General features: G+C 43.8%; 2 protein-coding genes across 2 annotated transcripts in view; both read left to right on the top strand.

Moving 5' to 3' along the window:
• The first annotated feature begins 2,693 nt into the window (after window positions 1-2,693).
• LOC124789199 (calphotin-like) lies at window positions 2,694-33,235 on the top strand. Its single transcript, XM_047256493.1, has 6 exons — window positions 2,694-2,705; window positions 5,926-6,306; window positions 6,403-6,567; window positions 30,000-30,119; window positions 32,486-32,884; window positions 32,982-33,235. The coding sequence occupies exons 1-6, from the start codon at window positions 2,694-2,696 to the stop codon at window positions 33,162-33,164; spliced, it is 1,260 nt and encodes a 419-aa protein (XP_047112449.1). The 3' UTR covers window positions 33,165-33,235.
• Window positions 33,236-71,698: 38,463 nt separating this feature from the next.
• Window positions 71,699-72,089, top strand: part of LOC124790145 (cuticle protein 18.7-like) — a 5,031-nt gene continuing 4,640 nt past the window's right edge. The window contains exon 1 of the mRNA XM_047257733.1: window positions 71,699-71,834. Coding sequence (XP_047113689.1) covers window positions 71,823-71,834 — 12 coding nt within the window. The 5' untranslated portion in view covers window positions 71,699-71,822. The remainder of the gene's footprint in view (window positions 71,835-72,089) is intronic.

A 72,089-nucleotide genomic window follows, 5' to 3' on the forward strand; every position in this document is an offset into this window, starting at 1 on the left:
CATTCCACACGTGCTCGATGGGATACACTTCGGGGGAAAGGACAGGCCAATCCATTCACCAATTATCCTCTCGTTATAAGAGCTCCTCCGCTTGTGCAATTCGATGCGGCCAATCATTGTCATCCATAAAATGGTGTCAATATCGAATGCACCCCTGGAAAGACGCACGTGCGGAAGGAGTACCTTGTCACATAAACTTAGACAGGAGAGTGTGCCGTGTTCACAGATATGGAATTCAGTACGCAAATGCTACATTACGCCTCCACACACCAAAAAACAATAATGTTCGGCAATGTTCCTGGATTCATTACGTACCCTCATACGGCGAGATGTTGAAGTACGTAATGCATCGCGTATAAGACATGTTTGTCTTATGTGTATAATTTCTGCCTTACATACTGATTCCAGATATGTTAATGTGTTACAGTTTCTCGTTATTCACATATTGTTATCTGAGGAACAACATTTTGGAGTGCATTGTTGCTATTGAGTCCTACTTACGGTTTTGGGATCATGTGTTTCCACATGTGTCGTCGTGACGTTCTACTTAGTTGGCCGATTTTCGGCGATTTCGAAGGCATTTCAGTTGGTCACATCTCCAGGAATATACACTGAAGAACCAAAGAAACTGGCACACCTGCCTAATACCGTGTAGTGTCCCCGGGAGCACGCAACACGACGTGGCATGGACTCCACCAATGAATGAAGTAGTGCTGGAAGGAATTGTCACCATGAATCCTGCAGGGCTGTCCAGATATCCGTAAGAGTACGACGGGGTGGAAATCTCTTCTGAATAGAACGTTGCAAGGCTTGCCATATATGCTCAATAATATTCATGTCTGGGAGCCTGGTGGCCAGCACAGGTGTTTAAACTCAGAAGAGTGTTCCTGGAACCACTCTGAAGCAATTGTGGAAGTTTGGAGTGTCGCATTGTCCTGCTGGAATATCCCAAGTCCGTCGGAATGCACAATGGTCACGAATGCATGCAGATGATGAAACAGAATGGTTACGTACGTCTCACTTGTCAGAGTGGTATCTGGACGTATCATGAGTCCCATATCACTCCAACGGCCCACACCATTACAGAGCCTCCACCAGTTTGAACAGTCCCTTCTGACCTGAAGGGACCAAGGATTCATGAAGTTGTCTCCACACACGTCCATCCGCTTGATACCATTTGAAACGAGATTCGTCCGACCAGGCAACATGTTTCCAGACGTCAACAGTCCAATGTCGATGTTGATGGGCATAGGTGAGGCTGGCTCTGAGCACTATGGGCTTAACTGCTGAGGTCATCAGTCCCCTAGAACTTAGAACTACTTAAATCTAACTAACCTAAGGACATCACACACATCCATGCCCAAGGCAGGGTTCAAACCTGCGACCATAGCAGTCGCGTGGTTCCAGACTGTAGCGTCTAGAACCGCTCATCCACACCGGCCGGCTAGGTGAGGCGTAAAGCCTTGTGTCGTGGAGTTTTCAAGGTTGCGCGAGTGTCCTTCGGTACCGAAAGCCCTTATTGATGACGTTTCGTTGAATGATTCGCACACTGACACTTGTTGATGGCCGAACATTGAAATTAGCAGCAATTTGCTGAAGGGTTACACTTCTTTCACACTGAACGATTCTCTTCAGTCGTCATTGGTCCGTTCCTGCAGGATCTTTTTCCGGCCGCAGCGATGTCGGAGATTTGACGTTTTGCCGGATTCCTGATGTTCACGGAACACTCGTGAAATGGTCGTACGGGAAAATCCCCCTTATTCGCTGCCTCTGAGATGCTGTGTCCCATCGAACGTTCGCAGACTGTAATACCACGTTTAAACTCACTTAAATCTTGATAACCTGCCATTGTAGCAGCAGTAACCGATCTAAAAACTGCGCCAGACACTTGTCTCATATACGGCGTTGCCGACCGCAGCACCGTATTCTGCCTGTTTACCGATCCCTGTATTTGAGTAAGCATGTCTATAACAATTTCTTTGGCGCTTCAGTGCCTGTTTCCACATGTGTCGTCGTGAAGTTGTTCTTAGGTGGCCAATTTTCGGCGGTTTCGAAGACATCTCAATTGGTCATATCTCCAGGAATACAGAAGCAACTAAGGAACAACAGGAAACATTAATACTGCAATAAACGTAAGCCTTTAAACATCTTGTCGGCGGAGTGGTACAGATGGAATATCAGCTGAGTTCTAAAGGGGTTGGGTTAAGTATCTGCACTGCGCTATCGAAGAAAATTCCAGGGATTTCTGATTAAGCGAGTGATGGTTCGCGATGGCAAGATGATGACAAGTACTGTGTACCTTCGGAATGTTTTTCAATGCCTTAACAAGTACGTGACCTCACTTGACGGCTATGCCCAAGCGACCCAGAGGCGTTTTGGAGGTAATGAAGGACGACATAAAGAATGAAGATTCGACTTCTTTTTCGGGTTTCATTTTCGACAACGTTCAGGAATCGTTGAAAAAACAAACATGACGAGAGGACAGTACGAGTAGACGGAGGACGAGTTGCAGTAGTAAGTGGAGAGCAACGACTTTGGCGGGCGCCGCCCATCGCCGATGACAGGGCGGTCTCGCAGCGGTCCAGGCGGCGGGATGTGGCGGGGAAGACGAGGCCGGCCCGCGCTATATAAGCCCGCGGCCAGCCACACACTGGGCAGGAACAGTTCAGTCCGAAGCAGCAGCAGCAGAAGACATGAAGGTCCTGGTGAGTAGCCGCCAGCGCACAGTGCCGGGGGCGTTGACGCTGCGCAGGCAGGGGTCACGTGGCCGTGCATCTACCTACATGTTCCACAGGCAAAATTAAGTGTGTGGGAAAGTAAACGGCACGAGTATGATAGAAGACGTGCTATATTTCAGTATCATCTGCAAATGTTATTCTCATCTGGCGTGCAAGAAATAGTTCAAAATTCATATTACTTACCACTAGTGATTCTCACATAGATTGCTTTAGAGCATGGTTCCCGTCAAAGATTTTTGGCCGGGTAATTCTAAGGTGGTTGAAGTCTTAATAAAATGGTGGAAGAGTAGGTAATCGTTTGTCTCTCCACCATTTACGAGACTAGCAACTCTTCCGTCTGAAACGTAATGCCGGCCGGTGTGGCCGTGCGGTTAAAGGCGCTTCAGTCTGGAACCGCGTGACCGCTGCGGTCGCAGGTTCGAATCCTGCCTCGGGCATGGATGTGTGTGATGTCCTTAGGTTAGTTAGGTTTAATTAGTTCTAAGTTCTAGGCGACTGATGACCTCAGAAGTTAAGTCGCATAGTACTCAGAGCCATTTGAACCATTTTTTGAAACGTAATTTTCTTTCACAGTGTTGCTTATATTTCGATGACAAGTGTCACCGTGAAAGTACACACTACGAAATCGCGTAAACTGAGACAGTAAAAGTACGACCTAGACACACCAAAACGGAGAAATAATTTAGTACTGATGATAATACGAGTAACATTCAAACGACAACATCAAAAATAGTAGAAACCCAAGCATTGCAGGCGGAGAACCAGAGAATACAAGCTATACATATTTAGTTACTGACGATTTATAAAAAAAATAGTTGTCCTACCCAACTATTAACTGGTTTATTATCGAGTTTGAAAGAAATAGTATGATTGAAACTCAATGGCTGAAAAATTTGTCATGACTGCAACTATTATATTTATAAAATGACATCACTATGACTTCCCTGGTCAAATTTCTTGAGTATACAAGTGTAGCGTTACTGTCAATCAACTCAATCAGAAAGCTGTACATTTGAGAGACTAAGGCGTACTAATTATTTGTTTCCAGGAGTATACATTTATCAAGGAATAGGATAGAAATCTTTTACACATTTACAGTATCGGTGAGGAGAATGGCATCAGTAACGAAACATCTGGGTAAATCAAAATTATGTGCTGCTACATTAGTTACACGCTGTCCCTCCATACTTCTGATTATACATCTTACCTACTGACACTCAGAAACATATCAGAATCACAAGCAGACTATAAATCTCATATCGATCATTACTTAATAGACGATATAAACCAGTTAGAACGGGGTACTTTATTAAAACCGGAACGCCTTGTATTTGTTCAGTCCATCCTGAACAGTGTTCTTTATCGATGAAACTTCCTGGCAGATGAAAACTGTGTGCCAAAATAGACTCTAACTGGAACCTTGTCATTCACACCAAAAAACTTCAAACCATTTATTGTATCAGTATGTTTGTATACTTAATGTGCCAAAGTTAGGACCATCAGGTCCTCATATCTAATCAGGTATTCTAAGTACTTATATAGTTACGATGAGCAAGTTATAAGTTAGTATAATGTGCAGCATTACGAAAAATTTAACATTTAATTTAGTGCAGAAAAGGGAAAACAATAAACTCAGTTTAAATTTGTGGATGAAAAGTACAACAAGACAAGAAAGAGGAGGTGGATCCAAGCTTTGAGGACTAGCAGCAGTGGATACGAGAGAAAGGACGAAAGAGCTGTAGGAAATGAAATGTGGTAAATCACAATTATTGAGCTCGGAGAAAATAAATCATTTTAACACCAGTGAATAATATGAGTTAATTCGTGAAAGGAAAACTGTAAAATACTGCGCAGAATGTTTTGTCTGAGCTGTTATATGATGAAATTACAAATACTAGAAACAGGAACCCGAAGTGCTCTAGTCGATGACTGTCTAGAACAGCACTCGTCGAAACGCGACCCAAGGGTCGCACACTGCTCGAATCAAGTGTTCGTAAGGCCAGCGGTTCTCTGCTGCATTTTAAAATGCTCGTAATATCCAGCCAGTAACTAACACCCGAACCCAGAAACGTCAGTTAAGGACTTCTTAAGAGTGTGGGTTTCATGCTCAGTAACAAAGAAAACTACTAACAGAGAAAGTAATTTTTTAGGTGTGCTTAATTTAAATTGACATTTGTGAATTCGTCCAAAAACTAAGTAATGTTGCCCACTTACTTCAGGGGCAGAAGGGTAACTGTGGGATTAAAGGATTTGGGGGGGGGGGGGGGGGCGGGGGAAATGTCTTATTGTTCGTCTTCCAATAACGACATCTGTAGGGTGTTCACAACTCGTACCAGTGAGCTGCTACGATATAAAAGTCGACACAGAAATAACATGCATTCGTGATCGCGTATTATACAGATGGTCATGTTGATATGTGGTATGTATTTGCAGCAAGGAGTATGAAATTAGATTCAGGCAGTTATAATTTCACACAATAAGAAGGAAAGAGACATTCAAAATGTTTGATGAATAACTGTGATCATGTCTCATTTTGCATAATACATGTAATACATTTAATATAAGTACACTCCCACAAACAGCACAACACTTCTTCAGGCAACTGCAGTGTCACAACTTTGGGGTAACTGAGGGTTAAAATGGCTCATATGGCTCTGCGCACTATGGGACTTAAACATCTGAGGTCATCAGTCCCCTAGACTTGGAACTACTTAAATGTAACTAACCTAAGGACATTACACACATCCAAGCCCGAGGCAGGATTCGAACCTGCGACTGAAGGAGCAGCGGGGATCCAGACTGAAGCGACTAGAACCGCTCGGCCACAAAGGTCGACTTAACTGAGGGTGGCAGCAATCTGAAACAGAGAACCATCGACATGAAGTGTTCGAATCGGTGCCTAATTTTAGCAATCAGTACTAGGGGATTGTCAGGCAAGTTATGACCCCCTTACTGTACTTGATCTATTGGAGTTTCAGAATGTACTAATTTATATTGGCCATCAATCGACTCTTAATAAAATTTGACAACGACTAATCCTGAAAAATAAAAATTTCATTAGAGGACCAGATTAGGCATTTTGTTAGCCACTGTCTGTGATAAGTAGAATTCATTCAGAATATAGCAATACAATACGTATCCTGCTTCTAGACAGTTCAGTGATGTCTAACGCATACGCTGTCTGCAGGTGATCCTGAGCTCCGTGTTGGCTGTGGCCCTGGGCAAGCCCGGCTACCTGGGTCTGAGTCTGGGGGTTCCCGCCGCCATCCCGGTGCCCGCCGACGCCCCCGACGTGGCCGTGGCTAAGGCGGCGCATCTGGCGACGCAGGCGGCGGAGGCGGCGCGCAACACGCTGGGCGTGCCCGTGGCCTCCATCGTGCCCGCCGACGAGCCCCACGTGGCCGTCGCCAAGGCGGCGCACCTCAACATCCAGGCCGCAGAGGCTGTCCGTAACACCCTGGGCGTGCCCGCCATCGCCGCCGCTCGCTACGCCGTGGCCGCCCCCGTCATCGCTGGACCCGCCAACATCGTCATCGGACCTGGCGGTGTTCCCCTGGACACTCCTGAGGTATGTACTTCTACACCATTTCCTTTACCCCCTTCTGAACAGTATACACACCATGTAGTGAGATGACGTTGCTGACATGGCGTTCTCCCTTTACAGGTGGCCAGCGCCAAGGCCGCCCACGCTGCGGCCCACGCTCAGTCCGCAGCCCTGGCCGCCGCCACCCCAGCAGACCCCGTGTCTGGGCTGCCCCTGGCCGCTGTCTACGCTGCCGGCATCCCCGCCATCCACCACGCTGACGCCATCGCCCACCTCCAGTACAAGGCAGCCCTCCTCGGGCAGCCCTCCTCGGGTAGAGGATCACTGCTACGAAAAGTAGTCATGTATCAGTCACACACTCTTGTAAATAAACTATACTTTACATAAATCTCTCTGTGGTCATCTTTTCACATCTCCTTCAAGAACGTAAATGACGAAATGAATACGAATTAATAAAAAGGTTAAGCTCTCAACTGCCCAGACAGACTCTCGAACTAATACAGCCTGTGCCTTATACTTGAGACGCCCGATAAACCTGCTGGGCAGAACAAGTGATTAGGATTGTGGAAAGGGCCAAATAAGGTGTCGGTTAGTTTCACTCAAAATTGTAATTTAATAACACCTTTAAACCAAAATAGCCGATCCTTCAGAACTACGAGTTGGATAAAAGGCAATTGTCTGACGGCTCATGGCCTTCAATCAAGATATCTTAAAGCAACAAGGTGAATCTCAAGTGGTAAAAACACGTAGTTAAAATCACAAATAAAATAAGTAACATATATATAAACAGCGAGGCTGAGAGCCTCAATGCAAGGGTGAATAGACAAACATAAAGAAGATGCAATACAAATGGCAGAAGGCCCACAATAAAATTTCCAAGATTTTAAAATAAATTACCGTAACCTTTCAGGCCAGAAGGCTGTAATGTATTATTATCTATCTATTTATTGATTTATTTATTTTTAGAATAAGGATTTAGGTGGCTGAATGCCCACAACTGATTTTCCAAAATTCAGAAGTACATAAAATCAAGTAAAACCAAGAATTTTTAAAGCATTGGCTATGATAGATTATAAATAGACAATTAAACACCGGTGAGTACGACAGTAAAGACAACGGCACTCAGAAGCCTCCAGGGATGTAGGTTGCCCTCGTTCACTTAGGTGAGACAGGTGGTGAGCCCACCTACACTTGATCCATCGGAACCCAATCAGGGGACAGCCACGGACCGACCGACAAAACGACTTGCTTGCCACCAATCGGTACGTGAGAACTCAAACACCAAAATTTACGAATGTGATTATCCACAATGAAATATGTATTAAGCTCTCAAAACTACACACCATCTTGGACAGCAATAACAGGTGAGGACAGGACGCTGTCCGAAATCACGTTAGTGGCCAGGGCAGGCAACCGGAACACTAAAGGCCACAAGGTAGAAAATCCTCTGGTACACTTGAATTAGAAATACGGTAATATAGTTAACGTCACTCAAAAGGAGCACTGCCTGAATTTACGTCAGTGGCCAGCCAAGGTAACCAAAACACTAACGGCCACAAGGGAGAAAATTCCGCTGGTGCACTTGAATTGTAGTCAACCGATATAGTTAGTTGCGCCGCATGGCGGCTAAGTTTCAGTAATAGAAACACTAGGTGTTGCTCACTCGAAAAACTCCCCAAGAGTGAACCATCGAAGTGAACCACACAACATGAATGGACATGGACTGGGCACTTGAAACCGCTATTCAAGTTTGACGTCCAGGGTTGGTGAACCACGAAGCTCGTAGCGATCAGACAGCTCTACACATGCTCCGACACTGCGCAGGGACTGCCAGAGGACACAGCCGACTGCACCGCGCGGAGATATCTTCCCTGGTCCGCAGCAACCGGCCGACTCCCCTCAGAATGCCGACAACATCTAAAATTGTCGTCATTCGAAATAACGCCAACCACACACACTACCTGAGGAACACTTGCACGAAGACGTGAACAATACCCAACAGTAACTAAGCACACACGAATATAAATCGGGAGTCGATGCACACACGCACACACACACACACACAGACACACACACACACACACACACACACACACAGCCGACTCACGAACGATCTGCTAGCCAAAACACGTCTTCTGGTAGGACGACCGACCGACAATCCTCCAAGACGTTGGCCCAGCTCAAAAGTGATGCGTGGTGGCAACGGTAGGGCGAGCCATGTCGACGCAGACCACACTGCTCCAACCCGACTGCACTAGTGCCACATTGCAACTCCTCCACAGCTGGCCTGTGTGGCCGAGCGGTTCTAGGCGCTACAGTCCAACTGACTGGCGGTCCGAATTCGCAGCCCCAACTGCTCATGACAGACAACGACCGGGAAGTAATAGCAGTGGAGCAAAGATACTACAAGAGCGGATATATCGCTCTGCGCTGCTAGGGCCAGTCACGGTCAGGCAAAGCAGCAACTCAGTGACTGTAGTAATTCAAATTAACGTAGTGTGGCGGAAGCACGTTCGAAACAGGGTGTAAAATAGATGAAGGCAGGAAAACGAGCTACGCAAGGCTCAATGCTGTAGAATACTTTGAAGTTGGAATGGAACTGCATATAGCTGAGGTGAAATGGTACTGGCGCCTTATTACATGCAGAATGACAAATCATTTTATCACCAAGAGAGATGGCGCTGTAATAAGACAATGAATTTGGATTTGGGAGGGCTCAAGTTCCAGTCCTAATCCTGCCGTCCACATTAGGTTTTGCTTTATTTCTCTGCATCACTTAAAACAAATGCCAAGATGGTTTCACTGAAATGTCCTATTCTAATTCCTTCCTCAACTTTCCTCAATGCATGCTTGTGCCCTGTATCTATTGACTAATGACGTTATTGTTGATGAACTGTTAAATCCTTATTTTCCTTTCAAATCAGTCTCTCAGGCGATTTATTTATTAAGGATATTTGTAGACGATATTTGTTTGTCTTCATCCCATAGTGATAGCTGTTACTGACAGCTCATCTGCCTTGCAAAAGGATTCCTGCTGCTCTTCATATTCTTATCCCTTAGTAACCTTTTTATCTCTTGTAACTGTTAGACTCAACCTCTTCTGTAACCTTTTTTTTTTTTATAATTCTAGTCTCGTCCTGCCCAACTACTTCTTTCACTCTTCTGATTTATCCTGCTCCTAGTGTCCAATTTTTAGTATTTTTGTCATTCAGCACCTTCCTGTAGACCAAACGTTTGAACATTCTTTGGTAGTAATAAACTTCAAATGCTTCTTCTCCGGCTTTCCGAGTGTCCAAATTTCCCTAACATACAATGTTGTACTACAGTCGTACACATTTAGTAATTTTTTTCTCATCTCCATACCTACTCTGATGCCAGTATGACACTTTTATTGAAGAAAGCTTGCTTCACCTCTGGATCTACTTCTGATTCCTTGCTTGTCCTACCATGTTTCCTATATGAGAGTCTTATTCACATCCTCCTTTTTTTTGTCTTTCCTTGCTGTCGTTGAACTGAGACCAGAACGGTTCGACACGCCCAATCTGTCAAACGCATAAGAAGACGAAGAAGAAGAAGAGGAAGGAAAATCAAGTTGTCAGTTTCCTTTACAATCTTCATCACTTTCGTTTTTCGTCTGTTTGTCCTCTAGCCGTATTCCGCGCTAAGTTATGTTGACCCTCACTTTCTGCAGAGCTAAATCTTCCTAAGGGCTTTTACACATACATAATTTAACATTGCTGCTTTTTCCCTTTGAAATTTTATTGCTTTTACTATATTTCACTGCACTTCCTTTACTACTACTTGGAAGTTGAAGCTGAGCTGCAATATTGGTATGCTACAGCCTGCCCTTATACCCATTTTGAAACAAATTAATTTTTTCTTAACATCCCACTATCACTATTCTCACTTCAGGAATTTGTCATCACTGTAATTTTGTACTTGGAATGGTGCGGAGAAGTCTCGTGATGCAACAGTACCAGTACAGTTGAATGTGTGGATACTTTTCAGATGCCTTCCGGATGTTTCTTCATACTAATTACCCCATTACGCAACTACGTAAGTTTCGTCTCCCTCCTTTAGCAGTTCGATTTAATATTGCTGTTAAGTTTCTTAAGTTTTCAATGACGTTTTATGCTTGAATTCCCACACTGAAACTAGTGACACATTCACATTCAGAAAATTCCTTTGGTGTTAGAGTGGAACTCGGTTCTGCGTGAATGTACATTATTATTATTATTATTATTATTATTATTATTATTTCCTACCCCCATGAACCATGGACCTTCCCATTGGTGGGGAGGCTTGCGTGCCTCAGCGATACAGATGGCCGTACCGTAGGTGCAACCACAACGGAGGAGTATCTGTTGAGAGGCCAGACAAACGTGTGGTTCCTGAAGAGGGGCAGCAGCCTTTTCAGTAGTTTCAGGGGCAACAGTCTGAATGACTGACTGATCTGGCCTTGCAACACTAACCAAAACGGCCTTGCTGCGCTGGTACTGAGAACGGCTGAAAACAAGGGGAAACTACAGCCGTAATTTTTCCTGAGGGCATGCAGCTTTACTGTATAGTTAAATGATGATGGCGTCTTCTTGGGTAAAATATTCTGGAGGTAAAATAGTCCCCCATTCGGATCTCGGGGCGGGGACTACTCAAGAGGACGTCGTTATCAGGAGAAAGAAAACTGGCGTTCCACGGATCGGAGCGTGGAATGTCAGATCCCTTAATTGGACAGGTAGGTTAGAAAATTTAAAAAGGGAAAGGGATAGGTTGAAGTTAGATATAGTGCGAATTAGTGACGTTCGGTGGTAGGAGGAACAAGACTTTTGGTCAGGTGAATAGAGGGTTATAAATACAAAATCAAATAGGGGTAATGCAGGAGTAGGTTTAATAATGAATAAAAAAATAGGAGTGAAGGTAAGCTACTACCAACAGCACAGTGAACGCATTATTGTGGCCAAGATAAACACGAAGCCCATGCCCACTACAGTAGTACAAGTTTATATGCCAACTAGCTCTGCAGATGATGAAGAAATTGATGAAATGTATGATGAGATGAAAGAAATTATTCAGATAGTGAAGGGAGACGAAATTTTAATAGTCATGGGTGACTGGAATTCGTGAGTAGGAAAAGGGAGAGAAGGAAACATAGTAGGTGAATATGGATTGGGGCTAAGAAATGAAAGAGGAAGCCGTCTGGTAGAATTTTGCACAGAGCATAACTTAATGATAGCTAACACTTGGTTCAAGAATCATAAAAGAAAGTTGTATACATGGAAGATACTAGAAGGTATCAGATAGATTATATAATGGTAAGACAGAGATTTAGGAACCAGGTTTTAAATTGTAAGACATTTCCAGGGGCAGATGTGGACTCTGACCACAATGTATTGGTTATGAACTGTTGATTAAAACTGAAGAAACTGCAAGAACGTTAAGGAGATGGGACCTGGATAAACTGACTAAACCGGAGGTTATACAGGGTTTCGGGGAGAGGATAACGGAACAATTGACAGGAATGGGGGAAAGAAATACAGTAGAAGAAGAATGAGTAGCTCTGAGGGATGAAATAGTGAAGGCAGCAGAGGATCATGTAGGTAAAAAGACGAGGGCTAGTAGAAATCCTTGGGTAACAGAAGAAATATGGAATTTAATTGATGAAAGGAGAAAATATAAAAATGCAGTAAATTAAGCAGCAAAAAGGAATACAAACGTCTCAAAAATGAGATCGACAGGAAGTACAAAATGGCTAAGCAGGGATGGCTAGAGGACAAATGTAAGGATGTAGAGGCTTATCTCACTAGGGGTGAGATAGATATTGCCTACAGGAAAATTAAAGAGACCTTTGGAGAAAAGAGAACAACTTGTATGAATATCAAGAGCTCAGATAGAAACCCAGTTCTATGAAAAGAAGGGAAAGCAGAAAGGTGGAAGGAGTATATAGAGGGTCTATACAAGGGCGGTGTACTTGAGTACAATATTATGGAAATGGAAGAGGATGTAGATGAAGATGAAATGGGAGATACGATACTGCGTGAAGAGTTTGACAGAGCACTGAAAGACCTGAGTCGAAACAAGGCCCCGGGAGTAGACAACATTCCATTAGAACTACTGACGGCCTTGGGAGAGCCAGTCCTGACAAAACTCTACCATCTGGTGAGCAAGATGTATGAGACAGGCGAAATACCCTCAGACTTCAAAAAGAATATAATAATTCCAATCCCAAAGAAAGCAGGTGTTGACAGATGTGAAAATTACCGAACCATCAGTTTAATAAGTCACAGCTGCGAAATACTAACGCGAATTCTTTACAGACGAATGGAAAAACTAGTAGAAGCCGACCTTGGGGAAGATCAGTTTGGATTCCGCAGAAATGTTGGAACACGTGAGGCAATACTGACTCTACGACTTATCTTAGAAAATAGATTAAGGAAAGGCAAACCTACATTTCTAGCATTTGTAGACTTAGAGAAAGCTTTTGACAATGTTGACTGGAATACTCTCTTTCAAATTCAAAAGGTGGCAGGGGTAAAATACAGGGAGCGAAAGGGTATTTACAATTTATACAGAAACCAGGTGGCAGTTATAAGAGTCGAGGGGCATGAAAGGGAAGCAGCGGTTGGGAAGGGAGTGAGACAGTAAAGGAAACAAAAGAAAAATTTGGAGTAGGTATTAAAGTCCACGGAGAAGAAATAAAAACGTTGAGGTTCGCTGATGACATTGTAATTCTGTCAGAGACAGCAAAGGATTTGGAAGAGCGATGTCTTGAAAGAGGGATATAAGATGAAGATCAACAAAAGCAAAACGAGGATAATGGAATGTAGTCGAATTAAGTTGGGTGATTCTGAGGGAATTAGATTAGGAAATGAGACGTTTAAAGTAGTAAAGGAGTTTTGCTATTTGGGGAGTAAAATAAGTGACGATGGTCGAAGTAGAGAGGATATAAAATGTAGACTGGCAATGGCAAGGAAAACTTTTCTGAAGAAGAGAAATTTGTTAACATCGAGTATAGATTTAAGTGTCAGGAAGTTGTTTCTGAAAGTATTTGTATGGAGTGTAGCCATGTATGGAAGTGAAACATGGACGATAAATAGTTTGGACAAGAAGAGAATAGAATCTTTCGAAATGTGGTGCTACAGAAGAATGCTGAAGGTTAGATGGGTAGATCACATAACTAATGAGGAGGTATTGAATAGAATTGGGGAGAAGAGGAGTTTGTGGCACAACTCTACAAAAAGAAGGGACCGGTTGGTAGGACATGTTCTGAGGCATCAAGGGATTTAGCATTGGAGGGCAGCGTGGAGGGTAAAAATCGTAGAGGGAGACCAAGAGATGAATACACTAAGCAGATTCAGAAGGATGTTGGTTGCAGTAAGTATGGGGAGATGAAGAAGCTTGCACAGGATAGAGTGGCATGGAGAGCTGCATCAAACCAGTCTCAGGACTGAAGAACAACAACAACAACAATTATTATTATTTACATTGTATGGCCTTCATTGGACCAATCTAGCCAACTTTATACAAAGAATTCTCCGATTTTCTGTCATGCCAGTACTTCTTCATTCTCTCGGATCTTATCCTTCTTTCTTCATCGGAAATCACACTTCCCATTGGCACGTAATCTTGTAGATGACTCAGTAACACAATAACCTCAGATCATGGTCTCATCCCACTACAACACACATGCACAATAGAGCAATCTTGGGAATCGGCCAGATATGTTATCTTTTCGGCATATCATGCGCAGGTATTCTGGTTGTTGTTGACACCGTCAAGAATTGGAATAGATTAATCAGAAAATACTATTAATGTAATTAATATAATTGCACGTCGCACGAATATGCCAAGAACTATAAATCTGTCCTTTAGGTAATTTAAAATGAAATACGTTATTGTGTCTGCATTATCATAAATTTATGTTTTTTTGGAGGATGCTGCTCTCTAGACGATAATCCATTTCTTCAACAGAATTTCGCAATTAGTAGCTGGCATGTAGCTATACATAACTCTTGATCTAAGCTGTTGCAAAAATAACAAGTTCTTCATCACAAAATTATGTTAAGAATATGATATATGGAAGATTTATCTAAATGTTGTATCGACGAGAACTAGCAGTTAGCTGCTGACATGCAGCAAAAAAAAAATTTTAAACAAAACAGTTGCAAAATGATATGTGGAAGTTGTATCTGTATAAATTTTGTTACACGAGAACTGTGCAAATACCTGCAGGCATGTAGTTATACACACAATGATCAGCCAGAACGTTATAACCACCGATCCAATAGTCGGTATGTCCACCTTTGGCACGGATAACAGCGGCGACGCGTCGTGGCATGGAAGCAATGAGCCCTTGGTAGGTCGCTGGAGGGAGTTGTTTTAATATCTTCACATACAAGTCTCCTAATTACCGTAAATTCCTGGGAGCGTGGAGATGAGCTCTGATGCCACGTTCAATCACTCCCCAGGTATGTTCAATCAGGTTTAGATCTGATGAATTGGGGAACCAGCGCTTCAATTGGAACTCACCACAGTGTTGCTCGAAACACTCCATCACTCACCTGGCTCTGCGACGTGGCGCATTATCTTGTTGAAATATGCCAATGCCGTCCGAAAACATAATCGTCCAAAAGGGTGCACGTGGTCTATAACCAGTATACGATACTCCTTGGCCATCAAGGTGCCTTGTACGAGCTCCACTGGACCAATGGGTTCCCACATGGATGTTCCCCGCCGCCAACTTGTCTCCATCCCACAGTACAAGTATTAAGGAGCTGTTCCCGTGCAAGATGACTAATTCGTGCCCTCCCATTGGCATAATGAAGAACATCCAGTGCCAATAGTCAGGTTCCTATTTCAGTCATAGTTGCCGATGTCGTGGTGTTAACGCTGGAAAATGCATAGTTCGTCAGCTGTGGAGGCTCATCCTTAGGAGTGTTCGGTGCACCGTGTGTTCAGACACACTTGTGCTCTGTCCAGAATTAAAGTCTGATGTTAGTTCTGTCAAAGTTCGCCACCTGTCCTGTTTTACCAGCTTGCACAACCTACGACGTCCGAAGTCTTTAATGAGGGTAGACTGCCCAAACGCACGATATATGGGTGTGGTTTCACCTTGGCTTCACCTCATGTTGAAGAAACTCACCACAACACTCCTCGAACACCTGAAAAGTCTTATAGTTTCCAAAATGCTTGCACCGAGCCTCCGGGCAGCCACAATTCCGCCCTCGGTCAAACTCAGACAGATTTGCGCGCCTTCCCCGTTGTACACATGGGCAGCACGCTCATTGATACTACATGCACTGTGCTTGTGTCTAACTAGCAGTTGTTCCTCGACAGGCGACGTTATTATTGCCTGGATGGTCATAACATTCTGGCTGAGCAATGTATACTCTAATCAAAACTGTAGCAAACATAAGAAGTTCTTCACTTAAGTTATGTTAATATTGTGATGTGTGGAAGTTGTATCTGTACAAAATTTGTCGTATATACGTAAATTTTGTAAGCAGCTCAATCTAGAAGGAAATGTTTTACATAAAAAAAATTAACTGTCAAATACACTCCTGGAAATGGAAAAAAGAACACATTGACACCGGTGTGTCAGACCCACCATACTTGCTCCGGACACTGCGAGAGGGCTGTACAAGCAATGATCACACGCACGGCACAGCGGACACACCAGGAACCGCCGTGTTGGCCGTCGAATGGCGCTAGCTGCGCAGCATTTGTGCACCGCCGCCGTCAGTGTCAGCCAGTTTGCCGTGGCATACGGAGCTCCATCGCAGTCTTTAACACTGGTAGCATGCCGCGACAGCGTGGACGTGAACCGTATGTGCAGTTGACGGACTTTGAGCGAGTTCGTATAGTGGGCATGCGGGAGGCCGGGTGGACGTACGCCGAATTGCTCAACACGTGGGGCGTGAGGTCTCCACAGTACACCGATGTTGTCGCCAGTGGTCGGCGGAAGGTGCACGTGCCCGTCGACCTGGGACCGGACCGCAGCGACGCACGGATGCACGCCAAGACCGTAGGATCCTACGCAGTGCCGTAGGGGACCGCACCGCCACTTCCCAGCAAATTAGGGACACCGTTGCTCCTGGGGTATCGGCGAGGACCATTCGCAACCGTCTCCATGAAGCTGGGCTACGGTCCCGCACACCGTTAGGCCGTCTTCCGCTCACGCCCCAACATCGTGCAGCCCGCCTCCAGTGGTGTCGCGACAGGCGTGAATGGAGGGACGAATGGAGACGTGTCGTCTTCAGCGATGAGAGTCGCTTCTGCCTTGGTGCCAATGGTGGTCGTATGCGTGTTTGGCGCCGTGCAGGTGAGCGCCACAATCAGGACTGCATACGACCGAGGCACACAGGGCCAACACCCGGAATCATGGTGTGGGGAGCGATCTCCTACACTGGCCGTACACCACTGGTGATCGTCGAGGGGACACTGAATAGTGCATGGTACATCCAAACCGTCATCGAACCCATCGTTCTACCATTCCTAGACCGGCAAGGGCACTTGCTGTTCCAACAGGACAATGCACGTCCGCATGTATCCCGTGCCACCCAACGTACTCTAGAAGGTGTAAGTCAACTACCCTGGCCAGCAAGATCTCCGGATATGTCCCCCAATCAGCATGTTTGGGACTGGATGAAGCGTCGTCTCACGCGGTCTGCACGTCCAGCACGAACGCTGGTCCAACTGAGGCGCCAGGTGGAAATGGCATGGCAAGCCGTTCCACAGGACTACGTCCAGCATCTCTACGATCGTCTCCATGGGAGAATAGCAGCCTGCATTGCTGCGAAAGGTGGATATACACTGTACTAGTGCCGACATTGTGCATGCTCTGTTGCCTGTGTCTATGTGCCTGTGGTTCTGTCAGTGTGATCATGTGATGTATCTGACCCCAGGAATGTGTCAATAAAGTTTCTCCTTCCTGGGACAATGAATTCATGGTGTTCTTATTTCAATTTCCAGGAGTGTAATTGTGGTACGGACTCAGTTACTTCAAACAGCTTCAATGATTAGTGCGTACAGTTCTGTCTCTGTAAAGTATTTACATAACGGAGAAAATATGCATCTGTGTGAGGGAGTTATTGCAGTGATACCAAAATCCTTATGAGCAGAGTCAGGTTAATGGTATTTGAGTATTGTAGGTAATAACAGATCAATCATGGAGGAAATACCTGAATTTGCTACTTTTTATAGCATCATAATTAGGTGTTAACCAAGAATACGAAAGTTAGATCATTTAGAAGTCTGTGTAGGATGTATTGTCAAGCTTCCAAGCTGGTTTTCCCTTACTGTAGCATGTCGATTAAATGTTTTTGTTGAGTGATAATTTGTGCCGCACGATAACCTGGGTCTGTAACGTGTCTGCTTTGTTACGAGAACAGAAATCGTGTAGACTGAAACCCAGTGTGGGCAAATCATCTGTTGTTGCAGTCCTCACTGCGAACACGTTTTTGATACAGCCCTCCACGATAACCTGTCATGTGCAACCCTCGCCATTTCAACATAACTCTTGCAACCTGTATCCACCAGGACCTTTACTGTAGGAAGCCTTGGTCTCTTTGAATATCTTCTCAACTTACCCCCCCCCCCCCCGCCCCACCCTTCATTGTTTACCACCTCTCCTTTCCACACACAACAAATTATTTATTGATGCTTCAGGGTGTCATATCATAACACTGTTTTCCATCGATTTGGTTCAATACCTCATTACAAAACTTAGAAACCTTCTACTCTCTCCTTGCCTGCACAGTTTATCGTCCGTGTTTCACTTCTAGATAACGTTACGCAACAGACAAATACTTTCAGAAAAGATTTCGTAACACTTAATCTATTCTTGCTGAATAGCACAAACTGGACAGCGTTTTACCACATACGCTCTGCCGACGGTTCACATTTAAAAGTTTCAAGTGGCTCTACTGCAAGAAACTTGCGAAGAAATTACCGATTCCGTGGAGACCAGTGGCACTCAGTACTGTCCTCAGATAATATAGGATACCACGTCGATATTCTATCCTTCTTATACCAGTGAATTATCAAATAATTTTGAGTCAACAACATTTCAACTGACTATGATCTGCCTGTCACAATGAACGCTCATTTTCGTTACGCATGGGCACAACCCGTGAATTCAGAATAAAGGACGAAAGGAACTGGTTTACTTAGGTGTGTAACACCATAGTAAGATGTTTTTTTTTCTTCTGATTATTTTCTTTGATATGTGCTTTTGATATGTTGTACTATGTTTTCTCTTTACTTACTAACTGCTTTGGTTGTATTCAGAAAGCGATAATTTTGGTTAAATAATTTTGTATTGATTTGTTAATATGGGTAAATGCAATGTTTGTTTAAAATGTTTACTTGATATTTTATAACTGCTGATGCACACTTCGGGCTATTGGTTAATGTTATTGTAAAAGATGGAGTGGTTCCCCTCTAAAACGGAAGTTGTTTAGCGCGCACAAATTGCGGTTGGCCGGCCGGGTGGCCGAGCTGTTCTAGGCGCTACAGTTTGGAACCGCGCGACCGCTACGGTCGCAGGTTCGAATCCTGCCTCTAGCATGGATGTGTGTGATGTCCTTAGGTTAGTTAGGTTTAAGCAGTTCTGAGGTTTAGGGGACTGACGACCTCAGAAGTTAAGTCTCATAGTGCTAAGAGTCATTTGAACCAAACTGCGGTTGGTGCGAGTGAAAAGGTGGACATGGTAGTCAGTCGGAGCCTAGCTACCGTTCAGTTGGCAGCTCGTGATTGGGAAGTGCATTGTGTAAGTGCTGAGTGAGGCTTTTAGTGCTTGGATTTATTACGCTAAAGCCTCGGATGCATGAATGGATTTAATATGATGCTCTGTGGCCTGAAAGTATTATGAAATCTGATTATCGTCACCATGAAGAAAATAACAGAGCATATCAATTACAACGGCAAGTCCATCTGTCATCATATACTCGCCACCAATATTGCACAATTACTGTAACAGAGAGGAGGAATCATAGATTTGTAAAGTGATGGCTCAGCACATTTAGTTTGTGGAAAATACGAGGTACTCACACCAGAATTTATGTACCTACTTTGATTTTTTCCCTACCATAACACCTATGAGGCCCCTCCTTTTGAACTATGATTTCCTTGTGTCCAGATTTCGAGAAATGATTATCAAAAAAAAAAGTCAAATATTTCATTAAATTTGTTCAAAATTGAGTGAAATAGGTTATCTAAAATTATTGTCGATTTTGGCGAAGTCGAGGGAGGAAGCATGTGTAGCGTTGTGAAAGACGCCCAGTAATTGAACTTCTTAATTTTAAAGTTATGAGATGTCTTAAAATTACTTGCTTAACCTATGGTTTCAAAAGTTAACAACTGGGATGGTAACTAACAGATAACAAACCATTTTGAGATAAGTTTGAAGTAAATGTTCTTACTGATATGTTTGAAAAGCAATACCTAGTGAACATATTGGCTGTATAATCTGTTAAAAATGCACACAAGGTGAGTCTATTTACAAAGAACTGTTTTCCTAAGTTGGCATTCTTTAGATTGTTCCTGAAAGTGTATTTAGTTTGCTATACTATAGTAGTCAAGAATAGAGGGCCCCCCATTGAATGTTGCTCCAAATGCACAGTCACTTGATTACAGAAAGTTCCAACTGTTCTCGAAATTTATGATGAGTTTTGTGCACATTTTGTGTCAAAAAGTGTGATATCATTTTATGAGCACCCACTCACTGTTTTATTCTTACTGAACGTTAAGTTACTATGAATGCCATTATCCATGAAAACATTTACTTCTTTGCTTTTAAAGAATAGTGTGAATCTTATTGCATGTGAATTTTATTTAAATTTGTACTGTGTTGAAAATATCTTACAAAATAAATCTAGACCCATGCTTGGATTTGTTGTGTTGATGAAGTTACTCAGATCTGACAAAATATTTAAAATTGATAAGTGTAACAGTGTATTTTGTGTTTGTGAGGACAGGCATGTCTTACAATAACTGTTAGTATCCATTTTATCACTTTTTTCTTTTGCTTGTGACTGGGTTCATTGCACTTTTGTAGGAAAGAAGTATAGGCTGTGCTTTTCCACTAAAACTGTTTACTTTTTTTTTTAAAGAAATGTTCTATGCCTAATTAGGCTGCTGACATTATTCTGTTTCATTTGAGTAAGTTTGAGTAGTTGAAAAAGTTTCTAAATTAAATCAGTTACTTTCTACGTATTTTAGTAAATTTAATTTCGAGACCGATAAGCAAAATACTTTAGGCATTTCACGGTTAATTTTGTAAAAATCGTCCCAGAGGGTAAAATTAGCTGCATCAAAATACCAAAATTGGTTATAAATATTACATCTGTATAATAAAATGTGCAGTATAGTGTCATAGGTGTATGTGTTCAATAATAGAAATTGGACTAAAAATTAATTATTACGGAAAGAAATTTTTCTTGATAACTAACGCCCTGAAAAAAAAGAAAATAAATCGAAAAGGAAAAATCAACATAAATAAAAATGGGAAAGAACGATAACCTAAAGAAAGCATAACCAGCGTAATACTAAATACGTTGGAGTTATCGAAGAGAAAGTATGTAGTCTGCCTGGTAAGCATATATAGTCCGTCTGGTACGCACCGTTAGGAAGAACCACGAAGGCCGTTTTGAGGTCGTATCCACTGGAGAACATGTATGCAGCTACAGAAAATCAGGGTCAGCAAGGTCGTCTTGTTGGTGGCCAGCGATCTGTTCCGAGAATTAGCTCTTGCTGCCAGAAGAGAAGCAGACAGGGGCGATTAACAGTTTAATTAAAGGGACTGAAATGAAACAAATGGACAGATGAGGATGAAATCGATGATTACCAAATAACGTGAAACGACATGTAGAAGCCGTTCAAGTATGCTGAACCTAGTAAGTAATACGTACTAATGACAAGTACGTTTGTGGTAGACGGGGAAACGAATTAGGAATTCTTGCCTACCATTTGCGGTGTCTTAATCATGAGGCTATCTGAGCCAGCTTTCGGCTCGGCTCAAACTTTCATTCTCACTGATAGTTTCAACTATGTTTTCCGAACTCTACTACCGGTGGTTCTCTCATTAGAAGAGCCACTCGCGAAAAGCAGGAAATGCTTGTTCCAGACCCTGACTTGCACAGCTGCCGCTACGTACTCATAACACTGCAGCTTCGCGTATTATAATATCCCGGGCTACTATGCCGTGGATGGACGAATTTATTGTTGAAGTCCAACGTTTCGTCTCACCTGCTAAGGACATATTCAGGGATGGTTGTAGCTTTTTCGTTGTACTGATGCACATCCTGGCTCTCGTTGTACCACTTCACATTTCCATCCTGTAGGCCAAATATTGAAAGTAAGAATTTGTTAAAACCTTCAGGATTCGACCAGCTACCAGTAACACACAAGGCACCCTAGCGACTTAGGCCGCACTCCACTCAACAGATTTAGTCTTCTGCGTAGAAACGTCGCTATCAGTATAACATTTAGCAGACCCGCTGCCAGTTACGGAACACTTCCTGTACAGCACCTGACGTCTCATGCTTAAGTGATACACCACTTATACGTGTAAGGAACAAAAATTAATGCGACGCAACAGACGATTAGTCGGGATATCATTACCGATAATAATAGACATATCTTTGTCCTTTTCTTGTTCGTTTGTCTCGCATCGAAGCAGGACTGGCATAGCTATTAAAGGATTACACATGTTTAGTCCATGGGGTGACCGGATGCGCTTCCTGTCACCATGCCGCAACCCTATGGGGCGGAATATGTGTAGTTAGTCATGTGAAAGTGTGCGAAAGTTTTCTAATTGTTTGCGAATCGTGTAACTGAGGAGCGACTTCGGTAACAACCTGGTATTCATCTAGAGGGGCGTGGAAACCGCCTAAAAACCACGGACAGGTTCGCCAGTACACCAAGCTTCGTCGTTAATCAGTTATTTAACAAATCAGGAATGAAGTCTCGTAGATCTTAATAGACGTTGTCTACGCACTATTGCGTTCACGTCCTCTATTATGTCAGAAAAAAGGAGCACGCTATCAAAGGATACCTACAATACATTCCCAAAGGTAATAGGCTGCTATCTTGTATACTCTACTTTTCGTATTGGACAAAAAGAGGTACTGGATCATCGGTTCATACTAAGTCGATGTTTTTGACTTATAGTTGACTTCTTTGTACTTCTTTGAGAATACACAAAAACAAAGATAAAGGGAGAGTTTTGAAATGCAGTAATTTATAGAATCTTTTTTTAAACTTGTTTCTCTATCTGCAAAGTAGTAAATTGCTGATTTATTACGAAGGTGAGTCGAGTGAAAACTTTAAATATATTTTTAAATATTGTTTATTATGCAGAAGTGATACAAAGCTGTATCACTTTTCAACATAATCTCCCCCATGCTCAATTCAAATCCTCCAGCGCTTACGAAGTGCATAAATTACTTCCGAGAAAAATTCATTTGGTAGTCCGCGCAACCACTCATGCACCCCATGGCGTACCTCTTCATCAGAATGGAACTTCTTTCCCTCCATTGCGTCTTTGAGTGGTCCAAACATATGGAAATCACTTGGGGCAAGGTCTGGTGAGTATGGTGGATGAGAAAGACACTCAAAATGCAGGGCTGTGATTGTTGCAACTGTTGTGCAGGCAGTGTGGGGCCTTGCATTGCCATGTTGCAGAAGGATACCTGCTGACAGCAATCCACGTCGCTTTGATTTGATCCCAGCCCGCAGATGATTTTTTACGAGATCTGTGTATGATGCACTGGTGACAGTGGTCCCTCTAGGCATGTAATGCTCCAAAATGACGCCATTTTCGTCCCAAAAGAGAGTCAGCATAACCTTCCCTGCTGATGGTTCTGTTCGAAACTTCTTCGGTTTTGGTGATGAGTAATGGCGCCATTCCTTGCGCGCTCTCTTCGTTTCCGGCTGGTGGAAGTGAACCCAGGTTTCGTCCCCATTAACGATTCTTACAAAGAAGACATCACCTTCTCGTTCAAAGCGCAGAAGAAGCTCTTAACAAGCATCAACACGTCGTTCTCTCATTTCAGGAGTTAGCTGCCGTGGCACCCATCTTGCAGACACTTTGTGAAACTAGAGCACATCATGCACAATGTGGTAAGCTGAACCATGACTAATCTGTAAACATGCTGCATTGTCATTCAGTGTCACTCGGCGGTTTTCCTATACTATGGTTTCAACTGATGCAATGTTCTGTGGAGTCACAACTCGTCGTGCCTGACCTGGGCGAGGAGCATCTTCCACTGAAGTCACACCATTTGCGAACTTCCTACTCCATTCGTAGAGTTGCTGCTGTGACAAACATGCATCACCGAACTGAACCTTCATTCGTCGATGAATTTCAATAGGTTTCACACCTTCACTACGCAAAACCCGAATAACAGAACGTTGTTCTTCCCTGGTGCAAGTCACAACTGGGACGACCATCTTTATACTGATACTGCGGTGGTACGTGTGCATCTGCACTATGCCGCTACCTAAAGGCCATTCGGCATGCTGTTTGTAGCACGCTTACCAACTTACTGGATAACGGGGAGAAATTTCGATTTGTTATTACAAATTTAAGGTTTTCATTTGAATCACCCTCGTATTTAATAGTACATTAATATATTACACTGAAGACACAGAGAAACTGGTACACCTGCCTAGTGTCGTGTAGGGCCTCTGTGATCATGCAGAAGTGCTGCAACATGACGTGGCATGGACTCAACTAATATCTGAAGTAGTGCTGCAGGTAACTGACACCATGAATCCTGCAGGGCTGTCCAGAAATCCGTAAAAGTGCGAGAGGGTGGAGATCTCTTCTCAACAGCACATTGCAAGGCATCCCAGATATACTCAATAATGTTCATGTCTGGGGAGTTTCGTGGCCAGTGGAAGTGTTTCAACTCAGAATAGTGTTCCTGAAGCCACGATGTAGCTATTCTGGACGTGTCGCATTGTCCTGCTGGAATTGCCCAAGTCTATCGAAATGCTCAATGGACATGAATGAATGTAGGTGTTCAGACAGGATGTTTACGCACGTGTCACCTATCAGAGTCGTATCTAAACACATCAGGGGTTACACATCACTCCAACGGCACGTGTCTTACACCATTACAGAGCCTCCACCACTTTGAACAGTTCCCTGCTGACATGCAGGGTCCATGGATTTATGAGGTTGTTGCCATACTCGTACACGTCTATCGCTCGATACGATTTGAAACTAGACTCGTCCTACCAGGCAACATGTTTCCAGTCATCAACAGGTCCAATCTTGATGTTGACGGGCCCAGGTGAGGCGCAAAACTTGGTTGTGCAGCGATCAAGGGCACACGAGTGGGCCTTTGGCTGCGAAAGCCCATATCGATGATACTTTGTTGAATGGTTCGCACGCTGACACTTGTTGATGACCTAACACTGAAATCTGTAGCAAATTGTGGAAGGGTTGCACTTCTGTCACATTGATCGATTCTCTTCAGTCGTCGTTGGTCCCGTTCTTACAGGATCTTTATCCGGCCGCAGCGATGTCGGAGACTTAATATTTTACCGGATTCCTGATATTCGTGGTACATTCATGAAACGGTCCTATGGGGAAATCCCCACTTCATCGCTACCTTGGGGATGCTGTGTTCCATTGTTCGTGCGCCGTCTGTAACACCTCGTTGAAATTCACTTAAGGAGGGAAAGCACATTAGGCGGTTAAAAAAAAATCTGATTTTTTACTGCATAAATCGTTAGCTTAACTATCAAAGAATGCGCTGTCACAATTTCAAAGGGAAATTCGCATTCGTTTACATTTTATGAGCATAGAACCGAGTGCACATTGTGGCGGCCCCACACTCCAAGCGCGTGCTCATATTGTCGACGCCGTAGAGCTGCTACTGCCACAGCTCTCGTGGAGTTGAGACACGACGCGCGATGACGTAGAGACAGAAACGCGAACTCGTACGATGGATGCATCTTCTGATTTAAGTGTGGTGTCACCGCCAGACACCACACTTGCTAGGTGGTAGCTTAAATCGGCCGCGGTCCATTTAGTACATGTCGGACCCGCGTGTCGCCACTGTGTGATCGCAGACCGAGCGCCACCACAAGGCAGGTCTCGAGATACGGACTAGCTCTCGCCCCAGTTGTACGGACGACTTTGCTAGCGACTACACTGACGAAGCATCGCTCATTAGCCGAGCAGATAGTTGGAATAGCCTTCATCTAAGTCAAAGTCTACGACCTAGCAAGGCGCCATTAGCCTTACATAGCAGTTGATCATTATCGTCTAAAGCATGTCTCAACAAGAACGATGTATACAACAAGGATAGATTAAAGTTAAGTATTCCAAAAGCAGCGTACTTTTCTTTATAGCATTTATTGAGCGTCCTGTTTCAGACTTCAAGATACTCTGCGGGAGCTTATAGCGTGCATATCGGCCCCCTCAAAATTACACTGTGTCGGCACTTCTGTCGACACATCATTAAGATTGAATGATTCATTGCCCGGATATGCAGTAGTTATTAAATCTTATCTCATCCGCATCGTACACACCACCAATTGCGAGGAAACATTGTAATTATCAGTCTTCTCGTACGTTGTTGGCTCGTTGCTATGGAGTTGTTGAACCTGTATGAAGCGAGATCCACAGATAATCTTTGATCACGTCTGACAAGGGGAGGCCGCCAATTGTGAAATTCAGATTCGATTCATACTGCGCATACTAAAAGCTCATGGCCAGAGGTGTAATGTGGCAAAGCACCAAGATGCACTTCTCAGCCGTTGTCGAGAGAATCGAGTTAAAAGAAACCGTTGCGGTGAAATACTTTCTACGATTAGTAATTTTCTACAGCGTCGTGGCGCAGCGGTAAGCGCTCGGGTTCGTAATCCGAAGGTTGCTGGATCGAATCTCGCGCCATGCAACCTTTTTTTCAGTATTTGTTTTTTTGTAATTCAAATGTATATGCATCAAACCTGACGAACAGAACAATTTTTCAGAATGTCAATCAGGTGTGTTTCCCAACAGATAATTTAAAAAACAATTGTTCTTGTAAAAACGCATCGTTTATCAGATGTGCTCGATGTCGTGCTGTTTCCTGCTTTCCATGTTTCTATGATAACTATCACTCAGGTTCGTGCGATACTCCAGCTACTTCTGGTCACCAACTGTTAATTATGTGCGACTGTATACCAAACTTATCAATAAATTGTATCCACTTCAATATTATTTGTGATATTGTGTTTTATTTCAAGTATTATTTTTCCACGACAAACGACTTTCAACAACTTATTATATCATAATTGCCGCAACTGATTGCCGGGAATTTTATATATATATATGTGTGTGTGTGTGTGTGTATACATTTGAATTACAAAAAGCAAATAATGAAAAGAAGTTGCCTGGCGCGAGATTCGATCCGGCGACCTTCGAATTGCGAACCCGAGCGCTTACCGCTGCGCCACGACGCAGTAGAAAATTACTAATCGTAGAGAGTATTTCACCGCAACGGTTTCTTTCAACTCGATTTTCTCGACAACGGCTGAGAAGTGCATCTTGGTGCTTTGCCACATTACACCTCTGGCCATGAGCTTTTAGTATGCGCAGTATGAATCGAATCTGAATTTCACAATTGGCGGCCTCCCGTTGTGAGTGAACCTACGCCGTAATGTTAAAAAAAATGTTCAAAAGTTCTCTTTTCAATTAATGAGGTAGGTATTTTGATATTCAGATTAAATTGTCGCTGCTGAACAGTCGTTGGTTAACTATCATTGATTAAATCACTTAATGATGTAGTCCACGCTTGATATTTCACTTGGAACGAACAGTTTATTGTTCCTTGGCGACTAAATACTTTGTAATCTTCGCACCACACGCACACGCAGTTGGTTCGTAAAGTCAGTTCTATTACAATTAAGTTTCTTGACAATTACAACTTGACTCTTCAGCGTAACTGTATTATCTTCGTGAAGTCGTGTAATTGTGTCCTAATCGAGACTAATTGAGTGTAGTCCTTTGATATACTATCCACTCTTGTTTTAGTTCCAACTATTTGAAAGTCAAGTCCAATATTCACCGGTTTCCTAAATAAAGTTCAATTAACCCGTTATGCACGGTTAATCGCGTCTATCAGTTCCTGTCTCTGCTTAGAAAATCAGTTTCCGAAGTTCGTGAATCACGTCACGCAAGAAACACTTCTGAACGCAAAACAATCTCGTCGCGTTCCGTGCTCTCAATAACTAAGACAAGAATTGTTCTCACAAGTCTTTACAGGACGAGAGCCAGCAAGCGACTTCTTCTGTGAAAGAGTATTGTAGGCGCATTGAATTTCTTTGTTGCGCTTACAACTCTCTTCCACATAAAAGTTAAATCTGACTAACATCACCTTGGACTTAGCGTTCAAGATATTAGTTGCAATTATCACTTGGATATTTGTCCATTAGTTAAATCTGAGGTTTCTTCCTCCTCTGTTCATAACAAAAACTCTCAGTGATGTATAATGTCGTTGTTATCAAAACTTCTTGGTGTTAGCTTATCGGCAAAGATGTCGTATTTGCCAAGATAACTCTTCCCTACTTCATATTATGACATTCTGCCTTAATTGACTCTTAAGGGGGTCTTTGGGGTGTTATAACATCCTTATGGTGATGATTATCAAGTTTTAAAAATCGAATGTGTAGGTCATGTCCAGAAGAAAATGTGGACTCAACTCTGACACATTCGAAAGACTCAGAACCTTGGTGGAAAAGCAAACTCGCAGAGTTATTAGTGAAAAAGCTCAGCGCTTATTATGGACTAGTGACGCGAAGACATGTAAATAGTGTGCAAGACATGATAAAAGCAATTATGGCGACATAATATGATATGATTTCCACGGATGAAATTCCTCGACTCGATTGTTGCCCAGAGGGAGAAGACAGCTGGAGCGAGTGGCAGAAACGAACAGCCCTTGGAATGGAACATGAACCGCAAACCACACCCTACTCCATTGCACCCCGACGTACAGAAGGAAATTCTTCCAATATATGAACATTTATCAAGGAATGAATTACTGAAGAGATGCTTAGGTGGCCACACAGAAAATGCGAGTGAATTTTTTAATTCCACTACTTGGTGATTAGCTCCTAAACATTTGCACACCGGACTAAAAGTTGTTGAATTGGCATAGTATTTAGCAGCGGGCTTACTCAATGAAGGAAATTCATCCCTTCTGATGATCATGAACGAGACAGGAATTGTAGTAGGGACGCAAAGCTTCGATTATGCCGAACAAATGGATAACCAGCGCGTGAGCCAGCAGAATCGACGTAGTTCATTGGGAGCGAAGGAAGGCTGGAAAGCTGGGAGAGCACTGCTGCAAGCGCAAAAAGAAGCCTACGAGGAAGAAGAAGGATTGCTGTATGGTGCTGGAATCTCAGATTAATCGGTAAGCATATTACATTATTGTTAACGCCTTTATCTTGAAATGACGTTTTCAGATTTGCGTGCAGTTTAACTCAAAAAGTATAGAACCGATCATTGTGAAAATTGATAGTTTGATTCTTTATAAAATTTCAAATTATATGAACCATCTTGTAAGATGATATCATGATTTGAAGGGTATTTTTCTTTGCCTAGCTAGAGAAAAAAATCGTGAAAGTCGAAGTAAATGGTTACAAAGGCTGCAAAATATTTAATTTTCATTATTTTCACATGAATTGAGGTTCATATTCTTACGAAATAAGTCATTGATGTAAAATCAAAACTTTTTCGATTTCAGATGAAAATCTAAATGGCCACACTTCACGTAATTTGAGAACTATACTCACAACCTTCAGCCGACATCAAAAAGTAACTTTACTTTTGGTTGAAATTATTCAAAAAATTCACAAAATCTGCTCGAAATATGAATGAAATGCTTTCAAAATATGATTAAATTCTAATTAATTCTTCCCCCCAAAAAACAAATCTGGAAAAGACAGTGTCAAACAGCCTCCTAATGTGGTTTCGCCCCTTAAATCTCGATAACTTGCCACTGTGGCAGCAGTAACCGATCTAACAACTGCGGCAAACGCTTGTTGTCTTACATCGTCGTTGGCGACCGCAGCGTCGTATTCTGTCTGTTTACATATCTCTGTATGTGAATAAGCATGCCTATACCAGTTTCTTTGGCGCTTCAGTGTGTGTTTCCATATGTATCGTCGTGAAATTGTACTTAGTTGGCCGGTTTTCGGAGATTTCGAAGACATTACAATTGATCACATCTCCAGGAATATAGAAGCAACTAAGGAACGGCAGGAAACTTAAAACTGAGAATAAATGCGAACCTTTAACATCTTGTCAGCAGAGACGTACATATGGAATATCAGCTGAGTTCTAAGGGTGTTGAGTTAAGGCTCTGCTCGGCGTTATCGAAGAAAAAATCAGAAATTTCACCTTAAGCGACTAATGACGTGACTCACGACGACGAAATGATGACTCGTTACGGTGTACTTTCGGAATGTGTTTCAGTCCCTTAACAGCTCCGTGACCTCGCTTGGCTGGTATGCACCAGCGACCCAGAGGCGTTTTGGACGTAATGGAGGACAACAGACAGAATGGAGATACGACTTCTTTTTTGGGTTTCATTTTCGACAAAGTTCGGGAATCGTTGAAAAAACAAACATGACGAGAGGACAGTACGAGTAGAGAGAGGAGTTATAATAGTAAGTGGAGAGCAACGACTCTGGCGGGCGCCGCCCATCGCCGGGTCTAGGCGGCAGGATGTGGCGGGGAAGACGAGGCCGGCCCGCGCTATATAAGCCGCCGGCCAGCCACGCACTGGGCAGGAACAGTTCAGTCCGAAGCAGCAGCCGCAGAAGACATGAAGGTCCTGGTGAGTAGCCGACAGCGCACAGTAGCGGGGGCAGGCAGGGCTCACATGGCCGTGCATCTACCTACATGTTCCACAGACAAAATTAAGTGTGCGGTACAGTAAAGGGCAAGAGAATGATAGAAGACGTGGTCTGTTGCAGTACCACCTGCGAATCATATTCAAATGTAGGAATCTCATCTGGGTTGAAACAAATACATCAAAATTTGTATTACTTACCACTAGTGATTCTCACAGAGATGTAACGAGAGTATATCTCGCTTTGGAGCATGAAGCTCTCGTCAGAGATTTTAGTTTCTGTACTTGTAAGGCGGTTGCAGCCTTAAGTAAACGGTAGAAGAGTAGATAATTGAGTTTGTCTCTCCACCACTTATAACACCAGCAACACTTACGTCTGAAACGAAATTTTCATTCACAGTGTTGCTAATATACGGGTGACACGTGTCACTATAAAAGTATACACTTTCTGATATCGTGTAAACTGATGCAGTGAAAGAACGAGCTACCCATCAAAATAGAGAAATAGTTTACAGCACTTACGAAACTAAAGGTCACATTTAAATGATATCATGAAAAGCACATTTTAGTAGAAATCCAAGCAGTATAGATGGATAACCGAAAATAACAACCTACACATATTTAGTTGCAGACGATGTACAAAAAAAAACTGTCTTATCCAAATATTGATTGATTTTTATCCACCGTTAAAATAAACAATATGATCGAAACTTTATGGCAGAAACATTTGCCATGACTGCAGCTATTCTGTATATAAAATGACATTACTATAACTTCGCTGACAGAATTTCGTGTGTGGATGTATGGATAGTATTACCGTCAATCATCTCAGCGAGAAAGTGGATTTGAGCTTTGAGGACCAGCAGCAGTGGAAACGAGAGAAGGACTGAAAGAGGAAGAGGAAAAGAAATGTCATACAGCAAAATTAACGAAGGTAGGAGAAAGAAAACCATTTTCACAACACTACATAATGACTTAGATTGATTAATAAAAGGAAAAACATAAAATACTGTTTATAATATTTTACCTGAGCTCTTATATGATGAATTTGAGAATAATAGTAACAGGAATCAGAAGGTCTGTAGATGATGATTGTTAATCTAGAACAGCGCTCGTCAAAACGCCACCCAAGGGCCGTAAGCAGTCCGAATCAAGTGTTCATACGGCCAGCGATTATCGGCCTATTTTACAATACTCCTAATATCCATCCAGCAAGTAACACCCGAATCCAGAAACGTCAGTTAAGGCATTGTTAAGAGTGTGGATTTCGTGACCAATAGGTAACAACAACTACTAAGAGAGAAAGTAATTTTAAATGAAACTGATGAATTCTTCCAAAAGCTAAGTAACGTGGGCTACTTACTTCAGGGACAGAATGGTAGGTTGCACAGCAACTGCAAATTAAAGGATTTGTAAGGGGGAATGTTTTATTGTTCGTCTTCCAGTAACGACAGCTGAAGGGTGTTCAGAACTCGTACCAAAGAGCTGCTGTGGTGCAAACACAGAAGTAACATGGATTTGTGAATGCGCATTGTAGAGGTGGTCATCTTCAAATGTGGTATACATTTGCAGCAAGGAATATGAAATTAGATTCAAGCAGTTGTAATATCACACAATAAGAAGAAGGAAAAAGACGTTCAAAACGGCTGATGAATAATTGTGATCCTGTCTCATATTGTATAATACATATAATACTCCCACAGACAGCACAACACTTCATCAGACAATTACAGTCACGGCTTTCAGGTAACTGAGGAAAGCCGACTTGAAGTTTTCAAAATGGTGCCTAATTTTAACAGTCGGCACAAGAGGGTTTTCAGGCAAGTTATTACCCCCTTACTGTAGCTACTCTATTGTGGTCTCAGAATGTATCTCAGAGTGTACTAATTTATGTGGGTCACCAATCAATAGCCAGCCGCTGAGACCGAGCGATTCTAGATGCTTCAGTCTGGAAATGTGCTGCAGCTACAGTCACAGGTTCGAATCCTGCCTCGAGCATGGATGAGTGTCCTTAGGTTAGTTAGGTTTAAGTAGTTCTAAGTCTAGGGGACTGATGGCCTCCTATGCTAAGTCCCATTGTGCTCAGAGCCATTTGAACAATTTGAACAAATCAGTAAAACGATAGATACATATGCGGCCCAAGATACCACTCCGAGACGTCAGTAGTGATTCTTAAGCATTAAAGTTTGATGACGATTACTCCTGAAAAATAAAAATTTCATTAGAGGACCAGATTAGGCATTTTGTTAGCCACTGTCTGCGATAAGTAGAATTCATTCAGAATATAGCAATACAATACGTATCCTGCTTCTAGACTGTTCAGTGATGTCTAACGCATACGCTGTCTGCAGGTGATCCTGAGCTCCGTGTTGGCTGTGGCCCTGGCCAAGCCCGGCTACCTGGGTCTGGGTCTGGGGGTTCCCGCCGCCATCCCGGTGCCCGCCGACGCCCCCGACGTGGCCGTGGCTAAGGCGGCGCACCTGGCGACGCAGGCGGCGGAGGCGGCGCGCAACACGCTGGGCGTGCCCGTGGCCTCCGTCGTGCCCGCCGACGAGCCCCACGTGGCCGTCGCCAAGGCGGCGCACCTCAACATCCAGGCCGCAGAGGCCGCCCGCAACACCCTGGGCGTGCCCGCCATCGCCGCCGCCCCCGTCATCGCTGCCGCTCGCTACGCCGTGGCCGGCCCCGTCATCGCTGGGCCCGCCAACATCGTGATCGGACCTGGCGGCGTTCCCCTGGACACTCCTGAGGTATGTACTTCTACACCATTTCCTATATCCCCTTCAGAACAGTACACATACCATGCAGTGAGACGGTGTTACTGACAAGGCGCTCCTCCCTTTCCAGGTGGCCAGCGCCAAGGCCGCCCACGCTGCGGCCCACGCTCAGTCCGCAGCCCTGGCCGCCGCCACCCCCGCAGACCCCGTGTCTGGGCTGCCCCTGGCCGCCGTCTACGCTGCCAGCATCCCCGCCATCCACCACGCTGACGCCATCGCCCACCTCCAGTACAAGGCCGCCCTCCTCGGTTAGAGGATCACTCCTACAAAAAGTAGTCATGTATCAGTCACACACTCTTGTAAATAAACTATACTTTACATAAATCTCTCTGTGGTCATCTTTTCACATCTCCTTCAGGAACCTAAGTGACGAAATCGATATATAAGAAAATCAAGCTCTCAACTGCCTAAAAAGATTCTTGAAAAACTGATACGGGATACTCTACCTGTGCTGCTAGAACATGTGCCTTTACAAGTACGACACAACATGTGGTATGCTGTATAATTGAAGTTGGAAGGGAATTGCATATCAGGTTACCTTCCATTCGGAAAGTGGGTGCACTCAGCGACTGTTATGTAACTTATAAGTTATAGAGTGCAGCAATCAGTCGTCTTTTTTTAAATTTTTTTTCGCAAATCCAGATTTCGGCTAGTAGCTAGCCATCCTCAATGCACTATTTTCTATTCTCAATGCATGTAAGTCCCTGTTGTTCGGGCGTCAGTCACAGTTCGTTGAATCTGAATCAGGGTTGAGCAAATGTGGTATGTGTGCATTGTTGTTGCTGTTGTGGTCTTCAGTCCTGAGACTGGTTTGATCCAGCTCTCCATGCTGCTCTATCCTCTGCAAGCTTCTTCATCTGTGAGTAACTACTGCAACCTACATCTTTATGTATCTGTTTAGTGTATTCATCTCTTGGTCTCCCTCTGCGATTCTTACCCTCCACGCTGCCCTCCAATACTAAATTGGTGATCCCTTCATGCCTCAGAACGTCTCCTACCAACCGATCCCTTCTTCTAGTCAAGTTGTGCCACAAACTCCTCTTCTCCCCAATCCCATTCAATAACTCTTCATTAGTTATGTGATCTACCCATCTAATCTTCAGCATTCTTCTGTAGCACCACATTTCGAAAGCTTCTATTCTCTTCTTGTCCAAACTATTTATCGTCCATGTTTCACTTCCATACATGGCTGCACTCCATACAAATACTTTCAGAAACGACTTCCTGACACTTAAAACTATACTCGATGTTAAAAATTTGTCTTCTTCACAATATACAGGGTGTTACAAAAAGGTATGCCCAAACTCTCAGGAAACATTCCTCACACACAAATAAAGAAAAGATGTTATGTGGACATGTGTCTGGAAACGCTTAATTTCCATGTTAGAGCTCATTTTAGTTTCGTCAGTATGTACTGTACTACCTCGATTCGCCGCCGTGATTTCATACGGGATACTCTACCTGTGCTGCTAGAACATGTGCCTTTACAAGTACGACACAACATGTGGTTCATGCATGATGGAGCTCCTGCACATTTCAGTCGAAGTGTTGGTACGCTGCTCAACAACAGATTCGGTGACCGGTGGATTGGTAGAGGCAGACCAATTCCATGGCCTCCACGCTCACCTGATCTCAACCCTCTTGACTTTCATTTATGGGGGCATTTGAAAGTTCTTGTCTACACAACCCCGGTACCAAATGTAGAGACTCTTCGTGCTCGTATTGTGGACGGCTGTGATACAATACGCCATTCTCCAGGGCTGCATCAGCGCATCAGGGATTCCATGCGACGAAGGGTGGATGCATGTATCCTCGCTAACGGAGGACATTTTCAACATTTCCTGTAAAAAAGTGTTTGAAGTCACGCTGGTACGTTCTGTTGATGTATGTTTCCATTCCATGATTAATGTAATTTGAAGAGAAGTAATAAAATGAGCCTTAACATGGAAAGTAAGCGATTCCGGACACATGTCCACATAACAAATTTTCTTTCTTTGTGTGTGAGGAATGTTTCCTGAAAGTTTGGGCGTACCTTTTAGTAACACCCTGTATGTGCATAGGCGGCCAGTCTTCCATTGTCTCTGTTAACCAGATGTTACTGAAGCACCACTTTAACCATTCTAGCCCCGTTTGTCTCAAACGCATACTGTCACAGCCTGTTGACCTATCGCCTTTACCATCGTCTATATTAAGGTCATGTTTGTGGTAGTGACACAGAATTAATGACGAAAGCCTAGAAGACGTTAAGATACTCAAAACGAAAATTTAATGAACCTTTACACTTCTGTGTACATTGGGAAGAAAATTAAATTTTTGTTAAAGGATAAAGTGGCCCTCCATATGTATTACAAGTCTGTGGTTACAGTGACAGCGACAAAGTTTGCCAGACGTCACCTGGTGACTTCAGCCGAAAGTTTGGTCACAGTGCGCCCGATCTCCTTCTCTAGTTCTTGGTGGGATGAATTCCATGACTCTCTTGAAACTTATGTGGGGAGCACCATACACTATTTCTTCAGTTATTGGGAGACCAGACACGCTTCGTGAATATACACTGACGGAAAATAATCGCTGCACCAAAAAGCAGTAAACGTACAGTAATGAAATTTCGGCAATGCATTGGCTAGGTAAAATATAAGTGATTAACACTACAAAATTACAGGTTAATACATGCGCGAGACAAGGCATTCCAAATGTGAAATGTTGCTACATTAATAAACGTTGAAACTGCCAGAATGTTGAATGCAAACATGCAAACGTGCATTCACTGCGCTGTACAGGTGCAGGATGTCAGTTTGTGGGATGGAGTTCCACGGCTGTGCCACTAGGTCAGTCAGTAAAGGGACGGCTAATGTTGTCTGTGGATGACGCTAGAGTTGGTAAAACAGTTTGAGGACTCACAGTGGCCATTATATTTTGGATTTATGCAATAGAATAAGTGAGTGGAAGGGCTAAGTCGAGGTGAGTATGATAAATTTCTCTCAAATTGCGTTTCAGTTTTATTGCATCGAGGACTCCATTGAAAACTCAGCAATGTTAATAACAGAACCTCTCATCCATTCACAACGATATCACAATTCAAGACCACGTAGAGTTTTAACCATTTAAATCAATACATCTCAAAAACTTCTCAGCAAACAGAAGAACATAAGCTACAATAATTTTAGAAAAACCACCTTAATTAAACAATATGCTTAAAACTCATACTTTATAATTCCAATTAGCCACGCTTGGAAAGTATTGCCATCACATGAATTGCATTAAAAATCCATAAAACAAATTTTTACGCAGAAAAAGCAACCATTATCAACACAATTAATGAAAGTTAAGTAATGTGGCACATGAACTGTCATTTATCAGAGCGTTGATCAAATACAGCAAACCGGTGGGACCGGAGCCACGTGCTCATGAACCCTTGAGACAATCGGTTTGCCTTAGGCCAGCAACGTCAGCTGTTTTCGAATAAAGGCGAGAGCCTTTGTGGGTAATAAACAAGTCTACCCAGTAATTCGGCGCCTCATGCGATATATATCTGGGCTCACAACCCGTAACAATCAAAAATGGTTCAAATGGCTCTGAGCACTATGGGACTCAACTACTGAGGTCATTAGTTCCCTAGAACTTAGAACTAGTTAAACCTAACTAACCTAAGGACATCACAAACATCAATGCCCGAGGCAGGATTCGAACCTGCGACCGTAGCGGTCTTGCGTTTCCAGACGGTAGCGCCTTTAACCGCACGGCCACTTCGGCTGGCCCGTACCAATCAACCATAAATACAGGGTTATTACAAATGATTGAAGCGATTTCACAGCTCTACAATAACTTTATTATTTGAAATATTTTCACAATGCTTTGCACACACATACAAAAACTCAAAAAGTTTTTTTAGGCATTGACAAATGTTCGATATCTGCCCCTGTAGTGATTCGGCAGACATCAAGCCGATAATCAAGTTCCTCTCACACTCAGCGCAGCATGTCCCCATCAATGAGTTTGAAAGCATCATTGATGCGAGCTCGCAGTTCTGGCACGTTTCTTGGTAGAGGAGCTTCAAACACTGAATCTTTCACACAACCCCACAGAAAGAAATCGCATGGGGTTAAGTCGGGAGAGCGTGGAGGCCATGACATGAATTGCTGATCATGATCTCCACCACGACCGATCCATCGGTTTTCCAATCTCCTGTTTAAGAAATGGCGAACATCATGATGGAAGTGCGGGGAAGCACCATCCTGTTGAAAGATGAAGTTGGCGCTGTCGGTCTCCAGTCGTGGCATGAGCCAATTTTCCAGCATGTCCAGATACACGTGTCCTGTAACGTTTTTTTCGCAGAAGAGAAAGGGGCCGTAAACTTTAAACAGTGAGATTGCACAAAACACGTTAACTTTTGGTGAATTGCGAATTTGCTGCACGAATGCGTGAGGATTCTCTACCGCCCATATTCGCACATTGTCTGTTCACTTCACCATTAAGAAAAATGTTGCTTCATCACTGAAAACAAGTTTCGCACTGAACGCATCCTCTTCCATGAGCTGTGGCAACCGCGCCGGAGATTCAAAGCGTTTGTCATCGGGTGTCAGGGCTTGTAGCAATTGTAAACGGTAAGGCTTCTGCTTTAGCCTTTTCCGTAAGATTTTCCAGACCGTCGGCTGTGGTACGTTTAGCTCCCTGCTTGCTTTATTCGTCGACTTCCGCGGGTTACACGTGACACTTGCCTGCACGCGTTCAACCGTTTCTTCGCTCACTGCAGTCCGACCCGTTGATTTCCCCTCACAGAGGCATCCAGAAGCTTTAAACTGCGCATACCATCGCCGAATGGAGTTAGCAGTTGGTGGACCTTTGTTGAACTTCGTCCTGAAGTGTCGTTGCACTGTTATGACTGACTGATGTGAGTGCATTTCAAGCACGACATACGCTTTCTCGGCTCCTGTCGCCATTTTGTCTCACTGCGCTCTCGAGCGCTCTGGCGGCAGAAACCTGAAGTGCGGCTTCAGCCGAACAAAACTTTATGAGTTTTTCTACGTATCTGTAGTGTGTCGTGACCATATGTCAATGATTGGAGCTACAGTGAATTTGTGAAATCGCTTCAATCATTTGTAATAGCCCTGTACAATGGAGCACTCGTCGGCAGTAACAGCCGTTAACGACACGGAGCAAGGAAAGTAGCAAGTCCAGGGCGTAGATAGGCTGTCGTCCGGTTAGCAGGTCCCATCGACGGTCGTTAAAGGTGGAGAGCTGGAAGTGCAAAAAGTCAGTTGTTATCACCCACAGCAGACAGCTTCGCTTAGGAGGCGTCGCAATTGCACTGACCACAGCGCTACTCAGCACCACACACGCAGAGATGCGCACGCGAATTCAAATGCATCGCAAGGGTGAAGACTTTTGAGTTTCTCTCTGAGCTGACGAAACTCCTGGTGTCATAAACGCTGCAGTGCAAACAAAAACTAATTACCGAAGTACATGACAACATTTTCTTTTCAAGAGAACTTTACTACTGTGAGTAAAACAACTTCGAGAAAAATCACGTGTACGTTTCCCAGACATGTGACTGAGTAGAAAAAACATCTGGAAAAGGAGACACTGAAAGAAAATTTCTGTGGAACTGTTACTGCGCTTCAAGCTATGAGTAAGATCTGACATTATATTTCGTGACCTAAACGAGTTTGAATTTGATTTTCAAATGTTGCAACTCCTTTTCCACAACACATTTGAAAGTCGCCTCCTGAAATCATGTTGGGGCTCACAGACTTTCAGTATTATCATGTGGTGAGGGAGAGGCTTCCTACTGCAGAAAATCTGGAAATCTTTTGCAAAAATATTTATTTGGAGAGAGTTCCCGCACTTCGAAATAGCTGCTGGAGGTTGCAGTGTGTTCGGAGCAAATAAATAAATGGAGTTTTGGAATAGTCTTACTTACCTTCATCGGGTTGGAGTAATTCATTTGATGACAAGCAGTTTCACTCTCAACATCGAGTTGTTAACAAAAAGATATTAAAAATACCTCCAGTGATATAAAACAGTGTATCGATCTTTTAACATCTGACACCAACTATTTACAGAAAAATGAATAAACTGGTAGTAAGAGATATCTGGCGAGATCAGATTCTGTTTAGGAGAATTGTAGGAACGGGAAAGGCGATACTGATGCTGTCACTTATTCTAGAAGATAAGTTAAAAATCGCACCTACGTTTATAGTATTTGTAGATTTAGAGAAAACTTTTGACAGTGTTGCCTGGGATACACTATCTGAAATTCTGTAGGTATCAGGGATAAAACACAGCGAGCGAAAACTTAGCGAAAACCTTCAAACAAACCACATTGCAGTTATCAGTCGAAGAATATGATACGGAAGCAGCAGTTGAGAAGGCAATCAGAGAGGTTTCCAGTCCACCCTCGATGTTATGCAATCCATAAACTGAGGAAGCGGCGAAGGAAACCAAGAAGAAATTTGGAAAGGTGTTCACACCGAAGGAGAAGAAATAACAACTTTGGTGGTTGTTGGTGACGTTGTAATTCACTCAGAGACGGTAAATGATTTGGAAGACCAGATGATTGAATATATTGCGTCTCGAAAACCAGTTACAGGATGAACATCACCAAAAGTAATACAAGTGGTGCAATGTAGTCGAATGAAGTAATGCGATCTTGAAGGGATCTGATTAGGAAATGACACATTAAAAGTTGTAAATGAGTTTTCTATTTGGGAAGGTAAATGTCACAACGGGCGACCCAGAAAGCATAAAATATGCAGAGAAGCAGTAACAAGAGAAGCGTTTCCGAAAAGAAAATTAGATAATTTTCAATATACACTCTAAGATTAAAAAACAGGTACACCACGAATGAATTATCCGAATGAGACGGAAATCGATAGATGTGATCTCCATGTACAGAAAAACAAACGATTACAATTTCAGAAAAAAATAGATGATTTATTCAAGAGAAAGAGCTTCACAAATCAAACTAGAAACTCGTTGGTCCACCTTTGGCCCATAGGCAAGCAGTAAATCGGCTATTCATTGATTAATAGTGTCGTTTAATTTTCTCTTGATGGATATCGTGTCAAATTCTGTCCAACAGGAGCGTTAGATCGTCAAAATCCCAGGTGGTTGCAAGGCCCTGACCATAATGCTCCATACTTCCAGAAATGGGAAGAGGTCTGGCTATCTTGCTGGCCAAGGTAGGGTTGCCAAGCGCAAAGACAAGAAGTAGCCATTATCTTGCTGAAATACACACATCAAAAAAAGTTTTCCATCACCTCGGTTCCGAGAGTTTCGGAACCTGTACAGAAAATTGGAATAGAGATCAACATTAACAACATTTCCGCCCTTTGTTTGCTCATGAAAACCAAACATTGCATATTGTACCATCAAACAGCGAGACCTTCCGAAGTGGTGGTCCAGTTTGCTGTACTCACCGGTACCTCTAATACCCACTAGCACGTCGTCTTGGATTGATGCATGCCTGTATTCGTCGTGGCATACTATGCACAAGTTCATCAAGGCACTGTTGGTCCAGATTATCCCATTCCTCAACGGCGATTCGGCGTAGATAGCTCATAGGCATGTTCCATATGGTTCGTGTCTGGAGGACATACTGGCCACTGTAGTCGAGCGATGTCGTTATCCTGAAGAAAGTCATTCACAAAATGTGCACGATGGGGGCGCGAATAGTCGTCTATGAAGACGAATGCCTCGCTAATATGCTGCCGATGTAGTTGCACTATCGCTCGGAGGATGGCATTCACGTATCGCGCAGCCGTGGGTGGCGCCTTCCATGACCGCCAGCGGCGTACGTCGACCCCACATAATGCCGCCCAAAACATCAGGGAACTTCCACCCTTGTTCCACTCGCTGGACAGTGTATCTAAGGCGTTCAGCTTGACCGAGTTGCCTCCAAGCACGTCTCCGACGATTGTCTGGTTGAAGACATATGCGACACTCACCGGTGAAGAGAACGTGATGCCAGTCCTGAGCGGTCCATTAGGCATGTTATTGGGCCCATCTGCACTGCGCTGCATGGTGTCGTGGTTGCAAAGATGGATCTCGCCACAGACGTAGGGAGTGAAGTTGCTCATGATGCAGCCTATTGTGCGCAGTTTGAGTCGTAGCGCGAAGTCCTGTGGCTGCACGAAAAGCACTATTCAACATGGCGGCGTTGCTGTCGGGCTTCCTCCGACCCATAATCCATAAGTACCGGTCATACACTGCAGTAGTAGACCTTGGGCGGCCTGATCGAGGCATGTCATCGACAGTTCCTGTCTCTATGTATCCCCTCCATGTCCGAACAACATCGCTTTGGTTCATTGCGAGACGCCTGGACATTTCCCTTGTTGATAACTCTTTCTGGCAGAAAATAACAACGCGGACGCGATCGAACCGCGGTATTGACCGTCTTGGCATGGTTGAGCTACAGACAACACGAGCCGTGTACCTCCTTCCTGCTGGAATGGCTGAAACTGATCGGCTGTCGAACCCCCTTCGTCTAATAGCTGCTGCTCATGCGTGGTTGTTTACAACTTTGGGCGGGTTTAGTGACATCTCTGAACAGTCAAAGGGACTGTGTCTGTGATACAACATCCACAGTCAACAACGCCTATCTTCAGGAGTTCTGGGAACCAGGGTGATGCATTTTTTTTTCTATGTGTATATATCGTGTATTCCATCTTCTCGATAATGTTCTAGAGTAGAGGCTACAAACAGTAGCGGAGCTGCAGTTAGAAGAGGGCAATACGTGTTCAGGCCAGAAAAGTGAACTGGCCAGAACTTCAGTGTGCGTGTGTTGAAGGAGAAGATTAGGGGTGTTTTTCGGATCCTAGTGTTCAATATATCGAGAAGCCAAAAGACTGCGACAATAGAGGAAAGACCTAAAAGTGCATGAGGAAGAGAAGAGTCACCCAAGAGTTATGAAGCAATGTAGTAGACCACTGCCACATTTATCACTGTCATGACATAATAAAAATACCAAGAAATCCGATTCACAGATTAATGCCTTGGCTTTCGCTAACGGTGTTGTGACACGGGAGAAACAGAATAGGAAGCGTAGCTGAGGCGGCTGGACAAATGGGTGGATGGATTCTAGAAATATAGTCTTAAAACGAGTGAAGCGAAGACAGTAGTAATGGTAGTCAATTTGGAAGTGTATCCAGCAAATATCAAGTGTGGAAATACCCCTAACTCCCCTGGGAAATGTGGAAAACTTAACTTCCCTTGAAAGAGCATCTCGCAGCAAGGTAGCCATGAAAGTGGTAGCAAATAGGTTTCACAAGTGCTCCTGCTTCTATCAACATATTACGCCGATCCTATGAGATCACAAGGCGCCCAGAAAGCAAAATGAATTATGTACAGAAACTACATCAGAAAGGTCCTAGCATATGCCTTAAGAAAATGCACCCTCCCGAAGGGTGACTCATCATGGCTGTTGGTGTCGGAGAAGAAGTTATTCATCCACGACACAAAAAACAAAACCGGGCAAATTAAGAAATGGAGAGAAGGCTGTGATTAAGACAGCAGTTCCAGAGCTAGTCAGCATATCTACACTCAAGTCATTAGGGATCAAATTAAGGAAGGAAGGAAGGAACGAGGAGAGTTTGGGTGACTGTAGAGAGAAGCTGATGGGACCCGGCGAGTAGTTAGGCAAAGGACAACACGTTGAATGGACACTATAAAGGTGGAGAATGCAGTGACAGGAGGAACACTGGAAGTTATCATGAGAAATACACTCCTCGAAATTGAAATAAGAACACCGTGAATTCATTGTCCCAGGAAGGGGAAACTTTATTGACACATTCCTGGGGTCAGATACATCACGTGATCACACTGACAGAACCACAGGCACATAGACACAGGCAACAGAGCATGCACAATGTCAGCACTAGTACAGTGTATATCCACCTTTCGCAGCAATGCAGGCTGCTATTCTCCCATGGAGACGATCGTAGAGATGCTGGATGTAGTCCTGTGGAACGGCTTGCCATGCCATTTCCACCTGGCGCCTCAGTTGGACCAGCGTTCGTGCTGGACGTGCAGACCGCGTGAGACGACGCTTCATCCAGTCCCAAACATGCTCAATGGGGGACAGATCCGGAGATCTTGCTGGCCAGGGTAGTTGACTTACACCTTCTAGAGCACGTTGGGTGGCACGGGATACATGCGGACGTGCATTGTCCTGTTGGAACAGCAAGTGCCCTTGCCGGTCTAGGAATGGTAGAACGATGGGTTCGATGACGGTTTGGATGTACCGTGCACTATTCAGTGTCCCCTCGACGATCACCAGTGGTGTACGGCCAGTGTAGGAGATCGCTCCCCACACCATGGTGCCGGGTGTTGGCCCTGTGTGCCTCGGTCGTATGCAGTCCTGATTGTGGCGCTCACCTGCACGGCGCCAAACACGCATACGACCATCATTGGCACCAAGGCAGAAGCGACTCTCATCGCTGAAGACTACACGTCTCCATTCGTCCCTCCATTCACGCCTGTCGCGACACCACTGGAGGCGGGCTGCACGATGTTGGGGCGTGAGCGGAAGACGGCCTAACGGTGTGCGGGACCGTAGCCCAGCTTCATGGAGACGGTTGCGAATGGTCCTCGCCGATACCCCAGGAGCAACAGTGTCCCTAATTTGCTGGGAAGTGGCGGTGCGGTCCCCTACGGCACTGCGTAGGATCGTACGGTCTTGGCGTGCATCCGTGCGTCGCTGCGGTCCGGTCCCAGGTCGACGGGCACGTGCACCTTCCGCCGACCACTGGCGACAACAATGATGTACTGTGGAGACCTCACGCCCCACGCGTTGAGCAATTCGGCGGTACGTCCACCCGGCCTCCCGCATGCCCACTATACGCCCTCGCTCAAAGTCCGTCAACTGCACATACGGTTCACGTCCACGCTGTCGCGGCATGCTACCAGTGTTAAAGACTGCGATGGAGCTCCGTATGCCACGGCAAACTGGCTGCCACTGACGGCGGCGGTGCACAAATGCTGCGCAGCTAGCGCCATTCGACGGCCAACACCGCGGTTCCTGGTGTGTCCGCTGTGCCGTGCGTGTGATCATTGCTTGTACAGCCCTCTCGCAGTGTCCGGAGCAAGTATGGTGGGTCTGACACACCGGTGTCAATGTGTTCTTTTTTCCATTTCCAGGAGTGTATGATTTATTTTAAGAAGAACTATGGAAGAGGCTTGTACACAGCACTTGATGGTGCGTCTTTTGTACATTTAATATAAGAAAAAAAGTTAATGTTCTACTAAACCTTCCGTTCATTCGTGGCCTGAATCGTCACGTTATTGCCTTTGTACTTAGAACAAAGTGAATGTTACTCTAGGTTTTCTGTAACACAACATTCTGTGATGACCACAGATATGATAAACGGACAGTTGTCAGTTTCACATCTGGTTCAAATGGCTCTGAGCACTATGGGAACTTCTGAGGTCATCAGTCCCCTAGAACTTAGAACTACTTAAACCTAACTAACCTAAGGACATCACACACATCCATGCCCGAGGCAGGATTCGAACCTGCGACCGTAGTGGTCTCGCGGTTCCAGAATGTAGCACCTAGAGCCGCTCGGCCACCCCGACCGGCTTTACATTAGGTAGCTATATTTCTTATGCATTATAATTTTGTCATAGTTCACTTACGTACTATTTTATAAAGCTGATGACGTTTATATAAACCGAAAATGAGCATCTTCTAATCGACATGCAACCGTGAAGACAAGTAAATTGATATTTCACACAAAATGTGTTCCTTATTTCTTCTTCTCTTTCTGTTGCTGCTGCTACTACTACTACTACTATTACCGCCATTACTATTGTATCATCTATCGAAAGGGTGACACAGGTGTGGCCATCATTAGTGATCCCGCGGGTGATAGTTTATTTAGTTTTGGTGTCCCATAAAACTTGAATTGCTGCTGTGGGGAACTTGCAAGTATTGATGTTGACGTTGCACGTTGTGGATTGTCAGTGCCCGTGGAATAAATCATACAGCACTCTGCCTGTTCTCATTAAGTGTGATATCGACGTTCAAACGATCTGCGTATGTCTAACTATACTCCACTGCTTCTCCATTCTTACTCCGTCTATAAGAATTTCGACGCCAAGCTTCTACTTCCCCTCTCCCAAGACTATGGAACCCAACTCTGGGCAACTGTAACATCTCCAGTTCACATCACTGCTGAGAACGCGAAGATGTGTACTGGTTGTGACAGCACAAAATTTAACTTGAGCGGTGTAGTGGGAGATGTACAATTCAAGCACACGTCGTGAAAGTTCTGTCGACTCATCTTGCATCCTCTACAGCCATGTCCCTAGTGCAGAAGATTTCGCACGGTTGTACATTCACTGACTCCATTCGCCGTAACTGCAGATGTTACGAATCTTCTCACAACAGGCAACGAATAATTGCGTATATTTTTTGGGACTGCACAATATTTTTATTTGAAAGGTGCAATGTGTGCCACACTTCACCACAGTTATAATGAAATGACTACGTACAGTCCTAATTGAATGAAGACGCACTGTTGCACTATGTATTTCTTTGTCAGTGCCCACTCCTGCTTAGGCCGACGTTCGTCCTAAGAAGTAACGACATCCTTTGATGTCAGTCCATTCTGAAGCCTCTATCCACGAATTCTTGCCAGTGAGAGACCAGAAAAGGCAACAGATTTATAGCGGTTAAGTTCGGCATCTCGTGGACATCGCACTAGTACCAGGCAGGTGGTAGACTCGATTCATTAGAAGAACAATGAGGGAATGCAACTTTTCTTCGAAGGAGGTAGCTTACAATACTTCCGTGTGACCCATCCACTGCTCATGCACGTGGGATTCATAGCAAACAGGACGAACAGGGAATACTGAATGCACACATAACAGGGCAACATGAATGACCACAGGTTCGTTGGACCCATGGAATTGGTGAAAGACCTGAACTGGCAAAATCTTGAAGACAGACTCAACTTACCCTCCAAAACCTACTAAAAATTATCAAGCTCCACAGCTAAAGAACTTACGAATATACTACAGCCTGCCTTGTATCGTTCAGTTAGGGACCGTGAAGACAAGAATAGAATAATCGGAATGCACACACATGCATTTAACCAATCATTCTTCCCGCGCCCCACGCGCGAATAGAAGGGCCTTCTGGCATGTAGTTTCACAGTGGTTTGCACAGTGTCGATGTATATGTAGGTGGAAACAGTTGTCAAATATATCCACCAATCTTCCACGCCACAATAATCTGGACCTTAACAAAAGTTTTAGTTCTCCCTTGAAGCTAAACTTCTTCCTACCTATTGAACACATCATCGATGAGCGTCTCGGGACTTCTTGATGAGCAGTTGCGTATGTCGCAAGATTTATGAAATGGCCATAGCACAGTGACAACTCAGTTGCCAATGGCAGATGTCTAAGAAACGGGGAACTAATGTCTTGTAGCACAGGGACTAGTTTTGTATCTGTACTGTATAGACGTGGTTGCAAAATGGTTCCCTAAACAGATCATCACAGCATTCTGTTATGTGGTTTAATCTAAAAGCCGTCGTCGAAATATTTATTCTTCCAAATCTTACAATTCTGCGAATCGCTTCGTTACGTAGAGATGCCATCATATTCTGCTGTAAATACTTCTTATCTTTCCTCTAAATACGAAAAATGGTGACCCACCCACCGTAATTAGACTTTCAGTATTAAAACCGGTTTTTCTGAGTTGTAGCTAAATAAAAGACGAACAGCGTACTAAGATGCTGACTCATTCTGTTTTCCAGAAGTATCGCGTGAAACGGGCCGCCAATCAACAACTCAAACACACTGGAAACGCCTCTCTAGTTTGACGTCTACGGATAAACGGATCTTTCAGCTGCTTGTGCTGGTATCTATTTCATGACAGTAATGTCGCATTGCCCTTAATATTTTACCTTTCTAATTGTTATTTATTTCTTGCGCAACATTTTGAACTTTATTCCCACTTTCTTCTAGTTTGCACCATCAACATGTTGTTTCTACTTACATAACATTCTCCACAAATTCCGATGACTGATTGGCAATATTGCCATGCTTTTGGCTCCAACGGATATTATTATTGCTCCCAAAATACAATGAATTATGATGCAGCGGAGGCAAATAAATTTATAGAACAGATTGGTTTGTTACGTGGATTTATTAGGTTTCTTAGTAATAACTCAGCAACAACGCCAGTCTGCTGGCGGAGAATGTACAGCCCAAACAGAGAGAAAGTTTGCTTCACACCGGTGAAGACAGACACGAAAACCTGATAAAAATCGGTAGAATACCTCTGCCATCTTAATTGGTGATGTAACTTGTGCGTGAGCAGTTCTATTGTCGTTTTCAGACTACGGTGTTGCTTTGTTTCACTGTCAGAGTCTTTAGACATTTTTATAGGACGTCTTCTGTTTCGATAGTATTAAACAAGACACAATGACAACCTAAGACAATAGTAAATTCTCCAGGAAACAGACACGAAGATTAACATCGTTTGAAGCAACACAGTATACTTCCGTTTCAGTATTATCTTTTGTAGAATGTAAATTCTAGAAAAGAGATGGAGTTACAAGAATACCTTGTAGCATTTTCAAGAGAGATGTAGAGTGAAATTTTGTGACTACATTGAAATCCCTCAGTTCATGTCAATTATCTTTAGCTCAAAAATCTCTGAAACCATAGAAATCTCAACAGCAATAATGAAACTCACAGGTTTTCACAGTAATGAAATTCCTATCGTTCCCATGGACAAAAGTAAAGCATTTTAAAAGGGATGTCTAATCTTAGCAGTGTATTATCAGCAGTGTTGCCGGAATTAGACTACCAGAAAAATAGTACATAGGGAATCATAGCACCTGCGGATCACCCAGACACTCTTTTCTTTCTATTTTTAGGTGGTCTGGGGGGGGGGGGGGGAGGGCTGGATAGATATACACTCATTGGACTGTGAATAGATTTCTGGGTAATCTGCTTATTCTAAACGAGGAATTATTTACTATGGTTTATCATAAGCCATTATTGACAGACACGATGTTGACGAAATGTGAACAGTCAAGAGAAAAACCTTTCTCTGTGAGATTCTTAAGAACAGTCACATTATTCCCACAAATTCTGAAACGTTCAACCACAAGGAATGAAATTCGCAGTCCTTCTAGTTCCATCCTCAGAAGATCCCCGAAAGCTTCACACGTTACTGGGTTGGTACGTTTACAAGTTCACAAGTTCAAGTTACGTTTCCAACCTCCTGTAGCTAAGCTTCAGTACCGCTTCTAATGACCCAATTGCCGACGAAACGTTAATCTCTAATCTAATCACTTCTTTCATTCCGTCTGGCAAACTCTCCTCTCTGGTCCTGATCCCTTAACAGCCATGTAAGACTCATCCCCTTATGATCACCAGGCAATAGATCTGTTACAATCACCCTGGTAAACGACCTCTGAAATTTGTTCTTAATTAACAGAAAACTGTCAAATTTCAGTGCGTAAGCAAGTCAGATACGTCAGCGCTTTGATTTTCTGATGTATAGAATCTCTTTTAGGTCCATAGTTGATTCATATGCATTGATTACACTAACAAACAAATATACTGTCGGCCAATGTTTTTGTATCCAGTTCTCTAAGAAAATTTAAGATTGTTGATTCATAGAATACAAGCCACTTCTATCCGTCACCCAACATTTTGAGATATGATATCAACCATTTATTACGTTTAACTTTATATCGACTCAAACGACATACAGACAGTAGCTTCACTAAAGCATTTATTACTGTACGGAGTGTTAACGAGCGTAATAACCTACAAAGATAGCGAAAATTCAACATGCGCTACATGTACTGTTTAGAGATACAGTTGCAAATGTAATACACAAACAAAGTACAAACACGTCAAGTGGATAAAAACCCACGAGCTTACGGCCAAGTGCTCGTGGGCCATGGTCAACAGGTGACTGTTGAGAGACTGCTACTGCCGTCCTTAAATAGCCAAACTCCAGCTTGTGACATCGCTGGAACCAAGTCCAGTTCCACGGAAGGTAATATTTTCGTTTTAAGATCACCGTGCATGCTTCTACTTTCCAGTGGCCGGGTTCCTGGCTGTGTTTAGCTTTATTGAGGGTGTCCTCAGAAATTTTAATCTCGATCGCTCCTTTGATAACACTATCCCAGAAATCTTTCGTCTCTTTAACAACAGGTGTCTCGCCGAATAAAAATCGGTATCTGTTTTCCAGAGCACGCTCCGCAACCGCTGATTTCTCAGCATACCGTCGGCAGAAACACCTCTACACACCGTCGTGTTGCCCACAGTCTGTACGACAAGAAGTATGCACAAGAACAGGGAATTTTGTAAGACTCTAGATTTATGAGGCCTATATCATCTCTCACAGGCCTCATAAGGTGTCGAATCTTTGCTGGAGAACTGGTTCAAACGGCTCTGAGCACTGTAGGACTTAACATCTGAGGTCATCAGTCCTCTAGAACTTAGAACTACTTAAACCTAACTAACCTAAGGACATCACACACATTCATGCCCGAGGCAGGATTCGAACCTGCGACCGTAGCAGTCGTGTGATTCCAGACTAAGGTTGGAGAACTAAATCAAAGTTATACCAGCTAATCGTTCATTTCACTGAGACACAGAACAGAAAAAAAGATACAAATACCTTCTGGGTATTCTGCTAATGAGTCGATGTTGAAATGGCTTCCGAAATTTGTCGGTTCTTGTAGCCATTTCCTTCTAAACATTTTCCGTATGTTGCTCAGTTTCTTCGGCAGGATTTCAGCGTCAGAAATGGCTTCTGCTCGATGCACCTAGGTCGTCACAACAAAGCGTTTCTGCCCTGGGTGGAGATGGCTAGTTGCGTGTAGATACCTGTTCATATGGGTAGGCTTTCGGTAAACTCTGTGGTTGTGACTTCTATAACTTCTATGCGGACAAGACCGTGGGGCCATGTGTTCTTTCATGTTACCGATGTGGTCCTACTCTTACAGTTTTACGTCCTTGAGGCCAGAAATGAATGAGGCGTCGACGTAGCATAAAAACAACCAGGCTTTGCAGGACGATGTCATCAAAATACTCAGTAAAAGGAAATAAAATGATGTAGGAACAATTTTACCGAAGAACACGGAGAGAAGATAATAGTTAAAAATTTGGAAAGCTACAGAAATATCATGGAAAACATATCTTACGGGAGGAAGTAAAATGAGAGAAGAAAAAAATTGTTTCCCTTGGAATCTGATAACCTCGTCTCAGAAGTAAAGCACCGTTAGGAGGAACCACGGAAGCCAGTGCCGAGGTCACGTTAAGGCTGTATGAGCCCGACAGCAGTGGACATGGCATGCAATACGTTCAGGGAAATCACCAAGGTCGTCGGGCTGGGCGCGTCCGAAATGAGCCGCGAGTACGCGACCATTGACCCGATGCCAGTCGAGGTCCCTTCACGCAGCGATGACGCGGTCTCTCTTGTCTACGTCGACCACAGTCCAAGGCTACCAACAGCCACACCGATTACTGGCCAGCCGGGATGCCAAAACCATGCCGACATTCAGCCAGTAATCACACACAACCACCAGAGAAATACAGGGTGTTACAAAAAGGTACGCCCAAACTTTCACACACAAAGAAAGAAAATATGTTATGTGGACATGTGTCCGGAAACGCTTACTTTCCATGTTAAAGCTCATTTTATTACTTCACTTCAAATCACATTAATCATGGAATGGAAACACACAGCAACAGAACGTACCAGCGTGACTTCAAACACTTTGTTACAGGAAATGTTAAAAATGTCCTCCGTAGCGAGGATACAAGCATCCACCCTCCGGCGCATGGAATCCCTGATGCGCTGATGCAGCCCTGGAGAATGGCGTATTGTTCACAGCCGTCCACAATACGAGCACGAAGAGTCTCTACATTTGGTACCGGGGTTCCGTAGACAAGAGCTATCAAATGCCTCCATAAATGAAAGTCAAGAGGGTTGAGGTCAGGAGAGCGTGGAAGCCACGGAATTGGTCCGCCTCTATCAATCCATCGGTCAGCGAATCTGTTGTTGAGAAGCGTACGAACACTTCGACTGAAATGTGCAGGAGCTCCATCGTGCATGAACCACATGTTGTGTCGTACTTGTAAAGGTACATGTTGTAGCAGCACATTATTTCCCGTATGAAATCATGATAACGTGCTCCATTGAGCGTAGGTGGAAGAACATGGGGACCAATCAAGACATCACCAACAATGCCTGCCCAAACGTTCACAGAAAATCTGTGTTGATGACGTGATTGCACAATGCGTGCGGATTCTAGTCAGCCAACACAAGTTGATTGTGAAAATTTAAAATTTGATCACGTTGGAATGAAGCCTCATCCGTAAATAGAACATTTGCACTGAAATGAGGATTGACTCATTGTTGGATGAACCATTCGCAGAAGTGTACCCGTGGAGGCCAATCAGCTGCTGATAGTGCCTGCACACGCTGTACATGGTACGGAAGCAACTGGTTCTCCCGTAGCACTCTCCATACAGTGACGTGCTCAACGTTACCTTGTACAGCAGCAACTTCTCTGACGCTGACATTAGGGTTATCGTCAACTGCACGAAGAATTGCCTCGTCCATTGCAGGTGTCCTCGTCGTTCTAGGCCTCCCCCAGTCGCGAGTCATAGGCTGGAATGTTCCGTGCTCCCTAAGACGCCGATCAATTGCTTCGAACGTCTTCCTGCCGGGACATCTTCGTTCTGGAAATCTGTCTCGATACAAACGTACCGCGCCACGGCTATTGCCCCGTGCTAAATCATACATCAAATGGGCATCTGCCAACTCCGCATTTGTAAACATTGCACTGACTGCAAAACCACGTTCGTGACGAACACTAACCTGTTGATGCTACGTACTGATGTGCTAGATGCTAGTACTGTAGAGCAATGAGTCGCATCTCAACCCAAGCACCAAAGTCAACATTAACTTCCTTCAATTGGGCCAACTGGCGGTGAATCGAGGAAGTACAGTACATACTGACGAAACCAAAATGAGCTCTAACATGGAAATTGAGGGTTTCCGGACACATGTCCACATAACATCTTTTCTTTATTTGTGTGTGAGGAATGTGTCTTGAAAGTTTGGCCATACCTATTTGTAACACCCTGTGTAAAAGATCCCACTTTCTATCATCTTCTTCTTCCTTCGCCCCTTTGTATCTTCCTTTCTCCTTTCCTCCACTTCTCTCTCTCCCTTCTCTGACTCTCCCCGTTTCTCTCTCTCTCTCTCTCTCTCTCTCTCTCTCTCTCTCTCTCACGACCTTCTCTCACTTTCCTCCTCCCGTCCTTCTCTGTCTCTCTGTCTCTCTCTCTCTCTCTCTCTCTCTCTCTTCCTCTTCCCACACTATTCTCTCTCCCTCTCTTATCCTATGGTTGGGAATCAGAATGTGTTTTTAGGTAAATTAAACACATCATGAAAAGGTAGACATACAGTCAGATTAGCAGAAAACTGATATCGTGCCACTATCAAAGAAGAGATGAGAGGGCTTGATAAGTATCAGATCAGGCATGTCTACTGATCGCTGCAAAGATATTCAAAATAATACAGGCAGCAATTGAAGAAATGCTGAAAGTATCACTTGGATTTCAAAAATCATAATAAAACCACAGAATCAATGTAATGACAAAAAGAATGAAGTAAAGGATGTATTCTTTGAACTGCGATCCAATAAAACGCTTTCGGCATTATGTGGCGCAGAACCTCATATGGTTGTCTAGAGAAAAATGAAAATGAGGTATAGAGATAAGAATCTAATCTACAATATCTATGAAAACCAAATGAGATTAATAAATGTGACAGCTCAAGAACGACAAATTCGTCTTAGAAACCTGAAAAGCAAATTATTTAAGGATCATATTTTATTGTTTCTAACGTACAACGTATAATGTACAACGTATAACTGTTAATAACAAAACTGTAACAGACTCCAATATCTTCCTACGCTTCTGCCGACGCAAAGATAGGGAAGCGACGGGGGGGGGGGGGGGGGGGGGGGCGGGGGGAGGCACGGGTTGCCAAAAGTGGTTCCAAATGGCTCTGAGCACTATCCGACTTAACTTCTGAGTTCTGAGGTCATGGTCATCAGTCCCCTAGACTTAGAACTCTTTAAACCTGATTAACCTAGGGACATCACACACATCCATGCCCGAGGCAGGATTTGAACCTGCGACTGTAGCAGCAGCGCGGTTCCGGACTGAAGCGCCTAGAACCGCTCGGCCACAACGGCCGGCCGTAGCGAAAAACACTATGTTTTTTATCCAGCGTTTGAAGCCTTTGTGTTTTGGTAACTCTTATGGGTTTGTGGGCGTTGATGCATTCTCTCTTTTTACCGGGGTTCCTCTTGAAGAATCTTTGATGTTAATTAGCGAAAATCTGGATATGGAAAGAGGCGGTTTGCCACCATGTGTTGACGTAGACATATTCTTTACTGAGTGACAATATAATAAAAAAATGGACGGAGTGGCTACTGAAAGCTTATTGTCCCCCTTAGTCGTCAGTTAAGTTATGGACGCGCTGAGACCGCCATTTTTAAAAGCTATCAATTTTTAGAGAGAGGTCCAGGATATGTTTGTTGTGTGGCCACATGGAATAGGCGCTCTGAACCGTTTCCTAGATCATTGTAGTTACTTTCATACCAGCATCAGGTTCACCACGGAAGTCGAAAGGGATGGAAATCTTCCTTCGTAGACATACTAGTCTACAAAAACAATGAGGCTCTGGGACACAATGTTTATCGAAAACCGAAGTATACGGACCGGTATATGGTGAAACAAGTTGTCATCCACCGTACCAACACACGGGTGTTCTGCGGGTGTCGGCAAAGAGGACTTACGGCATTTCAGACACAGAAGACCTGGAAGATCTTAAAAACATTTTCAAAAAATGGTTCAAATGGCTCTGAGCACTATGGGACTCAACATCTGTGGTCCTCAGTCCCCTATAACTTAGAACTACTTAAACCTAACTAACCTAAGGACATCACACACATCCATCCCCGAGGCAGGATTCGAACCTGCGACCGTAGCGGTCACGCGGTTCCAGACTGAAGCGTCTAGAACCGCACGACCACACTGGCCGGCGAACTTGTTCAAATAGAATGTATACACTAGTAGACAGGTTCATCGTGTCTCTGAGTTTGGGTCTTCGCCGGAACCGCTATAAGATACATGTACATCGGCGACTTTCTTACCATATTCTGTCGAAGTATCTTCAAAAATAGGAAGAACTTTAGAAAGATATAGCATCAAAAGAATATTTCGCACTCCAGCCAAAATTAGAGCGCTCTTTGGTTCGGCTAAAGATGGCCTAGGATTGAGGAAGTTCGCCAAATCCCTTTACTTTGTAGAAAATCGTATATCGGCGATTCAATTCACGTAATTCAACACAGGAGCTGTTGAGCCTGACAAATCTGCGCTGGCAGAGCACCGTCTACTGAGGTGCACAGAATGATGTACGATAAGACGGAAAAGGCTACCCCGGCGTCTCACCATTGTGACTGCGCCTTAAGGGAAGCTATCGAAATTAGACTGTCAAACAACATTAGAAATTGAGCCATGGGTTACCTTTTAAGCAAGATCAGGAACCCTTTTACATCTGACATCAAAAAACAACAGGCGCTCACTCGGGCGGCAAAATACGTTACAGTGGTAGACGCAAAGGGTTCATCGTTTTTGCCTGCTTTCACCCCACCTGGCACTGTATTTATCACTTGAGTTAGGGGGCAGCAGCGAGTGCTTCTGGCCTACGTGCTGTTGGTCTTCCGCGGCGTATAAAGGGACCACTCTTCACGGTACTAATTAGTTCCGGTGGGATTCTCATTAGGTGTTCTGTGTCAGGTGGAATGCGCTAATATTGTTCTCAGATGACTAACTGAATCGGCATCAGACCCGAGAAGAATATCAACCGGAACGTGATAAGAAAAAGTATAAGTAAAGTGGACGCAAAGACGTACTAGCAAACATTACTGAGTAGAAAAGTCTAATGATGAATTTGAAAAGGCATTTAAAAACTACTTCTTGTGACGTGAGGGGGGAGTAAAGCTGTACATAAATGGTATACTGTGTGTAACTGGATATCGGGGATATAGACTGTCTGTCCAACAAGTTTCAAGACTGATTTGTTCCTGGCGTATAAGCTGTGTCACAGCAGTAACTACGGTGGCAGCTTAAACCAACAATTGTAAACATCAGGTGTGCAGTCTCGATATCACTTTACGAGAAGATAGTGCTAAGCAGTGGACTTGTGGCCGTACGTCAACGTTGTTGTGGCACAAATAGCAATGGAGCAACGCTCTCCAGTGTGTTTTGAAGAAGAGAAAACTGTGTGTTTCTCTCATACACCTTGACTCCTGAACAAAATCGATGACGTATGGGCACCTACCCAGTACTGTTCTTTTCTAGAAAAAAATCACCACAGGTGTTATGAAACCGAAAAAAGAAGTGCAGAAATTCACATGCAGATTCACATGCAGATTTGACGACATAACCGACATTCAAGCCCATATTACACCCTAGTCCGAAAGAAGGACGGGTCCGACCGTTTCCCATGACTGTATGAACGTTTTTTACGTTTTACTCGAGTGGAGAGAGACGATGCAGAGCCGGTCGGAGTGGCCGAGCGGTTCTAGGCGCTACAGTCTGGAAACGCGCGACCGCTATGCTCGCAGGTTCGAATCCTGCCTCGGGCATGGATGTGTGTGATGTCCTTAGGTTAGTTAGGTTTAAGTAGTTCTAAGTTCTAGGGGACTGATGACCTCAGAAGTTAAGTCCCATAGTGCTCAGAACCATTTGAACCATTTTGACTATGCAGAACAACTGAATCGTTAAAACCATTACCTTAACTTCTCTCTATTATTCGTTAACCCAACCTCGAAAACATTTTTGGCTCAAGAGGTAATGAATAGTGCATAAGTCATAATGTGTAAACTAGAAACATCGTGAATAGCAAATTACTACACCTTATCTCCCTCCCACCTCCAAACCAAAGACAAGCAGATAAAGAACAAAGAAAAATGGTTTGTGGATAGAAGTAGTTAGTAAAGACAAATGTCATTGCACACCACAACTTAAAACGATTCGATTACACATCGCTGATAAACGTACAGATGAGATCCATTTCACCAGACAAACGAATATAAGTGAATACAAATCAACTAATCATTAAGTATGCCATTGTGGTATTTGACTGGAAAAGATATCAATTTGTCTGACGAATCATAATAATTATTCTCATCCGTGGTGGAAATGCACTGCTCAGCCCAATCACTGTGATCACTGCCCACCACCAAAGTTAATGCCTCGTAATGTGCAAGGAAAATATACACACATCCAAAAACGTTTTGCATCAACCCAGTTCCCAGAACGTCTGGATGTTGTATGGCAGACACAGCCACTTTGACTATTCAAAAATGTCACTAAACACACCCAGAGATGTAGACAACCATACATGAGCAGCGCCTATTAGACGGAGGGGGGTCCGACAGCCGATCAGTTCCAGTCATTCCACCAGGAAGGAGGTACACAGGTCGTCTTGTCTGTAGTTCAGCCATGCCTAGACGGTCAATAGCGCGGTTGGATACGCAAGGAAGGGCTCTCAACAAGGGAAATGTCCAAGCGTCTCGGAGTGAACCAAAGCGATGTTGTTCGGACATGGAGGAGATACAGAGAGACAAGAACTGTCCATGACATGCCTCGCTCAGGCCGCCCAAGGGCTACTACTGCAGTGTATGACCGCAACCTACGTATTATGGCTTGGAGTAATCCTGACAGCAACGCCACCATGTTGAAAAATGCTTTTCGTGCAGCCACAGGACGTCATGTTGCGACTCAAACAGTGCGCAATAGACTGCATGATGCTCAACTTCACTCCCGACGTCCATGGCGAGGTGCGTCTTTGCAACCACGACACCATGCAGCGTGGTACAGATGGGCCTAACAACATTCAGAATGGGTCGTTCAGGATTGGTGTCACGTTCTCTTCGCTGATGAGTGTCGCATATGCCCTCAACCAGACAATCGTCGGAGACGTGTTTGAGGCTGAACTCCTTAGACACACTGTCCAGCGAGTTCAGCAAGACTGAGGTTCCCTACTGTTTTGGGGTGGCATTATGTGGGGCCGACGTACGCCTCTGGTGCGCCGTAACGGCTGTAAGATGGCGAGGCATTCGTTTTCATGGACGACAATTCAGGCCCCCATCGTGCTCATATTGTGAATGGCTTCCCTCAGAATAACGACATCGCTCGACCAGAGTGGCCAGCATGTCCTCCAGACACGAACCCTATCGACACGCATGGGATGGATTGAAAAGCGCTGTTTATGGTCGACGTAACCCACCAACCACTCTCAGGGATCTACGCCGAATCGACGTTGAGGAGTGGGGCAATCTGGATCCACAGTGCGTTGATGAACTTGCGGGTAGTATGCGTAGTAAGCCACGAGTAAAACAGGCATGCATCAATACAAGAGGACGTGCTACTGGAAATTAGAGGTACCGGTGTGTACAGCAATCTGGACCACCACCTCAGAAGGTCTCGCTGTATAGCAGATCAACATCCTGTGTGTGGTTCTCATAAGCAATAAAAAGGGCGGAAATGATGTTTATGTTGATCTCTATTACAATTTTCTGGAACTCTCAGAACAGATGTGATGCAAAACTTTTTATGTGTGTATAAAAGTAGCAAAGGCAAATGGGGAACCATTTTAGCGATGACGTCGGCCACAAATGACGAAATCCACTGACAGAAGCGACTTTGACAATGGGGAGGTTCTTATGGTCTGGCGCCAGGGAACCAGCATCTCGGTAACGGTGAAGCTAGTCTTGTCTACGCGTGCTGCTATGGTGTTGGAGGACTGTGAAACCACGAGAGGGCGACATGGTATGTACGTCCACGCCTCATCACATAACGTGGTCGGAAGCTTGCGTGCTCTGTAAAGCAGAACAGGCGGCGATATGTGGGAGATCTGACGACAGAGTACAATTCTGGTGCTGGCACAGGTGTTTCGGAGCATATTATTCGGCAAATGCTCATAGGAAACGACTCCAGTGTGTCCCACGTTGATCCAAAGACATCGCTAATTACGATCTCAGCAAGCATGGGATTAACGATATTGCATCGTGGGTCAGTGTGTCACTTGTCGCTTGGGAGGATGAAACAAGTTTCTTGTCAGACTCCGATACAGAAGCGCCCTCGTCCTGGTGACGGCTACGGTGTTATTCTATGGGGGCACTAACCGGGGCTTCCATGGGACCTGCAGCAATAATCGAAGGCAACATGACAGCTGTGGACTACGTGAGAATTATTGCGGGTCACCTGCATCCCTCCATGCATGATCCCTGACGATGTTGGCGTCTTCCAGCGGAATATCTGCCGGTGCCAAATGGCCTGAACGTGTTACAGTGGTTTAAGGAGCATGGTGGTTAAATCACGTTGGTGTCTTGCCCATCAAATTCGCCCGACCTGAACTAAATGGATGCATGTGGGACAATATCAGGCGTCAGTTTCGTGCCCACAAGGTACGATCTCGTAATTTAAGGGAACTGTATACCTGTGCATAGGTATCTGGCGTAGGCATTCCACATTTACACGTTGGATCGCTTCCGCACGAAAGTTGAAAGGAAAACCTGCGCAGAAGAGGGAGGGGTTTTGAAATCTACGTAATAATAAACACCAAAGAAGTTACACCAAAGAAATAACGAGACATGAAAGTGACACTTACCGAGATCAAGTGCACGCAACATATTGACGACCACAGATGTGGAATTTAAAGGGTTTCCAATGTTGGTTTAGGCAAATGCTGAGCACGTCTGCAATCTCCACTAATGAAACATGATTCACAGACAATAACAATGGTACTAGATCGATTGAATCACTAGCAGCACAGACTGAAGAGTCGAGGTGACAGGGTATAACGCAAATGCAAGCCGTGTATAACCTTAAGTATAACATTTCACTGCAACTAACGCTACCATCTGGGAGGAATTTTGCATCGTTTGGCCGTGTTGACCTAGTGGACAGAGGGTATCGAACTATGATTTCGTACAAATTGCAATTAGCAGAAAAACTAAAAGACTTTATTTTTGGAAGTTAAGAAAGTAATTAAATACATCTAAAAGAATGAATATACGATCGCCAACCTAATTAGGCATAATAATTTAGAATATTAAGTTCAAAGAGTTTAACTGTAAGTTTACGAAAGGAATTTTCGTTACTTCTTTCTTTGTAAAGCCGCGCGGGATTAGCCGAGCGGTCTAAGGCGCGGCAGCCATGGAGTGCGGGGCTGGTCCCGGCGGAGGTTCGAGTCCTCCCTCGGGCATGGGTGTGTGTGTTTGTCCTTAGGGTAATTTAGGTTACGTAGTGTGTAAGCTTACGGACTGATGACCTTAACAGTTAAGTCCCATAAGATTTCACACACATTTGAACATTTCTTTGTAAAGTGCAATGAACACGCACAACTACCAGACGAACTGAACAGTAGATAGCAGTAGTTATCATTCGTCTATTGGCAGTCATGCAAAAACGAATGGCCCTATACATCTGTTAATAATTGTCATCTCAACCATTAACCGATTCAGTACCAAATGTTATCAAAGGCATCACAAGACCAAATTTGAGCATGAACAGATTTAACTAACACCCAAACATCACAAATGCAATTAAATGACACTATACATACACATTTTATATTCACTCTACTGTGGAAATGTTTCATATTTCATTAGCAAAACTACTGTTTAGATTAAACTCTCATACAAGCAATTTGCATCACACCTATACTGATTTCCAACCCCCACTTGAGATTATTTATCTTTCAATTCTTTATAGCAGTTTACACTAACAATATTATTAATTATCTTCAGAAATAAGTTCAAGGTAACGTTAAGTTTCAGATAGGTTCAAAATTGTGCGCCTCTTTCATTACTTGTGAAGCAAGTGATTTTAATTAACAACATTTATGTCCTTTAGCACTAAGACTTTAACACATTCAAAGCAGAAACAATTCAAAGCTAAATAAAGTTTTTTTTATAAGTTCCAAGTTATATGCTCTCTCTTTACCTGTGAAATAAGTAATTTAACTAGCCACAATTATATGCTTTAACACTGAAATTTAGGCACATTCAAACAGAAACAAGTTAGTGGTTCTTCATGAACAGGATACTCGATGTTTAGCACCTTTAGGATAGGGCCCTGCTTGGTTTCATGAACAGGACAGTTTCAAAGTTCAAACACGAATTTTTATCATTGAAATTATTATTGAAAAACACTCACACACAAGCATACTGGTTCGTACTAGTATACATATCTGATTTCCACAGTTGGTGAAGCCGTGGTGCAATAATGGTGACAAGCACCTGGCGGCTATCTGGTCCCACCTTTGGCGGTTTAATGCTCTATTCAAATCTTCTTGACGACGTATTAATCATTTTAGAGCTATTCCAAAATGCGACAGCACCATTCTACAGCCAAAACCACATCCGAGGCCATTCCATCATGAATCGGTTTCTGAATGCCTCACTTGGCACCCGCGGTGTTGACTGTACAGCTGCTGGCCACTGACTGCGTAATGTGCTCTCTCTCTCTCTCTTGCCGCCCAGATTGACCGCCAATACCACATTTTCCCTCGCGCCACACCACTTCCGTAGCGGAGGGGGTTCTCTGTACCTTTTTTTCCCTTATAATACAACTTCCCTAAGTATCAACCAGTTTTGTACATACAATTTATCTTTTATAAACAGGCATAATTTATAAATTTTCATTATTTAAACACACTGTTAAGTTTTTTTTATGCATACATCACAAACTTCCACTTCCCTCCGGCAATTCAAAGACATTAATCAGTAAAGACCAAACATTTCATGGTTACATACATGAAATTACACAGTGTAAATTATTTATAATCGATCTTGTTGTTACAAGGGGTTTGTGCTGGCGTATGCGTTTCTCATGAAAATACGCAAATTATAAACACCAAAAACATTCCAAATAGGCAACAAACTCTTAACAAATGTATTCGGTAATCATAGAACACCAATTAAATAAATTCAACATGAAAAGAAAAAAACCTTTAGTGAAAGAAAAGTTTACACTTAAGATTTAAAAAACAGCAATTAAAAGCATGCATAACACACAGTAATTAGTAGGAAGACTTGTAACTCCAAAGTAAACACCTGCGATTCACATAACAGTAATTAAAAGCTATCTCAATGAATCGGCGATGAACACAACAAAGCATTTAAGTCAAAATATTATTACACTTTCAGCTGAAAGCATATCAGCCACAAAAATAACTGAGTTGTAGTCTGTTATGGTCAAAAGCCCCACTGAGAAAAAATTCAACAATGAAATTATAACTTGAATGAATAACCTAACCACAGGCGTCCGCAAGAGGTGCAGTAGGGCGCACTTGCCATTCCCCAGCTTCCCCTGGAATGTGAAGTACAGAATTTTTATTAATTACGTAATTGTCGTACGCCATGGATAACCATCAGGTCTCTGAGACATACCACGTTTTTCTGTGTCATATCTAAAAATTATTTATTGTGGAATGTAACTCTCAAACCAACCAACTCTTTTACGTAAAAATGGCGATTTTACTGTCTTCTCCCTCGCCCCCTCTCAACCCCCCAACACCCCCCCCCCCTTTCAGGAGAAAAATTCTGCGGACGGCCATAAACGTAGCCATAGCTATTACATCCATTTATGAAGAACAAATTTATGTTCCAGATGCAAGTGTGTGATTAAATCATACACTCCTGGAAATGGAAAAAAGAACACATTGACACCGGTGTGTCAGACCCACCATACTTGCTCCGGACACTGCGAGAGGGCTGTACAAGCAATGATCACACGCACGGCACAGCGGACACACCAGGAACCGCGGTGTTGGCCGTCGAATGGCGCTAGCTGCGCAGCATTTGTGCACCGCCGCCGTCAGTGTCAGCCAGTTTGCCGTGGCATACGGAGCTCCATCGCAGTCTTTAACACTGGTAGCATGCCGCGACAGCGTGGACGTGAACCGTATGTGCAGTTGACGGACTTTGAGCGAGGGCGTATAGTGGGCATGCGGGAGGCCGGGTGGACGCACCGCCGAATTGCTCAACACGTGGGGCGTGAGGTCTCCACAGTACATCGATGTTGTCGCCAGTGGTCGGCGGAAGGTGCACGTGCCCGTCAACCTGGGACCGGACCGCAGCGACGCATGGATGCACGCCAAGACCGTAGGATCCTACGCAGTGCCGTAGGGGACCGCACCGCCACTTCCCAGCAAATTAGGGACACTGTTGCTTCTGGGGTATCGGCGAGGAGCATTCGCAACCGTCTCCATGAAGCTGGGCTACGGTCCCGCACACCGTTAGGCCGTCTTCCGCTCACGCCCCAACATCGTGCAGCCCGCCTCCAGTGGTGTCGCGACAGGCGTGAATGGAGGGACGAATGGAGACGTGTCGTCTTCAGCGATGAGAGTCGCTTCTGCCTTGGTGCCAATGATGGTCGTATGCGTGTTTGGCGCCGTGCAGGTGAGCGCCACAATCAGGACTGCATACGACCGAGGCACACAGGGCCAACACCCGGCATCATGGTGTGGGGAGCGATCTCCTACATTGGCCGTACACCACTGGTGATCGTCGAGGGGACACTGAATAGTGCACGGTACATCCAAACCGTCATCGAACCCATCGTTCTAACATTCCTAGACCGGCAAGGGAACTTGCTGTTCCAACAGGACAATGCACGTCCGCATGTATCCCGTGCCACCCAACGTGCTCTAGAAGGTGTAAGTCAACTACCCTGGCCAGCAAGATCTCCGGATCTGTCCCCCATTGAGCATGTTTGGGACTGGATGAAGCGTCGTCTCACGCGGTCTGCACGTCCAGCACGAACGCTGGTCCAACTGAGGCGCCAGGTGGAAATGGCATGGCAAGCCGTTCCACAGGACTACATCCAGCATCTCTACGATCGTCTCCATGGGAGAATAGCAGCCTGCATTGCTGCGAAAGGTGGATATACACTGTACTAGTGCCGACATTGTGCATGTTCTGTTGCCTGTGTCTGTGTGCCTGTGGTTCTATCAGTGTGATCATGTGATGTATCTGACCCCAGGAATGTGTCAATAAAGTTTCCCCTTTCTGGGACAATGAATTCACGGTGTTCTTATTTCAATTTCCAGGAGTGTAGATACAAGAATTGCTGCACCAAATATTATTTCAAGAACTTCACAAAATAGTGCTAGCTAGGAGTCTCATAATCAAGCGCGACCAACCGCATGTCCAACGTGTCAAAAGTCAGACCGAGAATGGAGTCAACGTCGTACAGAACACTTACCCACGTACGCTACGTAGCTCAAGTGCCTGTTCTATGTACCGTAAGAACACAGTCAGCCACGGACTTGAACCAAATTCCCATTCGCTTCGGGGAACCCTGTAAGCAAGGCACACAGCTCAAGACGAGTAAATGCCAGTGCTCTCTAGGAAAAGATATCTATGACGCCAAGATAACACCGGCCGGGTCGTACTCCTCGCATTCGGAACCGCTATCTCGTGTTTTCAACCCCCAACTTCCATCCATGCGCTCTCTCCACGTCCAAGCTGTTGCACTGCTCCCAGACGGACTCTCTTCGGTCACCGTGGCCTCTGGCTCATTGATGATGGTGGTATTTAGGCTTCCCCGCTCCGCCCTCCCACCAAGGCGAAAACCCTGCAGCCCTGGTCTCACTTCAGCGTGACGGAAAATGCTGCGTCCTGCGGAGGCATGGTACACACCAGAGACAACAAAATTTATGCGATGTATACTCGTATATGCAGACTAAGGCGATGAGTGAAAATTCGTAGCAACGCCAAGATTCAAAAGCGGGTCTCCTGCTGACTACGCAGATGCACTTAACCACTGTGGTATGCTGGAATAGTGGCTTCGAACAACCGTATGTACTAACCTAGCTCGCCTCCTTCCACAAACAGCCGCCCGCGGTGGCCGAGCGGCTCTAGGCGCTTCAGTCCGGAACCGTTTGAATGCTACGGTCGCAGGTTCTAATCCTGCCTCGGGCATGAATGTGTGTAATGTCCCTAGTTTAGTTAGGTTTATGTAGTTCTAAGTTCTGGGGGGCTGATGACCTCAGATGTTAAGTCACATAGTGCTCAGAGCCATTTGAACCGCGCCGGCCGCGGTGGTCTCGCGGTTCTAGGCGCTCAGTCCGGAACCGCGCGACTGCTACGGTCGCAGGTTCGAATCCTACCTCGGGCATGGGTGTGTGTGATGTACTTAGGTTAGTTAGGTTTAAGTAGTTCTAAGTTCTAGGGGACTGATGACCACAGATATTAAGTCCCATAGTGCTCAGAGCTATTTGAACCATTTGAACCATTTTTGAACCTCCACAAACTAAATTCCCACCCTGGCACAGTGGCTTTCCGCAACTCCTCGGACGACCCTAACAACTCGAACAGCATTGCACTGACTATCTAACTGTACTGGAATACCGGAGACCCAGGTTTGAATCCAAGATTTGTACCAAGTATTGGTAAAAAATTTTCATTCGCCGCTTCAAAATCAAATGGCTCTGAGCACTATGGGACTTAACTTCTGAGGCCATCAGTACCCTAGAACTTAGAACTACTTAAACCTAACTAACCTAAGGACATCACACACATCCATGCCCAAGGCAGGACTCGAACCTGCGACCGTAGCGGTCTACATACATACATCATAGATGTTTGAGGCATGAAAAGGTCTCTGGAGCCGTAGAGTTTCATTTGATAGAAATTTGCTCGACTCACAGACCGACGGCTTAAAATAGTCGATGGTTGAGGCGGTACGAAGGGCATCCAGTGGCAAAGTTAAAATTAATAATTGACAAAAAGTTAAAACAAACTAATTTGAACCCAGTTCATGCCACAAAGCGAGGAATAAGAATAATTCAGTCGATATCAGAATTTAATAATATTAAGCGATTCGTACTTAACCATTACTTGCGTAATGTAGGAATAGTAATGAAACAATGCTAGACCAAAGGTGGCATCTGTTCGTGAGCAGATATTCAGTGATAAAAGTAGCTGTCTAGAACATCAACGCTTATGATTAGTTGTGGACATCACGCTGGTTACCGTAGTGTACTAGTTCGATGTGAGGCTCCTGTTGTCTGTCTTGGAGATCAGCTAAGTAGCGTGAAATTCAGATCTTTATTAATATATATATATATGAAAAATACGTCAATGTATGCCATGTAACATTCTGACGCCGACGGTAGAGTGTTTCTCTGAAAAATTAAGCATACTTTGCTCAACAATTTACGCGAGGAACGTTCAATAGTAGACAAAACATGTTCCTTTCGGCTACAGTAGTGATTAGAAGGTCTTCTGCAACCGTCCAGAACTATTTTTTAAGCATATGTTTAAAACTTCGTCTGTTATCCCAAGATATGTCGTAGTCAGGGATTGAAGCAGTGATCTAAGAAGTGTAGAATAAATTTCTTTCATTCCGGTCAATGATCACAAACCTTTTAGTCCTTAGACTACCGGTTTCTGTCTGCAATGGCCAGCCGGCCGTTGTGACCAAGCGGTTCTATGCGCTTCAGTCTGGAACCGCGCGTCCACTACGGTCACAGGTTCGAATCCTGCCTCGGGCATGGATGTGTGTGATATCCGTAGGTTAGTTAGGTTTAAGTAGTTCTAAGTTCTAGGGGATTGATGACCTCAGATGTTAAGTCCCATAGTGCTCAGAGCCATTTGAACCATTTGCAATGACCATCTTAAGATCTGGAGCAAAACATAAGAAATTAAATACAATCTTGTTATTTTATTATACTTCTCTCGGAACAGCGCTTCGTAAGATATGTGAGCCCGCTGACGGTTACGTTCCTGCTACTTCTCGCCTATCTGTGTCCTGGCGGCTACGCCAAACGCATGTCGCTGATTATTTACTTTAATGTTTGGTTTTCAAATGGCTCTGAGCACTATGGGACTTAACTTCTGAGGTCATCAGTCACCTAGAACTTAGAACTACTTAAACCTAACTAACCTAAGGACATCACACATGTCCATGCCCAAGGCAGGATTCGAACCTGCGACCGTAGCAGTCACGCGGTTCCGGACTGAAGTGCCTAGAACCGCACGGCCACCCCGGCCGGCGTTTGGTTTTCATCATTTCGTTTTTTCCCTAGTAACACTACCAACTTTATATTAATTTATTAGCGCCGTGCGTATGTTATGAGTTTTATCTAAAATGATTACAAGAGCGCCTCAAAATCACATATTATTACCTAACAATTTTCTTTTTAATGATTTTAGATTTTACTTTGTTCGTGTATTTAATTGTTATATTTTATCACTGCAATAACTTACACATTTGTAAGCCCAGTATAGACTTTACCTGCTATACTCTTCGTGTATTGCATTCTGTGTAATCTTATAACGACAAATATGTGTACACTTAGGGTAGCGAAATCTAATGTACTTACGACACAAATGTGTGTTGTGGGTCTTGTTCTGCTGTTTGTTACGAACAGTAGCGCTATCGACAGTATGACTCAGCCGGCAATGTAGCCTAGCCTCCACCATATTTTAAATAGATGTGATTTTGTAAATATTTTGTGACAGTGCTACTGTGGCTTTGTTATACTAGGACATATTATGAAACAGACACGTCGCGTCATATTTTAATCGCACGTTCCACATCCATAAGAGTAATACTTTTTCTTTATGACACATTTTATTGTTTTAAGATGCAGTCTGACCTCTAGTTGTATTTCATTTCCTATGTTTTACTGCAGATCTAAAGATGGTCTTTGCTGACCGAAGCCGATAGTGTAAGGACCAAAATTTTTATTATAATTGACGGATATAAAAGAAATTTATTATCTGTTATGATCATACACCTTGTATAGCGACGTGAAGCATCACGCGTAGTCTAAAACATATATAGCATCCATATAGTCCATGTATCAAAGGAGTTAGACACATCCACTACCTACAGTTCTTCATGTGTAAGAACCGCTTTTTCTCTACTGAAAATAACGTCGCTTAACGAGAAAAATTTGAACCGACATACACCACAGGACGGAAATACTGGAATATTAGTTCTGTACCATTCCGTCAAGGCGTTACACATTACACAGTGTGACACACTACATGGTGTAACACCCTCTACATGGTTTAACATACTCTATTTCCGTCTGCGGATAGTTGATATTTGGAGTCTCCTTATGGAAATTGTCTGCAATTTTCCAAACAGACCGATGATTTACTTATTTCCAATAAATTTGACTTAGAAAATAAGTTCTCTTTTCGTAACTGTGTTTAAACATTTTATTTTCGCTATGCTGTTTTGCACTTTTGTGATGTCTCTACCACATAGAGCATTTTTTGAATTTATGCTATTCAAATAACTTTAGATGGCTCAGGTAAACCACTGCGTTATATCTTCCAACAAATTTACTGGAAAACACGACGACAGTGTGAGTAAAGAAAATCGTATTTGTATGATTACGTACTGACATTTTTCTGGTGTACTGACCATGAAACGAAAAGAAGGGGGGAAATCAAGTATACTCTGACAGGAACGCTTGGTAGGATATGGGTAGAGGTCTTAAAGGATTCCGATGACCGAAGTAAAAGCTTCCGATATCAGTCGTTGTCAGCAACAGTAGTTACGTTGTGCTTAAAATTTAACTCACGGTATCACTATTACGTTTTTCGTCTATTTCTCTTGCATGCGGTCTGAGACAATAATTATTATTCGCTATTACAGTGTCTGCCTTGTTTAGAAGTACGATCCAATGTTCATTTGGAAATGCACTACCACGACTACAGCTGTTATGCAATACAAGAGATGTATGCAGATATCGACAATCATCAGCTGTATAATGGAACGACGACAACAAAATTTTGTGCCAGATCGGGACCTCCTATCACGAGCGGTCGCCTTACCATTACGCTATCCGGGCACGCTTCACGGTTGGACCCAAACTTCCATATGTCGACAACCATTACGAAATTATCGAAAGCTGCCACAAAGTGACACGGAGGCAGTTCTAGGATACTCCATCCACTGAAATCTTCGCTTCGCGGACCGTCTGCTGTTTGTGTATTACATACAATACAAGATATATTTAATATAAAATCACTGAATGTCCCTGCGTACCACATCATAACAGTTTAAGTTCAGAATGAACAGTTTAATACACTGAGCAGTGTGGCCTGTTACCGTGACTTAGTATTATGGGGAATTAACGAACATTTTATAAACGAAATATGTGATATATGTTTAAGAATATGGAAGATGTCACAACTTGTAACATGCTTTCATTAACTTCTCAATGTTGTGGAAATGTTTATCAGGAACGTTAAGGAAAGTTCAGCAATTACTTCAGAAAACTCAGCACACGAAAAGTATCAATATTATGAAAGGGTGTGTTCTATTAAAATCTGTTCGCGATCGGCAGTTGTCTACTTTATCGACAATCGTCTGTTTTATAGAAAGTAAATTACGAAATCAGACTTCTGCAGACATAGATTGAAGCCGGGTGCTGTGCTTCCATTGTTGTTATTGTTGTTGTGGTCTTCAGTCCTGAGACTGGTTTGCTGCAGCTCTCCATGCTCCTCTGTCCTTCTTCATCTCCCAGTACCTACTGCAGCCTACATCCTTCTGAATCTGCTTAGTGTATTCACCTCTTGGTCTCCCTCTACGATTTTTACCCTCCACGCTGCCCTCCCATACTAAATTGGTGATCCCTCGATGTCTCAGAACATGTCCTACCAACCGATCCCTTCTTCTAGTGAAGTTGTGCCACAAGCTCCTCCCCAATTCTATTCAATACCTCCTCATTAATTATGTGATCTACCCATCTAACCTTCAGCATTCTTCTGTAGCACCACATTTCGAAAGCTTCTATTCTCTTCTTGTCCAAACTATTTATCGTCCACGTTTCACTTCCATACATGGCTACACTCCATACAAATACTTTAAGAAACGACTTCCTGACATTTAAATCTACACTCAATGTTAAAAAATTTTTCTTCTTCAGAAACGCTTTCCTTGCCATTACCAGTCTACATTTTATATCCTCTCTACTTCGACCATCATCAGTTATTTTGCTCCCCAAATAGCAAAATCTAATTTCCTCAGCATCACCCGACTTAATTCGTCTACATTCCAGTATCCTCGTTTTGCTTTTGTTTATGTTCATCTTATACCCTCCTTTCAAGACACTGTCCATTCCGTTCAACTGTACTTCCAAGTCCTTTGCTGTCCTGACAGCTTCCATTAGAGTTTCATATTATCGAACTGGCTTAAAGTGGTATTTGTTTATGCACCATTCTTCTTACTGGTTCGATGCTGCCCGGCACGAATTTTTCTCTTGTGGAAACCTCTTCATCTAAGAGTAGGATTTATACCCTACACTTTCAATAACGAGGGTACCTAAAAAAATGATACATTATCGCGACAGGTCAAGGAAATATTACTGAATGCTGCACTATGTGTCAAAGTGACTAAGGTACAAGACGTTATTTTTCAACATGGTAACCAAGTCTCTAAACAACGGTCCGGACGTTGTAAAATCTGCGATTGCTGCGAATAAGTCCCCTCGACTGGGTGCAGTCAGCGTCAATGGCCTTCCTTCCCGATTAGTGTCATCCCACATCTGCGAGCCTTTGTCAAATTTTTGCCACCATTTCCTGACGGCTAGACACGACACTGCATATAGTACACTCGTCGCCAGAATTTTACGATGAATCTGTGTGCAGTTTAGACGTTTTTGCCACAAGAATCGTAATGTCCCCCGTACTTCAGCTTTGGAGGTCGTTTGCAATTGCCACGCCATTTCTCTCCCACTGTCTGATGTACCTATTATCCATACCGTAACAGAGATGTGCCTCCAAGGAAACCAGAACATGTCCTCTCTTCTGAAAAGGCACCACTTCTGTTGCGCAATTATCGTAGCATGGGATGGCATGTGTGACTTCCTTTTTGAAGTCCTCTCGAATTAGTTGGATATATTCCACTCTCTGTCTTCCTCTGCAGTTTTTAACATCTACAGCTACTACTTGTAGGGAAGCCTTCCTTTGAAGACTTAATAATCCTCATATATTCCGTCCCTTCTTCTTGTCAGTCTTTCTCCTACGTGCCTTTCTTCGACGATTGTGTGGAGAACGTCTTGATTCCTTCACTAATAGTCCAACGTCCGTCTAAAGCCCCACTCCCAGACTCTACGATTTTCTTCCTTTCTGGTTTCCCCACAATCCATAATTTACAACTTACGATGTTGTGCACCATACGGACATTCTCCGAAACTTCTTCCTTGGATCAAGGCCGATATTTGATATTAGCAGACTTCTGTTGCCAAGGAATGCCCTCTTTCCCTGTGCTAAGCTGGGTTTTATGTTCTTACTCCGTCTTTCATGTGTTATTTTGGAGGCTATGTAACAGAATTCCCTAATAAAAACGTTCTGTAGACAAAGTACTTCTTTTTTCCGACAACCCGTTTCGACAAACTTGGTTGTCATCCTATGGACTTCAAAAATGTTTGTTAGAAAACGTGTTCACTGTGAGCTGGAACCTCATGCCAAGTTATCATATTAATGGATAAAATTTAGTACATTGCGAAAGTTTTGTCAGAAGTAAAACATTTACAATCAAAAGTCACGTTATGCACATGACCACGTCCGGTTATGTAGCACTCAGATATGATTTTTAGAGCCTTTCAAAATCACTATATATAGTAAAATGTACATTATCACGTCTGATTACGTTAGCTTGACATCTTCCATTAATACTGATGATCTATCTTGTACGGCGTATATGGTGAGTTGTTCCAATAATATTGATGATGTTCCAATAATATTGATGATCTACCTTAGAGGGCGTATAAGGTGACTTGCACCATATACGCCGTATAAGGTGGATCATCAATATAGAAAGTTTCTTATCATGTAAGAGAGATCAAATGGTTCAAATGGCTCTAAGCACTATGGGACTTAACATCTGAGGTCATCAATCCCCTAGACTTAGAACTACTTAAACCTAACTAACCTAAGGACATCATACACATCCACGCCCGAGGCAGGATTCGAACCTGCGACCGTAGCGGTCGCGCGGTTCCAGACTGTAGCACCTAGAACCGCTCGGCCACCCCGGCCGGCCGACCGTAGCAGCAGCGCGGTTCCGGACTTATGCGTCTAGAACCACTCGGCCATAGCGGCCGGTTAAAATAGATCACTCCTCATTTCTCAATGTGAGAAAATTCAACAGACTTCCTTAACTTCGTTTAGCTTAAAGTCCCCAATTTTTGTATGTTAACTGCTAACCTCATGTTTGCTACTCCTCATTGCTGTCGTCTTTCTTCAGTTCACTGCCAAACTAGTAATATCTGTACTCCTTACTCTGTTCATTCCACTCAACACTTCCTCTAATTCTTCATTAGTGATTTACAAGATTTTTCAGGTACAAATTACAGATGCAGGTTTGCTTATGCATATGCATATGCATTTGCATATGCGATGTGGGTGCGAATATCATACCCTTATTTTCGCAAACGTTTATTCGTGGAGTCTACACGTATATGTACAGGACCCATTAATTTCAAATTATTGTATTACATTGTGTATCGAGCGACATCGATGACAACTACATAAAGCTTCACGATGGATAGCAATCCATTTTTGATAAAGTATAACACTCGACGAAAATTAAGCAAGACGAAACAGAAAAGTGGTGCACGATAAGGAGGTGGAAGGAGGGGCAGTGTGTAGCGGGTTTGGCGGGCACCGCCCATCGCAGAAGACAAGGCGTTCTTGGAGCGCGCCGTGTGGTCGGATGTGGCGGGGAAGACGAGGCCGGCCCATGCTATATAAGCCCGTGGCCAGCCACACACTGGGCAGGAACAGTTCAGTCCGAAGCAGCAGCCGCAGAAGACATGAAGGTCCTGGTGAGTAGCCGACAGCGCACAGGGGCGGAGGCGCTGAAGCTCAGGGGCCAGGGGTCACGCGACAGAGAGCACGGCCGCCTGCCTCGTCTACCGGCGTTACAATACACAGTCTGTCATCAAGTCTATTCACACGACAGTACATTTGTAGTTCTATCATGGAAAAGAACCATATTCACAGAAAATTTCACCTAGAATGTTTATTGAATCAGCCACGAACCACACATCTGCTTCCAGTTCGGAGAATGGGTCTGGTGA

This window comes from Schistocerca piceifrons, chromosome 3 (genome assembly GCF_021461385.2).
Source record: "Schistocerca piceifrons isolate TAMUIC-IGC-003096 chromosome 3, iqSchPice1.1, whole genome shotgun sequence".
Lineage (NCBI taxonomy): Eukaryota > Metazoa > Arthropoda > Insecta > Orthoptera > Acrididae > Schistocerca > Schistocerca piceifrons.

Excerpts from the sequence above, each read along its gene's own strand:
- LOC124789199 (XM_047256493.1), top strand. Across the intron at positions 6,568-29,999 it reads TCGCCCACCTCCAGTACAAG|GCGGCAGGATGTGGCGGGGA; the intron begins GCAGCCCTCCTC and ends CGCCGGGTCTAG. Across the intron at positions 32,885-32,981 it reads TTCCCCTGGACACTCCTGAG|GTGGCCAGCGCCAAGGCCGC; the intron begins GTATGTACTTCT and ends CTCCCTTTCCAG.